At 39.8% G+C, this 71035-nt stretch overlaps 6 protein-coding genes and 1 long non-coding RNA gene across 12 annotated transcripts in view; 4 read left to right on the top strand and 3 right to left on the bottom strand.

Annotated features, from left to right (window-relative positions):
- LOC103423023 (double-strand break repair protein MRE11-like) overlaps nt 1-4516 on the bottom strand; it is an 8270-nt gene extending 3754 nt beyond the window's left edge. Inside the window, exons 1-15 of one of the 6 annotated variants that reach the window (XM_070808621.1) lie at nt 4368-4516; nt 3810-3873; nt 3592-3727; nt 3226-3383; nt 2873-2963; nt 2009-2128; nt 1826-1894; nt 1649-1740; nt 1352-1517; nt 1157-1264; nt 990-1052; nt 850-921; nt 655-729; nt 384-446; nt 231-291 (exon numbers count right to left, since the gene is read on the bottom strand). In XM_070808621.1, coding sequence (XP_070664722.1) covers nt 231-291; nt 384-446; nt 655-729; nt 850-921; nt 990-1052; nt 1157-1264; nt 1352-1517; nt 1649-1740; nt 1826-1894; nt 2009-2128; nt 2873-2963; nt 3226-3383; nt 3592-3727; nt 3810-3826 — 1291 coding nt within the window. In that variant the 5' untranslated portion in view covers nt 3827-3873; nt 4368-4516. Of the gene's footprint in view, nt 1-230; nt 292-383; nt 447-654; nt 730-849; nt 922-989; nt 1053-1156; nt 1265-1351; nt 1518-1648; nt 1741-1825; nt 1895-2008; nt 2129-2872; nt 2964-3064; nt 3384-3591; nt 3728-3809; nt 3921-4367 lie in introns of all 6 variants that reach the window. The other 5 variants (XM_029088981.2, XM_029088983.2, XM_070808622.1 and 2 more) reach the window with 5 other exon arrangements.
- Nucleotides 4517-7741: 3225 nt separating this feature from the next.
- On the top strand, nt 7742-9041 carry LOC103423026 (uncharacterized). The gene is made up of 3 exons (XM_029089425.1): nt 7742-7769; nt 8609-8758; nt 8803-9041. Exons 1-3 carry the CDS (start codon nt 7742-7744, stop codon nt 9039-9041), a joined length of 417 nt encoding a protein of 138 aa, XP_028945258.1.
- Nucleotides 9042-14872: 5831 nt separating this feature from the next.
- Nucleotides 14873-19052, bottom strand: LOC114819788 (uncharacterized). The gene is made up of 6 exons (XM_029089424.1): nt 18838-19052; nt 18370-18697; nt 16620-17921; nt 16358-16481; nt 15897-16162; nt 14873-15601 (listed from the first exon to the last, which is right to left on the bottom strand). The coding sequence occupies exons 1-6, from the start codon at nt 19050-19052 to the stop codon at nt 14873-14875; spliced, it is 2964 nt and encodes a 987-aa protein (XP_028945257.1).
- A 3016-nt stretch (nt 19053-22068) lies between these two features.
- Nucleotides 22069-29235, top strand: LOC103448605 (cyclic nucleotide-gated ion channel 4-like). Its single transcript, XM_008387872.4, has 7 exons — nt 22069-22778; nt 24124-24336; nt 26930-27243; nt 27376-27484; nt 27666-27902; nt 28084-28170; nt 28531-29235. The coding sequence occupies exons 1-7, from the start codon at nt 22182-22184 to the stop codon at nt 29047-29049; spliced, it is 2076 nt and encodes a 691-aa protein (XP_008386094.3). The 5' UTR covers nt 22069-22181; the 3' UTR covers nt 29050-29235.
- Nucleotides 29236-30073: 838 nt separating this feature from the next.
- Nucleotides 30074-32521, top strand: LOC114821067 (uncharacterized). Its single transcript, XR_003768486.2, has 2 exons — nt 30074-30270; nt 32203-32521. It is a non-coding gene; the product is annotated as an uncharacterized lncRNA (long non-coding RNA).
- Nucleotides 32522-57755: 25234 nt separating this feature from the next.
- Nucleotides 57756-61298, top strand: LOC103448604 (uncharacterized). The gene is made up of 2 exons (XM_008387870.4): nt 57756-58996; nt 60773-61298. Exons 1-2 carry the CDS (start codon nt 58535-58537, stop codon nt 61127-61129), a joined length of 819 nt encoding a protein of 272 aa, XP_008386092.2. The 5' UTR covers nt 57756-58534; the 3' UTR covers nt 61130-61298.
- Nucleotides 61299-61520: 222 nt separating this feature from the next.
- LOC103448603 (vesicle-associated protein 4-1-like) lies at nt 61521-64227 on the bottom strand. The gene is made up of 7 exons (XM_008387869.4): nt 63461-64227; nt 63218-63288; nt 62904-62985; nt 62570-62688; nt 62170-62247; nt 61959-62081; nt 61521-61851 (listed from the first exon to the last, which is right to left on the bottom strand). Exons 1-7 carry the CDS (start codon nt 63702-63704, stop codon nt 61792-61794), a joined length of 777 nt encoding a protein of 258 aa, XP_008386091.1. The 5' UTR covers nt 63705-64227; the 3' UTR covers nt 61521-61791.
- Nucleotides 64228-71035: the final 6808 nt, after the last annotated feature.

The following is a 71035-nucleotide window of genomic DNA, read 5'->3' as shown; positions in this document are numbered from 1 at the left end:
GCTAATGTATGTGAAAGTCTTTAGACTGATGCCAGCACTAAGATTTAACTTGTGGGCAATCTGTTAATCTAATGAACCTACGAGGTTAATATAAAGAAAATCTCATAGGTGAGGTCATACTGCACCAAGCTTTTTGTTATTCAAAAATTAAGTGAAGTGTTGGAACTTATAAGATGGTATAAAAACAAACACTCAACCAATGCAAAATCCACTAGTGTGATAATTAGTACCTTCGCTCCGGCCCTTTGTAGAAGCTTTTGAAAATATAAGAATGTCTTGTGGGTTTGCAACCTTAAAGTCATAACAATAGCAATGATTTATTTCCAAAATGTGATACGAGAAAAATTAGCAGTAGAATACTGATCTAGGATTAGTGAATGTACCTTCCCCACATACTTCTGTCCAAATCTTTGAGGATTTATTGTCATAAATCCAGAATAGTCCACCTGCCAATTGTTCGAGTGAAGTTATACGGTCACACGGAAGGGGAGGTTAAGGTTACATTGGGTCAAAAAGAGAACATTCATATGTACACAAATACTTGTAGATCTGAAGGCAAGGCATGGGACAGGAAAAAGGCCTAGAGATGCGAGGATGCATATATGAGGATCACCATCATAATACCAACATCTTAAGTTAAATTGGAAATATTACCTTTATTCGAACTAATGGAAGTTGGAGCTGTGATCCAGTAACATTTTTCCTAGATTTCTCTATCTGAGCGTTGACCTATAGAAATTCAAATCTATACTATTAATATACAGCACATGCATCAGAGGGCATAATACAGGGAAAAAAGAAAGGCATGGGAAAGTACAACAGTCCAATATTACTTGCAATTACACTTACCACTTTGTCCAAGTGTTCAAGAATTGAATTAGGATCATTGGGATCAATTTCAGGTTCATCTTTTAATACAATCTGTAGCAGAAAAAATATATTATTAATCAAAAGTTTTAATGTAGACGAAAAGGTAAACATTAAATCACCTCTGTGTACTCAAAAGGCCTCACTGACGTCAAAGGAATCTTGGTTGGACGGTATTGATTCCCCTGCATAAAAGTATATCAGCATCCAACTCAGTTTGGGAGGAGAAAGGATCAAAAAATGCTGCTTTCAGGAGAAAAAAAAAATAGATCTAACATTGTTTTGCAACCTTAATTTCTAAAAGGAGCACATGCTTTGGCTTTGATTCTCCGTCAATCAGTGATGTTGCAACTGAAGAACCAGGTTGTGTAATGTGAAATCCCATCCCCGGAACTTCCTGTCAGAAACAAAATCATGTAAAGTCGTGTAAGGCACCCTCCCAACAAGACCAAAACTACGCACCTAGAGACAGACGTGCACATACACACTCAAGCTTGTATGCACATGTCCACGTTGCATATATTGATAAAGCAATATTCATTGGCACCTGAGGGTCCACGAGGCATTCGTGTTCATGCCCCCACACTACGAAGTCTAGGAAGCGTGGTAAAAAGTGCTCATTGATGGCATTTTTTGGGTTTGTCTTCACTCTGCACACAAAATTATATAACTTTGTAACTAGGAAAATTGACAACTTAAATCAAATGAAACTATGATATAAATCGGGATTCCTCCTTAATGATGATTAATCCAATCTCACCCACCCACCCACACACCAAACCTGTTCTGATGAAGCACTAGAATGTTGAACCAGTCTGACACTTCCAACCCTTCTTGAGATTCAGGTCTCATCCATTGTACAGCATGTGGTGTCTGACATATGAATAATATGCCCAACACATATGTGTTTAGAGGCCTGCAAGTAAACAGCATAAAGCAAATTCTCAACATCAAATACCTGAAACATTCTATTGAGCCGTTCATCTCTAATATTTCCGAGACCATAAAGAGCCACTGATGTTGCACCCTGCAATTCAGAAGGAGTTATGAGCCATGCAACACAAAGACAAAAATACTCTATTCACCAAAAGAAGTTATTAGATCCTCCCAATCCTACTATTAATTAAATCCATATACTAACCTTCCTCATGAGAATAGGATACACAGTGATCTGACCAACCCCAGAACCCCCAAGACCCATTTTCCCAAAATAGTTTACAAGGTTGCACGCTGAGAGAATATCGACAGCAGAAAGATTATCCTGTCAATAACCACAATGTTAAGAAGTACAAATACATGGTACTTAAAACAGCTGTAGCAAACACATTTCAAAATATCGATATATACCATGCATGAGCGTACGAAAGAGGGGGTCCTTGCTCCTCCTTATGGCAATAACATAATTGCTATTTCAAAAATATCCCTATTCTTCCCAAAGATAACCATTAGCCTATTGTACCCCCCCCCCTCCTCCTCCATTTTTAAATACCCCCTCTCTCTTTTCCTCTCTTACAGTAATTGGATATAGAATAACAGAACTGGTAAGCTTATGGCCCATTTTTGGGGATCATCTTTTCATGGGTTCAAGGACTGGTCACATTAGATGCAGCTTACTCCAAAAGATAAACATATTTTTCTTGATATTTTAACAAGACCATTCAAATGATCAAATCCTTTACTAACTGTAAATCTATATACTTAGAAAACTCATAACTACAGCAAATGGTATGTCTGAATTTGCTGACAAGCCTAGTAAGTTATAAGTTTCTTTCTTGTAGGAATCGATAGAAAGCTGATGAGGATTGTAAGCTCAATCCCCCGGAAACTTGAACCCTTTAATTACAACCAACAAACTTGACCAGTGAGCTATATACGATAACGAATTTGTGTAAAAAAAATCTTAAAACATGGTGCTAAAAATGATTTCTGATGAGAAACATTGATAATGTTTTAAACAGAAATGAAAAGGCAAATACGCAAACAACTTCACCAATAGAATCCATACCACTCCAGCAGGGTCGTCATGATTTCCATGGATACTAAACACTGGCAATCCAACATTGAAGTGAGGATCTTCATAATTTACATGACCAAATCTGTTAGAACAAGAATTTTGTTATTAACAGAAGGGTGCCTATCATCCTTATCATAATATATCTCTAAATTTTTACAGAAAGTCAAGGTTCCTGATACAAACTTGGATGCAAAAACACATCGGAGTGACATATCATTGCAGGAAAAATTCCGTATTTCTCCATTTGCTCAACTCATGGCATATGAACCAAAGGTCAACTTAGACATATCATTGCAGCAAAAATTCCAAGCAAACAACAAACGTGCAGTTCATTAATTACATACGTATTTGGAAAATTCACAGTCTGGTCGCTAACAACTTGGAACTGCACTGGCTGATCATTGAGGCAATGACGGCGGAGAATCTCAATGGCCTTAACTAGTGTTGACCTTGAAGGCTTATTCTCATGGAACAGATCACCACCCAGAAGCAAAAAATCCACCTGATAGAGGATAAATGCCAAAATGTGTTGGTTCACAGGAAGTATAAGGAAACAGTTTCAATCGAAAAGAGCTTTGCAATACTGTATTTCTCCAAATGTGGACACAAAAATTGAAAGGAATTAGAGAACGGGAATCAAACCACAATCGCAAAGTTGTGTTGCATGGAGTGAGACTACAAATACAGCTAGAATGAAAATTGGCTATTACATTTTTTTGTTGTGCTATTGAGCATATCTCATCAAATGCCTGGAATGAATCATGGCGCCGTACTTCATCCTTCTCCATATAACCCAGATGGCAATCCGTAGCAACAAGTATTCGAAGCGTATTACTAAAATCCTCCCTGAAAATTGTTTCATTGAAGGTAAAAATCGGAAAATACCATTTGCCCCGAAAATCTGAATACATATTGCTGAGAAACGTACCTTGACAAGTCACCCATACTGACAGTTGATACTTTTTAAGCCTACAACTTGTCGAAACCACAGACTGTTATGATCATAAAATCTCCCGATTTCGATTAGAATTTGATTTTACTAACGCCGGCATTTCCACCACATAACAATTCAAAATCCAAACAATTGAAAGCAAAAAAAGGATCAGAATTTACAGTTCAAGGAACGCATTTGCTACAAAGGTTGAAGTAAATGAAACCTCCCAGCATGCAACTTTCGATATCCAAAAAAAATCAAAAATCTCAAGTCGAATACAGAAAACTGAAATCCAAAACCCCTAAAACGCAGGGTTTTAGCAGCACAAGAACACAAAATCGAACAGAGTAAATACGGAAAAGAAAAAAAAAATCAGAGTGAAAGTTCCATTCTCTAGTTGCTGATGAATTTTGTGAATAAAAAGTTGGAACCAAAAATTAAAGTGCTACAGTAAGCGATTCAACGAATTCGGTAGTCAAATACCGTGTTCTTTTTTTTTTTCCTGTTTTTTTTCTCGGGAAACAAACAGTCGATATACCGAGTGGTGGTTACCTGTCTTATGGTGTTGTCAATACGACGGCGAGTGCTAATGCAGAAGCGGATTCGGCGAAGCTTTGCGACCGGAAAAGGGAACTGTGGCGGGGAATTTTGAAAGAGCGATGACAGTGGAAACGGAGAAGAAAGGTCCGTTGACACTGTTTTTCAGCGATTTACGTACCAAAGTACCCTTGGTGTTTTCAGCTATTCACAATTGTGGCCTAATTTTGGTTTTGTATATTGGGCTGGATCTCTGGTTTTGGATTGGGCCAAGTCTTTGGTGGCATGAAGAGGAATCTGATGGGCCACCACCAATGACACCACTCATCAAACCACTTCCACCACCACCACCCCTGTTTCTGGCCAACCACCATCACCGCCACTACCAACTCGTCACAACCATTATCACTCCAACCTCGCCTAGTGATGAGTCAATGACTGCTAGTATCAGCAGTCCCACCACCTCTGCCGTCACATTTTCATTGACATGTCCCGATCCAGATATTCCTCGAATACCAGGATAGGCACGTGCTGGCCGACATCTGAGGGTGACGAAAGCCATTTATTGAGTGCAAATGCTGAAAACAAGGGATAGATAAGACTTATAAATATAAAAAATAAAGAATGTGCATTTAAGGAACGTGTTCAGAACATACAACTAACTAGAACACTAAAAGAAATAATATAAAATTGAATGAATAAAAGAATGGGTCCCACACCAAGAGGACTCGAAGATGCCAATACAGAAGTAACTTGACGCAGAGATTGTATGCCTCAATTTTAAGTCCTGAAGGGGGCGCAAAACAAACATGAGTGGATTAAGTTTATATATATATATATAGTAAAACAGTTATCAACGTAGGTTTTATGAAAACTCATATATCATGATAAACATAGGTTATCCTAAACCTAGCATGTTGTGCAATATCTCAAATCATAACTTGTATATAGAATAATCACTAGTGAATTGTTCGATAACCTCCAGGCCCCATGTTGGCTCCCCGTCCATGTGCTAATAGCTAGAGGAAACACGCTCCAGACCCTATGCTAACACCAAATCGTCGCTCGGAACAGACCGGAATCTATCACTACGTCCCGTAGCGGAAATGATCACTAGGTAAGTACAAAATCATTATACATATATATATATATATATATGTATACACACACATATATATATACATATATATATATATACATATATATATATATATATATATATTGAAAAGCAATTTCATAGTATAAAGTCATCAATCATCTATACTATAAAGAGGTGTTCGAAACATGTTCTAAATATCATATTGGCATCCATCAAATATTCTATAAGAACACGGGTTATAGGAAAAATAGTAATAATTCAAACTAGCCTCAATAAGCATATTATCTCATAAAACATTTCATAAAATGTAATCATTAAATCATGTTTTTCATGTATGCATTTCTACTATCAAAACATATATTTTTAGAAGGGTTCCACTCACAGTACTTAGCCGCTGAAGATCCACACAAACTAGCGAACACAGAATCGTCACAAATAATTGCCTATAAGCACATAAAGGATCCAATTAATAAAATTATATAATAGCAATTAAATTTGGGGAAACGGACGTCAAAAACGGATCCAGGAACATTTGACTAAGCGCAACATAAATCTCTAGCCATATTGGTCAATAAGTCTAATCATAATGACAACAATCACAACCAACATCATTCCATAATCATATCAATCAATAACACATACCATACACCGAAATACAGGGCTAGAGCGACACAGTTCGTCTAAAGCCTACATCTCTGAAGTTGAAATCAAATCCAAGGAACCAACAAGTCAAATGATGCGATTTCGGACCACTCAATGAAATCTATCAACATCAAGTTCCGAACCACTCAATGGAACAAATACACCACAGGGGATTCCGGACCACTCACTGGAATCAAAACACCAAAAGGAATTCCGGACCACTTAACGGAATTCCAACCAGGATACGATTTTGGATCACTCAACAGAATCACGGAGTAGAATGGATTCCAAACATCTCAACAGAATCCAAGCTGATACGATTCCGGACCACTCAACGAATCTCGGAGTACAATGGCTATCAGACCACTTAATGAAATCCAAGGCAGGATACAATTCCGGACCACTCAACTGAATCGCGGAGCACGAGGGATTCCAAACCACTCAACATAATCCAAACGGAGTAGGGAACCAGACCTCTCAACAGAACCCCAGCGGAAACCCAGCTCCGGATCACTCAACGAAACTGAGTAGAAGTCCAAGAAATATAGCAACGCTCGAAGACGAAGAAGACATGAAATAATAACTCAAAATACAAAAGCTCAACGAAACAAGAAATATAATAATGATATGATATGTGAACAAGTCTCGAAGCAACAAACCCCATGACAATGGGTTCATGGGCCACTTCTAACCCTCACATTTCATCACATCAGGCCAAACATACAAATCAACCAAACTCCACAACAAGTTCAATACACAAGTCAAATCATATAAAATAAACAAGCATAACACAATGTGATGCCATCAATACGTAAATCAAGGTGCACGTCAATCGAGGAAGACACATCATCACGCTAAGCCCAATAAGCTCTATAGAATCTCAACAACACTCTAAGATCAACAACATGCTAGAAGAACTCGGGCTAGTTGACTAAAAAGCCAACTGTCAATTAAGGTCACGAGTAGGGTCCATAACCCTAGAAATCAAAATCGGAAGATCCTCTTATCAGATTTTTGATCTGTAACTTCCCAAAGTCAACATTATGCTTCTAAAACAATATACTAAAACTTCATTATGATCCAACGGTTAGATCTTCACCAATAGCAAGTGGCTGTCAACGTTTGATTTTACAAACTTATAAATCCAATTCAGAAAGATCTGTACGTCGGATTCCCGACCCGTTAGTTCCTAATGTCATCAAATATTATGTATTATTGGGTATTAAAGTTTGTTAACGATCTAACGGTCGGATTATCAATTCATATAATGACCAATTGGCAATCTATATCAAAACTATAGTCATACGACTAGATTTCAACAATCGGACCTCACATATGGAATCAGGATATCCAAATTACTCTAAGAATGGAAGGTAGGGTCTCAGCCCACGCGCCACTGCATGCGACTGCCGATCGCCCCAGCTAGCAAAAAATCCAACTAATTCCAAAAATCATCAAATTCCACATAAATGTAGATCTCAATGATTGGAGCAAGTTTCATACTTGAGTCGAAGTCCAATTCGGCAGGGAAATGCCTGAGTTTTTCCCACGAACTGCCGGAACCATAGTTTTGGGTGTGCTTTGATTCGACCTCTATATGCACTCCAACGCCTCCACCATTGCTTGGGATTTGTTCATGGCCTCTTAAATGAGTGTATTGGTGGTGGTGATTGACGGTAAGCATTTCAGAAAAAAGGTGGATTATCGCTGATGCCCGTCGCACCCATCAGTGCGGTACTTCTCGAAACTAAGGTCAAACCCAGTCGTGTTTGAATGAAATTTGAAGCAGGGATGGTGCTGAGGTATTTGGTGGTGGTGGTTTACCGATTTTCGCCAGAGAAATCGATGAAAATCACGTCGAAACCATAAAACCCATCAGGTTGCAGTCGGGTCCCAAGGAGAAACGAGCGAGGATAGAGAATTCGATGCTTCTCACTATCTCTCTTCCCCTCATTTCCTTGTCTTCCCATTGGGCAGCCTTCTTCTTTTCTCCTCTTCCCCTCATTTCCTTCTCTTCCCCTATTGGTCTGGTTGGTCTCTCCCTTCCATTTTTTTTTCCAACCACTCCCATGGCTTCCTTTCACCAAGACAAGGCTCCCACAAATCTGAAGCCTTCCAGAATCATAGCAAAATGACTATTTTGCCCATACCTTCGTTCGTTTATAACTTTTTCGTTATAACTCCAAATTTCATTTTGTTTGAGCTCACACGTTCATATCGACACGTACCATCCAAACATGTAAAGAAATCTGGAAAATATGTAGGAATAAAATACGACCACGTAGAATTATGTTTAGTTCATTACGGGCATTTTCGTCCTTTTACTTATCGAAAAAATATACGCCGTAAATATGAAAGCATTGAAACTATGAATATGAATTCGAAATACAAGATATGTAATTTTAAATAGTGAAATATGAGAACCGGATTTCACAACTTCTATTGTTTTAAGAATAATCAGCTGTAAAATAAAGCATTTGAGCGTTTGATAATGTAAAAAGCAATGTAAAAGCAGTTGATAAATTTGAGTGTAAAAGTGTTATAATTGTATATAACAACAAAAATGGACATGGTAGTGGGGTTAGTGGAACTGGCAATGACAGCGGTGGTGAGGAAAGTGGTGGTGGTGGTGGTGGCAGCGACATTGGTGATGGCAACGATAAAGGTGGGGGTATGGTGGAGGTGCCAATAATGGTGTGTGGTGGTTAGGGTGTAGAGGTAACAATGTTGATACAAGTAGCAACGGTAGTAGTGGAAGTTCTGGTGGCAATGGTGGCGGCTATGGTTATGGCAGGTATAGCGGCAGTAGCGACAACAATGGTGGATGTGGTGGTGGCAACGATAGTGATGGCAATGAAGGTGGTGCCGGTTGCGATGGAGGTGGTGGCGTTATGGTTGTGATGATGTTGGTAGCAACAATGGTGGTGGTAATGGTAGTGGTGGTGTAAGGTTAGTATTTGTAGTGGTAGGTGGTGGCATTCACTTTGTTCTACAACGGATAAAATGTGTGTAGAAAGTTAAACAATGTCATTTTTTTAAAACTAAAGAGGGTATTATAGAAATTGAATATACTCATTAAAGTGGTACAGTCGAATTGTCAATCATATACTACAACACATTCACATGCATGCTTATGCCCACCATCTCATATCCTGTACAACAATAATTGACTGTATAGGGAAAACGTTCTACACTCTATAGTTAAGAGATTGATTAACTATCTACCTAAATATATACACACACAAATTAATGGACCTCACTTTAAATAGATGTGTGCTATAGTACTCACCACTTTTTAAATGGGAACTTTAACGAAATGCTCCCGGTACTGTTTATTTTAACGAAAAACCATATTTTTATACTAAAATATCAATCATGATACTATTCACTTTACCATTTATTTTGTCCTTATCGTTAAAATTCAAAAAATTTAAACCCTTTTCAATAGTTTTTCATTTTAAATACATATAACGATATTCCTACTCCAAAAAAAGGAGTGTAACTTAATTCACATAATAAGTCAGTCATAATAAGGTATATAAAAAGAGAAATATTAATTTTATTCACTTTTCATGCATACATTGAGAGATTAATTGATACAATTGATACAATTCTTAAAGAAAAACAAAGAAATGGTATCTTTTGACGTGACAGATGTTGTCATATGTTACTAATCTGCTCATGTTAGGTTACATGTATCTGCATAACAAATATTATATTCTGCTGATGTGAAATTTTCAATGCTTACTACAAGATTTTTCTTCTCTGCAGCTTCATTTAAAGTATGCCACTTCCTTTTCTTTTTTCTAAAATAACAAATATAATAAAGTTTATACTAATAGTATAATATACAAATTTGAAAAATAAAAAAATAATGTTATATTTACTACATATTTATATGTTCTCTTATGCTCTCTCGAATAAAAGGTAAGCTACCAATATATACAGGTATCACCAGTAAAAGATACGATAAAAAAAGTAATGCAATAATAAAAAGCCAAAAAGTAATTATGGCCCAATTTATATTTTACTAGAGGACACAGAAAATAGCCTTTGTCCGCACTCGCAACCTTAACCCGGCGGCAGTGGGGCTCATCCGAGTTGCACTAAACGCCAAATATCCCTGATACGGTTTGCTAGTACCTAACAGGCAAAGTGTTGGCAAGTAGACATTTACTTCGGTGGTAAAAAGTATTGAGCTCTTGTATGATTGTTTGGGTTTGAATTTCGTCAGGAGTTAATCTAAAATCTAATATAACAAAATTTATTGTTTGACTAAAAAAAAAAGAAACATGCAAAGTGTTGAAAGCTTACTTACCCCAAGTGTGTGCTACAACAAAAAATTTATCAAGAGTTTTTACTTAAAATAATCATCAAGGGTAGAGAGTAAATTATTGATTTGTTCTTTAAATTATTACGGTTGTGGAAATTAAGTTCTTAAATTCATTAAAAATTGTCAATTTTATTATATTATTATAAGATTTGAAGCTGCTATATCCATATTTTTCTCAATTTAAGTCACGTGACTTGCACGTGAGATGCTTTAAGAGGTCAAATGTTGGCATATTCTAACTCATAAGCCCTTAACATTTCATTTAAGTTATGAATCTAACCACCAATTTACTCATCACTCAGTAGTACAATCTGGTGGTATTCATTTTCACTTATAAGTGAGAGTTCTTAGGTTCGAATCTTGTAGATAACGAATTCAATACCAAATTAGGTTGCACATTGTGTGGCTTAGCTGAACTCTCTCTCCCCTTAGTATAAAATTTATTATTGTAGTAAAAAAAACCAATTTACTCTGCAAAAGTTAAATCCATACATTATTTTTTCCGAAAAAATGTTTTTTAACCTCATTAAAAACTATCAATCTACCTTCCAAAATTTATTACAAACATCTAAGATTGATATATATATTTTTAACAATCGATATTATCTACACTAAGAGAAGGGAATGGTCTTAACCTCACAATGGACTAGTAATAATGTGGTTCAAATTCGCCTTTGGAGAAAATTAAACCTAAGACCTCTCACTTATAAAGTGAAAAGAAATATCACTAGACCATAATAGTAAGTGGCAAGATTGATAATTAGTCTTATCATTTCTTTTTTGTTGTGACAATATAATGAAACTCATAATCTAACTAAATTATATTTTAAAACCCAACCCTATTTTTCTCCCCCTTCTCAGCACTTATGTTAATCTTAGGGCTTTAACTTGTGGTCATAATTAAGGTAGGGAAATCTTTATTTTTTAATAATTCAATATTATCTACATTAAGGGGTGGAGGGTGGACTCTACGTCACAATGGACTAACCATAAACAGTTTGAATTTCGTTCTTGGAGAGAATCGAACTTATGACCATTTCCTTACAAATGAATAGAAATTCACTAGACCGTAATACTAAATGGCAAGACATGAGAGAACTTTAGCATTTGTTAAGCCATAAATGGTTTGAATTTACCTTTGACGATAATCGAACTTAAGATCTCTCATTTATAAGTAAATAGGAATACTACTAAACTGTATAACTAAGTGACAAGACAAGAGAAAACTGTAGTAGTCACATTGCAATTAACTATTCCATGCATGCAGAGGTCAGGACTGCGTTTCCTAATTCTCAGTCATCATCAAGCACAGAGACAAATAGAGTGCCGGCCGGGGAGATCTCGGTGATGCAAAAGATCCAGAGAAATATACAGCCACCGAAAGAAAAAAAGGTTACGTACTTAGATTAGATCGATATATGGTTTAGAATTTCGAAATGTGTCGATTGTCCAAGTAGGTATAAGTAACGTTCTACAGCACATATATTTTGACAGATAGCGATAAAATATAATTGATGACAATTGATGAGGAAACAAACAAAGAGACGAAGCTGCATGGAACCTAGCTTCTTCGAACTTATATGTAATCGTTACCACGTCCCTCTCTCCCCTGTCCCTTTCCTTCCCTTCCCCCTCACACTACTCTTTGCCCCACCCTTCTTCTTTTGTTTCCCCCACCTCTTTACGTACCTAGCTTAATTAGCTCTCTGTCTATTTTCATTTCCCAAACTACCCTTTACAGTGTTACAGACTTACATTGTTACGACATCGTGATTCTTATTTCTGGATATTTTCCTAGTATTTTACCCAATAATGGGGGTCGATCCAAGATCAAGACACTCTCACGCAGTTATTATAAACCAAACAAAAGTCGTTCTTATGGTTTATGGCAATTACAAGTTGCGTATAAATTTTATTTCAGTATCCAGTCTTTCACTATCAAATCCTTATGGTTCGAGAAATTATTCCTTTCAACATACACATATATATAACCTAAAGAAGTTGAGGTTTCATCATATAACCAACTATAAGGGGGTAAACGTTTCTCTTGGTAAACTTCCGGTGTAGGTCGATGTACATTTCTTTACATCCTCCCAATAAAGGAAAATTAGCCTTCATGCACGTGCACATGTGAGTACAGAAGACATTTTTTGAATTACAGTGTGTTACGCGCGACTTACACATTTTCAATTTCCATCTACATTCTATTGAATTTATATCAAGAAGAATAGAGAAAATAACATTTAATAAACATTTAATTGAATCACATTATTGCTAACCTATTGTGAGGCTAAGCTCATCCCCCTCCTCCTTAATGTAGATAATATCGTTTGTTCAAAAAAAAAATAATAATTTGACAACTAATTTAATCACATTATTATGTGCGTGTGAAATACCTTTTTAATAATCAGCATTATACGCCTCTTAAGATATTTTGAACGTGTTTAAAAATAGAGCAAATAATATTTAATGAACAACTGATTGAAGTACATTATTGATAACTTATTGTAAGGTATTAATTAAAAAAATTGTACAAAAAAAATTAATTATTAAAAATAACACGGTTAAAATAACAAAAATACTCCTATATTATTTGGTGTATTATTTTAAGTTGCTTTTGAAATTTTTTATTTTGGAGATATTTTTATTCAAAATTTTTTAATAAAACTTGTGACATCAAAAGAAGTTGTTGGCTTTATATATAAAGAAGATAAGACACATTTCGTGAAACCAAGACAACAGAGAGACTTCTATTCTGAGGAGAACCAAGGGAAGCAGATTGTCTGTCTTCTTGTTTGAGTGCCTTTTTCATCATTTTCTATTATGTGCGGTCACAGTTGAGTCATGTTAATATTTTATATTGATTTTTTTTTATAATAATAATAAGACGAAAAATAATAAAAATATAAAATATTAATGTGATTTAATCACACAAATAAAAAAAAAAAAGAAGGGCATCCAAAAGAAGAACAGACAATCTGCCTCCAAACCAAAGACCGATGCACAGGTGATATGTGATAAGAAAGGAGCGGCTGTATATATGTCATTCAGCTTTCGAGACTTCGAGTGTAGTCTAATCAAGCTTAGTAGCTGCTATAATCATATCACGACATAGGATTTGAAAAACATGCTAAAGAATCTTACTTCACCTCTGGGATTTTTGAACGTTATAGGAACGTTATATTGGAAGGTTTTTTGTTCTTTCATATCTTCAAGTCTTGATTGAACTACAGTTGAATCAAATTTTTGTTTTTTCCAAAATACTACCCTTACCTTATATTTATACCATGAATAAAGTTAGGAAAATCAAAATTTTAAATTAAATTTGTAAATCAAATTATGTGTCACCAATATGAAATAAGCATATTAACCAACACCTAAGTAATAATCTAATTATTTACATCCACATCATTTGGTTTACAAAATTTGATTTAAAATTTTAGTCTTTCTAGCATTACCCATATACCATTATTTGTACCATATTTCTAATAGAGACGAGAACCACATGTATTGACGGGCTCTACCTCTATTAGATAGATGGTACAAATATATGATAAGTATAGCCTTGCTTCTTTTTATTTATTATATATATATATATATATATATATATAATCTCCACTCTAGGGAAATAAGACATACGCGTAATGGCAATTATGATGTTCTTGAAGACAATGGAAATAAGACGTACCATTTGGACTATTGCATGCATTTATCACATGCCGTGTTCGAAATTTTGGCAATTATAGTCATTCAAAATAATGGCAATTATGATGTTCTTGAAGACAATGGAAATATCTCGAAGTTTTGTAAAAGTTTCAATCCTAAAAGATAGTTTACATGACATATATTTAATAATTGTAGGTGGACTGTAATTGAAAAGCCAAGCATGCTCTCAAAGCACGCCAAAATTCCTAAAACATGTTGCGTTTCCTTTTGACCCCTTCTTGAGTATTTCAATTCCTATCACAAAAACGGGCTCATCCATATTCTTGAGTATTTCAATCAAATCAACTAATTTAACTTAGTTTAACTCATTCCTTGTACTGAGGGTATTGAATTACTAATTTTAATGTCCGATCCACATATTTTTTTTAATGGAGGAACAGCATGAATTGGAATGATTTCCTTTCTTCTTATACTCATTCTTGATCATTAAATATCTCATTAATGTGGTGGCTCTTAGCTGTTTATGGAGTAATACTTACATGCAACCTTGTTTATATACTCCCATGTATTTTTCTCCCTTTTCACATTTCACGTGACCAGAGAGACTAAGGCCATAGCCAATGAAATGCCAAATGGTGGGATATAGCTCACTTTCAACATCACGCACTAAATCTCTTACTAATTGATTTCTATCATATTGTGTATATAAATGAAACTCCGTAGGATCTCTTATAATAGTATCTCCTAAAATATTTTTTTTTCCCCGAAGATAGAAATATATTAGATACGAATAGAAAGGTTTACATCCTGGGCTAGGATATTAAACAAAAATTCAGGCCCAATACAGTCCCACCCAAATTCACGACCCTTATTGAAAACAAACTTAGCAACCGAGTGAGCAGCAACATTGCTCTCCCTAGGCACGTAAGAGAACGAAACTGACCTCAACCTACACGCTAGAACCTCAATATCACCAAGAATACATTCAAGACTGAAATCATGATCCAGTTCATGCCTAATCATCTGAATAATCACTTTGGCATCAGATTCAATAACAACATTATCATACCCATAGTCAATGCAAGCCATGAGGGCGGTCCTAATTGCAGCAGCTTCCCCAACAGCCGCGGAGTGACACAGCTCAACTCCTGATCCCCCTGCACCATGAAGTAATCCAGCAAAGTCGCGGCAGACCCAGCCCACCCCCGTGCGGAGGGTGGTCTTGCACCACGAGGCGTCAGTGTTGACCTTGAGGACCCCGAACGCCGGCTTCTCCCATCTACAAACCCCCCGGTCCAAAGAAGCGATCATCGGTCGACACCGAGGTTGTTTGCCCGCAGTCTCACTGAGCGTAGCGTCTCTGAATTCAGAGATGTTCCTGCTCCAGGCCTCCAAAAGCTCCAAGGGCTGCTGGTACACCCCATTAAAAACCACCTCATTTCTGTTTTTCCACAGTCTCCATAATCCAAAGGCAAACTCCTGCATGATCTCCTCCGCGTTGTCTCTCCCCTTGACCCGAGTCCAGAACAACTCCTAGCTAGATAGGAAGTCTGCTCCTGCCAGTTCAAAGGAATTCAACTGAAGCGAAGAGGAGAACCAGAACAGGTGGCTAAGGTGACATCGGAAGAATATATGAGTTTTCGACTCATCCATAGCACCACAAACTCGCACCAGGTGCATTTCCCCAAGGGTGTCCTAAAGTTCCGCCATTGTCCACTCTCATATGTCTCCGCTTCAGGTTACGTCGAACAGCCAGAGCGTTGTTACAACATCGCCAGATAAAAATTTTGATTTTGTTAGGTACCTTCAACTTCCAGATCAAGTTCCAAGCATAGCAATTTTTTGGCTTGTCGCTAGCAGACCCTCGGCCTTTCTTCCCCAAAGCACCATTTTCCATAAGGTTCATAGCCACTCCATACCCCGATCGAACCGAGTAAACCCTATTCGCGTTGTAATGCCACACCATCCGGTCCCGGCACCCAGTCTTGCTTAAGGGGATGCTTAAGATCGGTCCCACATCGTCCCGGTGAAAGCTTGCCAAAATCAGTTCACTTTTCCAAGAGCTGGACCCTGAATCAATTAACTCACTTACCAAAGTAGCTTGCAAGTTTACTAAAGGCATAACTCTAAAAGTAGAGGGCCTAGGAAACCACGAGTCCTCCCTAATATTGATGTAGGCCCCGTCCCCTACCCGCCACCGCAGGCCTTGTAGGAGCACCTTTCGGGCATCAAAAATGCCCTTCCAACCTCACGACGTGTTCCTACCCTTTCCCGCCTCAGTAAAACTCTTCCCAGGATAGTATTTTTCCTTCAGAACAATAGCGAGCAAAGACCCCGGATTCTGGATCAGCCGCCACCCAATCTTGGCGGGGAACGCCAGATTAAAACACTGGATATCCCTAAAGCCCAGCCCGCCAACTCATTTTTGTTTCATTAACCGCTCCCATGAGATCCAATGGACCCCCTTTCTCTGCTCGCTCCCTCTCCACCAGAAATTCCGGATAGCTTTCTCCAGGTCTCTACATACCCCAATGGGTAGTTTAAAACAGCTCATGGCATAGTTTGGCATCGCCATGGCCACTGCCTTGACAAGGACTTCCTTTCCTGCTTGACATAGAAATTGCTCAGCCCAACCTGTTAGCCGAGATTCAAGTCTGTCCCGCACCTCTTCAAAAACCACTCTTTTAGAGTGGCCAAAATCAGATTGCAGCCCAAGATACCTACCAAACCCAGTCTTGCATTGGATTCCCATGGTCCGGCCAATCTTTCTCCTCACCCTGTTCGAGGTCTTCCAGCCGAAGAAAATCAAGCTTTTGGACAGATTAACAGCTTGGCCCGAGCCACGGGCGTATGTCCGTAACACCTCAACGATGCCTCTCGCCTCCTCCACACTTGCATGACCGAATAACACCGAGTCATCCGCAAAAAACAGATGCGAGATCGGGGTCCCATTAGCCGACACACATAACCCGTGGAGGGCACCCCGCTCCATCCCTCTCCTAATGAGCATAGAAAGACCTTCCGTACAGAGCAGGAAGAGATAGGGAGATAGGGGGTCTCCTTGTCGCAGCCTTCGCTCCGACAGGACAAGCCCAGTCGGGTTCCCGTTTACTAGGATGCTGAAAGAGGCAGTGGAAATACACTCCTTAATCCAGTTGCAAAATAGAGGAGCGAACCCCAGTTTCGCCATCATGGATAAGAGGAACACCCACTTCACGCGGTCGTACGCCTTAGCCATGTCGAGCTTAATATCCATGCCAGTCTGATCACCTTTTTTTTTATGAAGTAGTGAGTGTATAAGCTCGTGCACCACCAAAATGTTGTCCTGAATTTGTTTCCCCGCCACAAAGGCAGATTGGTTGCCACAAATCACCTTTGGCATCACCATCTTTAGCCGGTTAGTGAGAACCTTGGCAATGACTTTGTAGATTACATTGCATAGTGCAATAGGCCGGTATTGCGTCATGTTCTTCGGGCACTTAACCTTAGGAATAAGCACAAGGTTAATATGATTCAGTTTCCTCATAATAGTACCAGAATGCCAGAAGGCTTTGACTATCTTGATCACATCCTTGCCCACTGTATCCCAATGATCCTGGTAAAAGCATCCAGAGTACCCGTCCGGACCCGGGGCCCTAATTGGAGGGATTTGGAAGACAGCCATTTTGATTTCCTCCTCAGACACCGCTGCCGTTAAGGCAAGGTTGTCCGCAGCAGACACACGTGGTGCCAGGCATTCCCTAAGCTCATCGATTTGCCCAGGCCTGCTCGACTTAAATAACTCCGCGAAATAAGAGGTAGCAATTGAGAAGATCACTGCTTCGTCCTCCTGCCACACTCAATTCACGTCCTCCAATCCCTTGATTTGGTTGAACCTCCTTCTTTTGAGAGTTTGGGCATGGAAGAACTTAGAATTTTTATCACCTTCCTTTAACCATTGGGCACGCGACTTCACCCTCCAGTAAGATTCTTCGTTTCGATGAGCGGCCCTGAGCTCACTCTCCTTCATCTTAACCACATCCGAGGCAAAATCGGTAGACATATAAGCCGTTCTAATCTCCTCTTTCAACTGCTCGATAACTTTCTTTGAGTTCCTTCCTCTCCCTCGATACCATTCCTTAAGCCTGTGCCTTAAGGCTTTCAGTTTTTCACAAAAGTGAAAGGCGTGTGACCCCCCATGTTTATCTCTTCATTCCTCTACCACCAGTTGCCGGCACTCCTCCATATTGCTCCATCGTGCATCATAAGAGAATTTCCTTCCCCCTCCATGCTTTCACTTTCTCCGTGGACAAAAATAGCAGAGCATGATCCGACCCTTCCAGAACCACGTGCCTGATTGTGTTCTCAGGGTAAAGGTCCTGCCAACCCATTGTAGCCAAACCCCTGTCCAGGCGCTGCTGAATAGGCTTCGCCTCTTGGTTGTTCCGCCACGTAAACGGATAGCCAACAAAACCCAAGTCCATGAGCTCATTTTGAGCCACAAACTCTCTAAAGTCTTGCATACTAGACATCGGTCTGTAGTTGCCCCCCTCTTTCTCATCATTACACAGAATGTCATTAAAATCCCCGATGAGAAGAGTCATTCCCTTATTGTTCCCAAGCCGCCTGCTCAAATACCCTTATTGATCCCGCCGTTTTTTCTCATCAGTACTAGCATAGATAGCAAACAAATACCAGTGACACTTCTTGAGCTTATCCCAAATTTTAACTTCAATAACAAAGTCCTCAGACATCATCAGAGTGACCTGGGAAACATCCCGCCAGAATACACAGAGGTCTCCCCCAATGTTTCTGGGTTCCACAGCGTGCATGTATTCTTGAGATACCCATACCGACTACTTTTATTCTTGGTTTCCAGCAAAACCACAATGTCAGGGGTGTGGAGCCGATTCTGCTTTAGCAGATTGTCAACTGTCAAGTCACCCCCGATACCCTGACAGTTCCAAGTGAGTAGCCTCATTTGGACTTGGGAGACCCTTCACGGCTGGTCTCCTCCGCCTCAACATATGACTCCCTACTTAGCTTAGATCTTTTAGGTTCCACACAGGGATTAACCTCATCATACTCCACCTCTCTGACACTTCTCTTTTTGCCTTTATTCTCGTTCATCACGGCTTCAATGATAGCTTCCAGCTCAAAAGGATCATCATCCGTAACCAAATCACACCCACTCACACACCCCCGATCTTCACTAGCTTTCCTCCGACTAACACTTACACTGTCCCCATCCTCACCAACGCCAGGCATAAGGTTAAGATCAAAGGTAGAGCCTCCATTCAGAGTCATACTGACCGTATCCACCCTTCCCTCCTGCTCGTAATGGTCGTTGAGTACCACGTGTTCTGCTCCCGCTGCCACCGCACCCTCTGGCCCAATTAAGCCTGCATCGAAAGCCAGTTCTCTCGTAGACCTCGCCTCTTCTTCAACTAGCCGTTGACATCGAATTTTTCCAGCAAGCACGTTGTCTCTGTGTCCCATTTTGTTAGACGACCACCTGGGCTTGCTTGGCGATGTAGCAGTGTCAATAACTTTCTCCTCCAACGGCGCGATGCACTCACTGTTGCTCTGAGATCTGCTAGCAAATTCCTGGGGTTGACATCCTATTCCTGACGCCGTCGAGGACCGCCCGGAGCGTCTACCACCACCCAGTTCATCGTTCCACCGCTCCGATCCACTCTGTCCACCATTTGACCCAAAGGATGCCCTATTCCTGGGTCCAGCTCCCAGTGGATTGCCTCTCAGGTCCGACACTGCATCGAACCCACTGAACGCAAAGGCCTCATTCCTCGTCTTGGTGCCATCTTCTGGATCTGTTCTTTCATCCAACGTTTCCTTGCAAATCCTAGTAGGGTGTCCTAGCTTTCCACAGATGAGACAGTAGTTAGGAAGCGATTCATACTTGAAATCAATCCAGATCTTGCCATCGTCGGGAAAGGTCACAAAGGTCCCTCTCATTAGGGGTTCGCGAACATTGAAGCCAATTTTCACCCGAATGAATCGTCCAATGCAGTCTCGGCTCCCAGTTTTGTCCACCGATCGAACCTCACCCATCAAACTACCTATTGTTTCAACTACCGCTTGGGTCATACTGAGCACCGGGACATTATGTAGCTGGACCCAGAACACTCATAGGAATAGGGGGGTCCATCGGTTCAGCCCCTTGTCCGTTCGATCTGCCACCAATACAAGGTCATTTTTGAACATCTAAGGCAGGTCAGCCTCAACCACCCGTTGCAGATCCCTTTTCCCCGCAAAAGTGAGCGAGGAATCTCCGATCTCGGATCTCCTTAATCGAGACCCCCTCACGTCCACGCCAGAGAGACATAAAACGGTCAACAAACACATCTCCTTTCACCACCTTAGCAGTGAGAACTTCTGCAATCAGGGTGTACTAAAACCCTAATAGAGCACCTTCGACATCCTTGCTCTCAATACACACGCCTCCCTGTTCTTTCTCAGACAGGATGAGGTTGGTCCCAAATCGTGTCCCCAACTCCTCTAGGTCCTCATTCGGACTTCCCCCAGCCATGGCGAGTCAGAAGAGCCGCACCCCACTCACCCCCAGTGGCCACCACCACGAGCGCCAACCACATGTACCTTTTCTACTTTCAGATCTCCACCAGATCCAGATCTCCTCACCTGGGCAGGCCGCCCACGAGCCGCCAGAGGAGCTACTTCGCTCACAGTTTCCCCAACTAATCGCGACAGCCGAGCCAAGTCCCCGGATTCGCAACCAGAGCTTCGAGAAAGAGGGGCTAACCGGTCAGATCTCGGACGACGCTTCGACTACAGGACGCGCTCGTCGGCGGAGCATCACACTCCTCCTTTTAAGGCACCACTTTTGTTTCTGCCCCATTTTCTCTATCTCCTAAAATATTTGATACATCCTATTATATTTCTTCTATTTTTAACATATCGGCCAGAGGGCGACCACCACGTGTAAGTAAGAGCTAAAATGTAGCTGGAGTTCATTCTATGTAGTGCACTGTGCACCATCTGTGATGCACCCGCGGATAATATAAGTCAAATTTCTTAGATCCAACTGTTGGAGATGATTGTATTATTATATTATGATTAATAAATCGCTGAAAATTTTTCTTCTTTTTTTCCCAAAGAACAACTAAGTTTTAGCAATGTTTATTTTCTATTGAAAAAATGTCATTTGAATTACACTATTATGAAAGAAAATGAATAAATCAGGTCTACTTAATTGAAATTGGAACTAAACTTAACATATACTTCACTTAATTATCGAAATAAAGAAGATACAAACAAAGGCACCTAGCATTTTTCCTTATTTAGGTAGAATGTACTCGTGATAGTTCAGCTCTTCAACTTGTGCTTGTATGCCTTAAAAAAATTGAGCAAATATTGTACTCATTTGGATGCTTAAAACAAAGTAAATAAATAAAAAGAGAACTAACGAAAAGTTTAAAAAAAAATTTTAATTTTAATAAAAAATGACAAATAAATGTGTAGTGAATAGTATAAAAAAAAGATAAAAATATGATTTTTCGTTAAAAATGAACAGTACTGAAAATATTTGGTTAAAACTTCCACAAATAAAATCATTCTGCCTCAATCCGAATTTTGCAAAGCAACATCAATGATAGTACCGTGTACAATGATGGTAAAATAATATATTTTTATATGAATAGAGTAATTGGTGATCGGTCAAACAAGTATATTGGAAATGGATCATCTTCGGATCTCTTCTATCTAATTCTCCTCATTAAATAATTAGGATTTTTGAAATTTAATTTAACGGTTAAAATTATTATAACTTTTAAAATGAACTTCTGTTCGTAGTCGTTAGATTAAATTTCAAGAATCCAAATTATTTGACGATGAATATTAGGGAGGAAGTATCGGAGAGAATCCTTGCCCACATCACCCTGTACAACTCAGAAATGATCCGGAGTGGATTTTAACTGGAGGGCAATCTGGTAATTTCAAAATAAAATTTGTCATCACCCACCTCTCCAATTATTGCTGTCCTTGAGGCGAATCCATACATCATTTCAAAGCTAGCAAAGCTGCTCATCAAAACGCATAAACTTAATTCCCACCCATCCCATTACTCACCACCATGCCTGGTGAGCACGAAATTTCTCAGACTTCTTCACGCATGCAACACTATATCTCCGACGAAGAATCGGAATCCGAAGATCACGAAGACCACGAGGTACGAGAAGACGACGAAGAAAGTGATGGAAGCAGTACATCTCATGGAGGAAATTTTGAGAACAACTGCTTGTACAACATGTGTTCGTTGCAGCGTCGGAGGAGGCCCGGTTGGTCGCTAGGCCAAGTTCTCGACCCGAGGGCAAAATGGATTCAAGAATGGAACAGGATTTTCCTCCTTGTGTGTGCATCGGGGCTCATCATAGACCCTCTCTTCTTCTATGCCTTGTCCATTAGCCAGAGCTGTATGTGTCTGTTTGTGGACGGGTGGCTTGCCATCACGGTGACCGTGCTCCGCTGCATGACGGACGTTCTGCACGTGTGGAACATGTGGTTGCAGCTGAAGATGGCCAAGCGCTACTCCTTCACTGCAATGGTTGGGGGGGATGGTGGAGGAGCCACTGGGCTGCGCGACACTAGTCCAAGGTCTGTAGCTCTCAAGTACTTGAAGTCAAAGAAGGGGTTTTTGTTTGACCTCTTTGTTATTCTCCCCATACCCCAGGTAAGATTAATTAATTAATTTTGGTTAGATGCTGTTAAAACACACAAAACTGACATAGTTACTTAGCATCTTCGAATCTAGATGGTCCCACACATAACGTTAAAACTTATCTCTATGACATGTGTGTGTGAGCTTAAGCGTGTGTGAGTTTAAGTGTCTGGGAATTTAGCATGTCTAAATATCAATAACACTAATTTTGTGGTGGATTTTTAAAGGTAATCGTTTACTACTCATCGTCATTAAATATCTTTTCTTTTTGCTGTCTTTGTTGTGATAATTGCCGTGGTTTCTCTCTATATATATTTGTCATTATCAAAGATATTTGGTCCGTTTGTTTAAGGTTTGTTGTAGAAAGGTGGCATTGAGAAATAAGAAGGTGACAGATGCATGCCAATAACTTGTTTTTATGCAATACAGCAAAAATGCACACGTATTTTGCAGGGAGGAAAGGTTGTAACATGTGAGTTAGCTATGTCATACTGTCATCTCTCTTCGTTCCAGAAAAGGGTATAGAGCACAGACAACGTAAAAGCATAAAACGGTTTTCTTTTCTTTTTTTGCAGAATATATTTTTGGACACCAATACATTTTTCTTTTTATTTATAACCCAAATTTGCGGTGTTGGCTAAAGCATTTGTTTTGGTTAAGGAATCTAGGGTCTTTGTTTTGATGATATTTTTTTTAAAGGCATGCTTGTGGCATTTAATCATTTATTTTTAATATATAATGAGAAGATAAGAAATTTCTTCCTATAAGAAGTGGGTTTATTATAATTATTTTTATTTTTCTTTTGTCAATTAAGTGGTTGGAGCACTTACTATATATACATTGCACTATTTTAAGGTGTAAGAGAATGATGTTTACTACTAAAGTTTGAAGTGATATTTTGAGAGACATTAATTCAAGAATATGCCCTAATTAAGAAACAATATGATAGCATCATGTAAAGGTAATAGTCCAGGTGTAATACTTGTGCATATAAAGTTTCTCCAAAAGATCATTGATGTTCACAAATGTGTTGAGTCTAACTAAACATGAATTCTCAATTTGTTGGAAGCAAGTGGTGGATTACCTTAGTGATTAGGGTCTTTCTCGTCAAGCTACTGCGTCATAGATTCAAACTCCCCCTTCTCTCCTTTCGTGTAGATTAGTGTAGAATTTCACTTGTATTAGAAATTATTTATGGAACAAATCAACATGAATATGCTCATTTTTCAGTACAGATAAAACATTTTCTGTGGACCTAATTTTTCATGCTGCTGTTACGAAAAAGAGAGGTTTTGTAGATTGAAACAAAATATTTAGCTAGCAAATTAAGAATTATTTTGCGAATATTCTATTTCAGATAATATTATGGGTGGTAATTCCTTCACTATTGGAGAGAGGATCGGTGACCGTAGTGATGACAGTGTTCTTGATGTTTTTCTTCCAATATCTCCCAAAGATCTATCACTCTGTCTGCCTCCTGCGTCGGATGCAAAATCTCTCTGGCTACATTTTTGGAACTGTTTGGTGGGGGATAGCCCTCAACTTGATTGCATATTTTGTCGCTGCCCATGTAAGTATACATCTTCCACAAATCCTTCAATCCCTCAACTTGATAGTTTGTTTTTATATAAGAAGAGTGCAACTAATTTCCTTTCTTAAGATGATTTAAGATGTTAGTGTTATATGATTTTGATATGTTATGTTGTTAGATTGTTGATTAGGTAAACTAATGCGTGGATATTCTAATGCTAACAGTTTGCCAATATAAAATACCAAAATAGAAAAGCACTATGTGTTATCATTTAAAACAATTTAAGTGTGACAGTTGCATAACGCTTTACATTCAAAAATGGTACATAAACGAACAATAATAATAATAATTATTAATAGATAGATAAATAAATACAATTAGTAATTTGATAACATTGTCCAGCACTGTGAACATACAGCAGAGTGACAAAAAAAAAATTGAGAAAAAGGATAAGGTGGCGCCCAAAATTTCCGACAAAAGAAATCATAACATATTCTTTTCAGGTAAAAAGGTATTGGAATCTTTGATGCCATGCAGGTCATTTAAAAGTCTTACGTCTAGGGTTTTCACTGGGTGGTTGATAGTTGTGACGTCCACTTCGACCCGACAATAAAGAGAAGGAAGAGACCAAGAAGATTAACATAATTCTACCCATGGCATGAATGATTAATCGAGAATCGAAAACAAGAAGCTTGGCCCAATCGTTCTACATGTGATTTGGAAAAGCGCTCTCACTGCCAAGAATGAGGGCAAAAAATTGGACCTTCTTTTTAAGCATTGTGTCACCCATTCATAAGAGATTTTTCTAGTATGCCAGAAATATGGTTTGATACACTAAATGTCATAATATAATTGATTAAAATTTTGATTAAAATATATTCAATTAATTGCATCTTAACATTTAATGTATCGAATCGTATTTACAGTACAATGAAATGGTTTTTCCCACTCATACTTCACATTGATAATTATTTCTAATCTTATAATCACATAACCACAGACTAACAAACATACATTTACCCCTTTAAGTTTGATGGTAATTGCAATCTCGTACAATATTTTTAAAACTTTTTAATTTCATACATTATTTAACATTTCATTTCAATTTTATACATTCGTTAAAAATTTTGTTAAGTTAACCGTTAACTGATGACGTGCCAGTCCATAAAGATAAAAAAATTCAAATAAATTAATTTAAAAAAGAGAATAAATAAATTTAAAAAAGAAAAAAGAACTTAATGCCAAGTGGGTCCCACCCCGTCCATCATGCCCCCCCCCCGCCCCTTCAAGGCTTCAATCACACTTCATCTAAGAAATGTCCGTAGCTTTCTTGTCCCCAGAACTCTCTGCCTCTTCGCTATGGAGTTGAAGCACAACCAATCCCAAATTCCAGTAAACAAAAATAATGAATCGTACCATGTTTGAACTCTGGATGAATCCTGCAAATAGAACTCGTCTGAGAATCCCAACAGGAATTTGGGGCCAATTCGGGAATTTAGGGTTTCAACTTTCAATTGATTTGGGGGTAATAGCTAGCTCTGAGAGAGAGTGGAGATGATGAGGCGATGCAAACGAAGGACGCAAAGAGGTTGCAGGAGATGAACTGAAAACATCGATGAAGGAGACGAAGCCGCGAAGGAGGTGATGTCTGGTAGGTTCTTCGTGGCCCAATGCTGCGCGAGAGATCGCGACGGCTCTAGCTTGATAGCGGGGAGGGAGAGCAGGAAGAGGAGGAGCGGGAGCACGGAGACGATCAGAGGTTGTACAAGACGGGGCTTGACGACGGCAGATGTAGATGCAATGAAACCGAGGAGACTGTGGGTTGCTTCCTCAAACCGAAGAGAGAGAGAGGTGGTCACCGATGATAGGAGGGTGAGGATGGTGTTTATCAGCGGTGGCTGTGAGGGAGGAGATGGGGAAGGAGGAAATGGGAAGTTAGAGTAGGATTGTAGGGGTGGACCCATTTTATTTTTAATTTATGTAAACAAATTTGACTACAACATCAGCAAAAATATAGGTTTTTTATTTACCACATCATTACTCAATGGTCAAATTAACTGTTTGATTAACGAATGTATGATGTTGTAATGAAATGTTAATTACTGTATAAAATTGAATTTTATTAGAAATATTGTATGATGTTGCAATTCTATCTAAACATGAAGTGGTATATTGTAATTTAGCCAACATATTGTGTCATTTTACACCCTTTCTTTTTCGCTTATAATATAATTGTTTTTTTTTTGTCCAAAAGGAGTGTTAGGAAGAGACAAAAGATGCGTACGTGATTAAGAATTTTTTTTTCTTAAACAAAAAGATTAAGAAATCTTTAGATTCTCTAATTATCTTCCGTGCTGATGTTGTTCCCCGGATATACCGGTGCAGATCCACCTCAAAAGTAGAAACATGTATAGCTTTTTTTTACAAAATTCAACTTTTCCCCTCAAAACATATTTTTTCTTGCCTATAACCCATCATATTATCCAAATAATAAAAGTTTTTATTGTGTCAACCATCTTATTATTTAGGGTTTTGGGTTTAGAGAATTAAGCTGCTAATTTGCGACAGGAGAGACTTGATTTAAATATTTTTAATTATCTTTCTCTGTCTATGATCTGATGTTAATTTGCAGGCTGCAGGAGCATGTTGGTACTTGTTAGGAATTCAACGGGCAGAGAAATGCTTGAAAGAGCAATGCAGAGAATCAAGTGGATGCGGCCTCAGAATACTAGCTTGCAAAGACCCTATTTACTACGGAGCAACAAACACTCTCAGAGACACTGCGAGACTTGCCTGGGCGGAGAACAGAAAAGCACGGTCGACGTGCTTAGACAATGCCGATCATTACGATTATGGAGCTTATTCATGGACTGTTCAGCTTGTTACAAACGATAGCCGATTGGAAAAAATACTTTTTCCCATCTTTTGGGGCCTAATGACTCTCAGGTACTATTCATTTTCACCTCTTTTTCCCACCCATTCTTAATTATTTTATGTTGTTGTATTGTTTTAGCTTTTGATTACCTTCAGTCTTTGTGTTAAGTGTTAGATGATTGAATTTTATTTAATTATGTGCAGCACCTTCGGAAACTTGGAAAGCTCAACTGAGTGGTTGGAGGTTGTTTTCAACATCATTGTTCTAACTAGTGGGCTGCTTTTGGTCACCATGTTGATAGGAAACATAAAGGTAAAGAACTTTGCAAGATTTTTTAGGACCACTCATTTAGACATGATATTGTTTAGTCAAGAGTCTTTATTTATATTCTAATAACATAACATGTCAAACTGTCTTATATAAGAAAATTCGAGACGTTCAAGAGGGATTCATGGTTAATGCTCTTTCTTTTGAGTACTGTACGTGTGTACAGGTGTTTTTGCATGCGACAACATCTAAGAAACAAGCAATGCAATTGAAGATGAGAAACATAGAGTGGTGGATGAGGAAGAGGCATTTACCTCAGGGGTTTAGACAGCGAGTGCGAAACTACGAGCGCCAGAGATGGGCCGCCATGCGTGGCGTAGATGAATGTGAGATGATCAGAAACCTCCCTGAGGGCCTCAGGAGGGACATCAAGTATCATCTATGCTTGGACTTAGTAAGACAAGTATGTTTCTATACACACTTCTAATCTATTCACTTTAGTCAAATAATGGTTAGGGCCAGCCTCCAAATAACTAGAGTTGGGCAGTTCTAAGTACAAAATTACAAACATTACAAGAGAGGTACATAGTAGATTAATATGAATACTATCTAGCTAATTCCTTAGTTATTGAAACTTGTTTCAGGTGCCATTGTTCCAACATATGGATGATCTGGTTCTTGAGAATATTTGTGACCGTGTGAAGTCTCTTATATTCCCAAAAGGAGAAACAGTGAGTTACCAACCGATATGCCTATTCTTTTACTATAACAGTACCCGTGGCATATGACTATTTATCTAGTAAAACTCAGTCTTCACTTTGTTAGAGCAGGTTCTGAGTTCAAATCTCATGGACTAATTGTTGATTAAAAAGAGCCGTGACAATACTTGTGGACCTTATAGTTTTATGTGCAACTTAGGCCACATTCACAGCAACAGACGTTCGATTCTAGTTTTACTCTATTACATGCTCATTAAATGATAACTTTCAAAGTAAAATATGGTAGCAATAGTACATAGAATAAAATTGCTAGTCCTGCTTTTTCTTTCTGCAATTCAAATTTTAACAGCGACCTTTATGAGCTTCATACAGATAACTAGAGAAGGAGATCCAGTTCAAAGAATGCTGTTTGTAGTAAGGGGTCACCTTCAAAGCAGTCAAGTGCTCAGAGATGGTGTGAAAAGTTGCTGCATGTTAGGCCCTGGCAACTTCAGCGGCGATGAGCTTTTGTCATGGTGTCTCAGAAGGCCCTTTATAGAAAGACTACCACCATCTTCCTCCACATTAGTCACTCTTGAAACCACAGAGGCATTTAGCCTTGAAGCTGAGGATGTCAAATACGTGACTCAACATTTTCGGTACACATTTGTGAACGAAAAGGTTAAGAGAAGTGCAAGGTACTACTCACCCGGTTGGAGGACTTGGGCTGCTGTGGCAATTCAGTTGGCTTGGAGGAGGTACAAGCACCGGTTAACGCTGACTTCGTTGTCGTTTATAAGGCCTAGGAGACCTCTATCAAGGTGTTCTTCACTGGGAGAGGACAGGCTCAGATTGTATACGGCCCTGTTGACGTCTCCAAAGCCAAATGATCAAGATGACTTTTTTGATTGATTATAGAGATCAGTCAAAGGCTGTGTGCATTGTGAACTTTGGTTATGTTTTAATGTCTCAATTTTGTATATATAGAACAAGGGGAAGACATGATATTAGTGATTTCTTGGGTAATTATTAAGTAGAATTATGAGAATGTAAGTGGCAGTAATACTAGTGAAATATAAATGATTGCTTTTATCTAGACATCTAAAATCTCTATTAGCATATATATTCTCTTTAACCAAAGGGATACATAACACCACATAAACAACATTCTTCAGTCTTTAGCTGTCACTCCAGACCAGGTGTAGGCATCATTAGTTCTAGTTATCCACTAGCATGCACACTTAATAGTTAATTAGTACTGCCTCTCGCTTAAACATTAAGGCCTCTCATTTGGCGTACGTGTAGAATTGGTTTCAATTGAACAACTCACTAGATTCGATATATGTAGGAAGAAATGAATGTCAACTTTTAAATTATGTTCAAGCTTAAAGGTGGAAGATGGATTAGTCATTGTGAGGGAAAGCTGTCCCTTCTAATTCTCCACAAAATGGTACGATTAGAAGTGATAGCTTTCCTTCATGATTAATCATGATTAATCATTCTTCTACCTTCATCAAAGACAAATTAATGTAAACTTATCCAAAATCTAAAATTTTGATGTCGGCATTAATTTTTCCTTAGGAACTGCAGAATTTACACCAAACAAGGCCTAAAGAAGGCCTAATGTATTGGATATGTACATCATAATTAATAGGGAACTTTAACGAAAAGCACCCGGTACTGTTCACTTTAACGAAAAACCACATTTTTACACTAAAAAGTCAATCCTGGTACTATTCACTTTACCCTTTATTTTGTCCTTATCATTAAAACTCAAAGTTTTCAAGCCCTTTTCATTAGTTTTCCTTAATTAATATTGTCCATATCAGACATGCCACGTCAGCAGTATTGACACATAAACTGTGGCTTATGTCCTAAGCTACCTAAGCTGAATATTAGTGTATAAATACTCTTTCTCTCTCATTTGTAGAAAGATAAGTTCAATTGTAATTACTGTTTTCTCTAGTGAAATACTTCTTAGCTTCCTTTCTTCTCTCTTAATTTTTCTCTGAATCCTTGATTTCTCTGTTTCTTGATTCTCTATTGTGAGTGTTAATATGGTATTGAGAGCCAGTATCGCTTGCGTGGCTGATGCTGGATTCTTCTTATGCTGTTAACTTCACTGGAAAAGAGGTGATATGGTTCTTTCTCTGTAGTCGAAATTACAACATTTCTGTTTGATTTCATGAAGGCTGATGCCATATATGTTTGAGTTCTTGTAATATTGATTGAAAATTGTTTGAAGGCCGATGCCATAATTGTGCTCAATTTTATGAGTTTAATGAATTGAGTGAAAACCGATGCCATACGAAGTTGTTGACTTCGGAAGATTTTTGTATACATATATATAAGAATTGATTCTTGTTCAGTTTTTGGTAATTTTACACAGTTGTTGAGTGAAATTTCATCTGGGTAATTTTCTAGCCATCTGGGTTCTTGATCTATTTCTTGATTTGTGGTATTACAAAGATTGTTTGTGATCATCATGTCTACTACTGTGAAGATTGAAAGTCTGCTTGGTATGCTTACAAGTAAGCTTAGTCATGAAAACTTTATCAAATGGAGTTTTCAATTTTGTTTTGTACTTCGTGGATATGATCTTCTTGCTCATTTCACTGGAAAGTTGATTTGTCCTCCAAAGTTTGTTCTTACACCTGAATATGGGGTTACCAAAGAAATTAGTACTGCATATAAAGACTGGGTTAAGGAAGATATGGCTTTGTTAAGTCTGTTGATTGCTACTTTAAGTAATGATGCTATTGAACATGTTGTTGGTTGTAAAAGATCGTATGAGGCCTGGACTGCATTACAAGATCGTTATATGGATGTGTCTAGTACTAGTGTTAATCACTTAAAAGATGAGCTTCATACTTTGCAAAAGGATAATGATACAATTGACAAATATATATTGAGATTGAAAGCACTTAAAGATCAGTTACAAGCAGCTGGGGAAAAAGTTTCTGATAATGATCTGATTATTGCTGCCTTGTCTGGTCTACCCTCTGATTATGATATGATTAGGATTGTAATCTTGGCTAGGGATACTCTTATTACAATTGGTGGGTGCTGAGAAGAGTGTTGAGGCTAGAATGAAATCTCTAGTACATAGTATGACTGTTATGTATGTTAATGGTCTTACTCAGGGTGGTGTTGAAAATTCTTCTAGTTCTAGTTCTTCCTCACAGTCTTCACAGGGATATCATGATGGAAATAAATCTTCATCTAATGTTGGTTATCAATCTCCCTCTTAGGGTGTTTTTCAATCTATTGGAACTAATTTTTTAGTCTCAACAGAATTCTGGTCAAGGTTCTAGGTCTTATAACAATAACTCTTATAGGCCTAGAGGTAATGATGGATACAAGCCTCGATTCAATGGTGCTCGAAATGGAAATTCATGGCAACCTTGATTTGGTAATTCTAATAATAGGTATGAACCTATTCCTGAATGTCAGATTTGTTCTCGAAAGGGTCACACTACAGTGACTTGTCTGTATAGAAATGAAACCAATAGGAAGCCTATTCTAGAATGTCAAATTTGTGGAAAACGAGGCCATATAGCTATTAATTACAAGCACAGAGGCAATTATTCTTACCAAGGGAATCAACCTCCTCTATCTCTCTGCTAACTATGCATATTAGGGTTTTCAATAAGTTCTTTGACCTCAACCACCAATGTTTTCACCTCTTAATCAATATGTTGTTCAAGCAAATGGAGCAACATCTTCTGGTCAAGCAAATTTCATAGCAATGAATGCTCAAAACCCTTATGAATTTGTTGTAGGAGATTCTTGGATTCTTAACACAGGAGCATCTCATCATATGAGTCCTGATGTCACATTACTTTCAAGAGCTACTCCATATGGAAAATAGTTATGGGAAATAATGAAGGTTTGATAATTAAACATAGTGGCAATGGAACTTTATAGACTCCATCGCATTCTTTATTTCATAAGAATATTTTGCATGTTCCTATGTTGACTATAAATCTGTTATCTATGAAGAAGTTATGCAAAGATAATCATAGTTGGTTTATATGTAATGAATAACAGTTTTTTTTGTGCAAGACAAGGTAACAGGGGTGATACTTCATCAAGGAAAGAGTAGCAATAATGAACTGTTCAAAGTTCCTGTATATATTTTTCCTACATTGTTGAATAAAGGTGGTTTGTCTTTTGCTTTCTTGGGGCATGCAGTGAGGAGTACCCTGTGGCATCAAAGGCTTGGGCACCCTTCTAATAAGGTGTTGACTACTATGCTAAGAGATTCTAAAAATTCTTGTATTACAGATGATCATGTGAAAGTTTGTACACATTGTCTAGATGGAAAGATGAGTATGATTCATTTTCCTGAGTGATTAGATAAGATTGAGGTTCATTTTCATAAGATTCACACAGATGTGTGGGGGCCTTCACCAACTATGTCTCTTAAGGGCTTTAGATATTATGTGTCTTTTATAGATGAAGCCACTAGGATTGTATGGATTTACCTTTTAATCAATAAGTTGAAGTTTTTGGAACATTTCTAAAATTTTGTGCTTATGTTCAGAACTAATTTCATATTCGAATTAAGATTTTACAATTTGATGGTGGTGGAGAGTTTATGAGTAATGCATTTCAGAGTTATCTTTCTACCAATGAAATTATGCATTTTTTTTCATGTTATTACACCCCACAGCAAAACGGATTGGCAGAAAGGAAACAACAGCACTTAATTGAGACTTCCATCACTTTGTTATATGTTGCCAAGTTACCACAGAAATTTTGGTATCATGCAATGGCACATGCTGTGTTCCTGATTAATCGGATGCCTTGTAAGACATTCAAGATGGAGTCTTCCTTTTGGATAGTATTTGGTAAGACTCCTAATTTGTCTTTTGTCAAGATATTTGGTTATGCCATTTATCCATATCTTAGGCCATACAATATCAACAAACTACAAACCAAGTCCATGCATTGTATGTTTCTTGGTTATTCTTATGGATATAATGGTGCTCTTTGTTACAATGTTTTGACATATAAGATTATGGTGTCTCACAATATAATATATGATGAAAGTTTTTTTTTCCTATCTGGATTTGGTTAGAACTTCTACTTCCTCTCAATCATGTTCAAGTACTAGTACACAGTTAAGACCAATTGTTGTTCGGTTGTCTACTTCTGCTTCACAGTCACATGTACCTGCTCACAGTAATTTCATTGGTTCTCGTAGTTCACTCTCCAATACCACTGCGTTCAGTAATTCTCAATCTTCAAATGTACAAGAATCAGTATCCCCAGTTCATCTTAACAGTTCTAATGCTACTATTTCCACATCACCTGCAATGTTGCCTGTCCTTGACTCTGGTCAGTTAGAAATTGTTTTGCCCAAAAAACATTCATCTTCATCACATACATCATTGGTCCTACCTGTATTAAGTGGAATTCAGACAAGATTGAGAATTGGAACCATATCCAGACAAGATTACACTGCATTCACTACAACTTTTCCAAAAATTCAGCCTTTAATTTTGATTGATGACAATCATTTTTTGGGGGGGGGGGGGTTTACTTTTCTAGCTAATATCACTGATTCATTTGAGCCTTCTACTTTCAAGCAAGCTTCACAAATTCCTCACTGGCAAGTGGCTATGCAAGAAGAATTTGATAAACTACAAACTCAAGGTACTTGGGTTCTTGTTCCTTCTACTGCTGAAAAAAATTTCATTGGCAGTAAATGGGTTTACAAAATCAAACGAAATTATGATGGTTCAATATCTCGATATAAAGCCCGATTGGTTGCTCAAGGGTTTAGTTAAGAAAAGGGACTATAGTGAAAACGTTAGTCCAGTAGTAAGGCATACCATAGAAAGGCTAGTTCTAGTTCTTGTTGCCATTCATCATTGAGATTTAAGACAATTAGATGTTAAAAACGCATTCCTTCATGGAGAATTACAAGAAGAGGTTTACATGAAGCAACCTCAGGGGTTTGTCAACTCTAGTTGTCCTTCTCATGTTGGTAAACTAGTTATCTTACTGTTTTATGTCGACGATATCATCATCACTGGTTCAAATCCTACAGTGATTCAATATGTCATCAATACTCTTCATGCAGTGTTTGATCTTAAAGATATGGGAAAATTAGCCTATTTCCTTGGTCTTCAGGTTTCTTATAAATCAAATGGGGATATATTTGTGAATCAGTCTAAATATGTCAAATATCTTATTCATAAGGCTACCATGGATGACTGCAAACCATGTTCAACCTCGTGCAAGCCTCGTAATCAAGTTCTAACTACTAAGGGTATCTTGTTGCCTGATCCTACTCTATATTGAAGTTTTTAGGAGGTTTACAATACCATACTTTCACGAGACCCGATATTGCATTTGCAGTTAAGACAGTATGTCAGTATATGAGTACACCAACTGATGTCCATTTTGGAGTGGTTAAACAGATCTTGCGATTTTTACAAGGAACAACAAAATGTGGCTCGAACTTTACTGCAACATCATCGTTGTCTCTTAATGCATATAGTGACTCAGATTGGGTGGCTGACTTGAACACCAAGAGATTTATTACTGGTTATGTGGTATTCTTAGGTGATAACCCGATTTCATGGCAATCCAAGAAACAAGCATCTGTTTCTAGGAGTTCTACGGAGGTAGAATATAGCTGACGTATCTTGGAATTGTTTGTTACTTAAAGATCTTCATGAAGTTTTGGTGTCTCCTCCACTTATTCATTGTGACAACCCACATGTTATTCCATTGAGCTTGAATCTTGTTCAACATTCTCGGATTAAGCATTTAGAAACTGATGTACATTTTGTTCGATAGCGTTGACACTTATCACATGAGCGAGATATTCTGATGGCATCTCAGTGGAGTGTTGGCTAGTAATATCTTTGGTGAAAAGCCTTGTGTGCTAGAGATCAAGATCTAGCATGATCTCCGCAGACTCCTTCATGTATTTTCCGAAGGACAATTTCCGCCTCTGCGGGCGTAAGGCATCTTAGGTATGGTAGGTTAAAACCCCGCTTGTAGAGTTGGTCATTAATGATCAAGTAATGGGTAGCCTTGTATCGAATCTACTTAGCTTGGACTTTGTCATTTGGAAGGGTGCCATGAGCAAGGAATCTATAAATTGGGGTAATCCAACTATCACCCTGTTATAAGTTGCACACTTCCGCAGCCATAGTGCTTGGTGCTGCCAACAATTCGACCTGCATTTTTCTCCCAATCTTGTCTTTCACTGTTGAGGCGAGGCGATCCAAAGCATCTGCATGACTATTTGCCGCTCGAGGAATTTGGGTGATCTGGTAGTCTTGAGCAATAATTATGTTTGTGCCAGATATACTGCCATGGAGCTATCCTTAGCGTCAAAGTTGTTGGTGACCTGGTTAACCACCAATTGGGAGTCACTAAAGATATCAAATTGTTTAACCCCAAGGTGTTTGGCCAAACGTAAGCCTGCTAGGAGGGCTTCATATTTGGCCTCATTGTTTGACGCCTTGAATTTGAAACGAAGAGCATACTCCATCGCCACTTTGTCAGGGGTCGTAAGGACTAGTCCTGCTCCACAACCCTGTTGGTTGGACGAGCCATCAACATATAAACTCCATGATGGGGCTGTTGGTTCTATTTTCTGAGCTTCCGAGGGTAATGAAACTACTTTTTTAGGCGTAGAAACAATGTCAACATGATATGTGAAGTCAGTGATGAAGTCTGCCACTGCTTGGCCCTTCTCAGCTGGCTTTGGTTGGTAGGATGACACGCCCCGACCCTAATATTCCTCGAATACCAGGATAGACACGTGCTAGCCGACACCCGAGGGTGACGAAAGCCATTAATTGATACAAAAGCTAAGAATAAGAAATAAATAAGGGTTATGAATTTAAAATACAATGAATTAATAATTTAGGAACGTGTTCAGAGCATACAACTAACTAGAGTTCTAAAAGAATTAATATAAAATTGAATAAATAAAAGGATGTGGGTCCTACACCGAGATGACTCGAATATGCCAATGCGAAAGCGTTGACGTCGGGATCGTATGCCTCGATTCTAAATCCTGAAAGGGGGCGCAAAACAAGGGTGAGGGGACCAAGTTCATATATATACATAATACAAAAACAGTTATGAACATACTAACCTCCAGGTTTATATATAATGAAAACTACTAACATAATAAGTGATAGGGTTTTTGAAACTCTAGCATGCCATAAAACATCTCGACAGGTATAACGCGGAAAAACATCTTATAAATCATCGCGTGTATCATCTCGTAGATCATCTCGTAAACGTGGTGTGCTGCTAATAAGATCACTGAATAATAATATAACTCCCTACCCTATGCCAACACTGGTTTCTGTGCCTGTAGCCAGAGATTACCAACTCCCGGCCCAATGACTTCTCAGTGTCCCTCAGCCCGTAGCTAGGGATTATTTCTCCCAACCTATCTGCCAACACCAGATCCCCGCCCCAGGCGGCATAGTGTCCACTAGATACGCATAAATAGTTACACCTCTAAAAAATAACCACTTCATAGTATAAAGTCATCCATCGTCTATACCATAAAGAGGGGTTTCTAAAACATGTTCTAGCATCCTATCGTCATCCATCATATAGTCTACCAGTTCATGGTTTTTATAGAAAATACGATATATTAAAATATAGCTCAATATAGGCTAACAATTAATTTCTCACAAAAAACACGATACGAAAATCAACATATTCAATAAACATGCTTAACATAAAATCAAAACATAAACTCGTAAGGCATGCTATTCATTTATGCAATTGAACTATAAAATCATGTAATTTTAGAAGGGATCCACTCACAGTACTTCGCCGTCGAAAAGTCATGCAGCTAGCGAAGACAGAAACGCCATTATAATTGCCCCTAAGCACATAAAGAGTCCAATAAATAAAACTATATAATAGCAATTGAATTTGGGAAAACGGACATTGGAAACGGATTCAGAACGTCGAATTACCCTAAGAAGGGTCCTGGATAAATTTCGTAAAATGTCAACAGAATATCCTTAGAATACTCCAAAGAATATTTCCTGGCGGAATATTCCACATAAAGGGTTTGGGTTTAGCCAATTATGTGGGCTAGGTTTAAAGGAGAGGGCTTAGGGCCCTGGTTAAAAAGGCCCGAAGGCCTTAAGCCTAAGGGTTTTGGGTTTCTAGATAAAAAGGCTTAGGGCCTTAGCTAATTTGGCCCAAAGACCTTTAACTTACAACAATTAAAAAAAATAAATAATAAAATTGAAATGGGTTTTGGGTTGGGCTCGGCAGGAAAGGCCCAAAGGCCTTAGGTTGGTGGGTCGCCGGATTCAATAGGGAGGAGAAGGCCGGATTTCGGCCGGAGAATTCCTAAGCTCCTATGGAGCTCAAAAAACAACCAAAACATGTCATTCAATATACCAAATTGAAGCCCCAAAGGTAAGGAATCGAAATATACCCTTGGTTCCCATCATCGTGGCCGGAGTTGGCTGGAAAATGGCCTGGAAGGCACGGGTTCACTGAGAAAACTAGGCTTTTCGCCAGAATTTCTGGGCAACGTTTAAACATCAATAACTTTGTCAATACTCAACAAAATCAAGTGAAAAAAACGAAAGTTATAGTTCTCGAAGAGACGAAGAGAATGGTACCTGGCACAACGTCTAAATCACCGTGGTTTGGCCGGAAAATGCCTCGAAAGCCACAGAGGTCGCCAAAAACTAGGTAAGATTCAAATGAGTATAACTTCTTCAATACTCAACGAAATCGGGTGAAACAAAAAGGAAAGTTGTAGTACTCAACGATACAAAGAGATTGATACCTTGCATGTTGGCCAACTTACCGTGATTTGGCCAAAAACTACCTCGAAAGTGGCGGTCTGCGTTGGAGCTTGTGTACGGAGCTTCATGATTCGACTTCCAAGATGCCAAGGCTATGGTTAAGTCCGTAGCGACGAGATAAAGACGATGGGGATGCTTGTTGGTAAGAAAAGCCCTCAGAGGGGTTGAGATAGATAGAGCAAAGAGAATCTAAGGGAGAGTGAGGGAGAAGTGAGAAAGAGGAAGACTTTTCAGAAAAATAAAAGAAAAAAGAAAGGGAACCGGGGGACAAAACAGGGGGTGGGCCCTTTGGGCACACCATTTAAGATCTAAAAACCATTTTAAAAGCAAGATAAACTCAAACTTAGTGAAAATACAATTTAAATTAAAGGTGGGTGTAACATAGAAGATGTCAAACTCACCCAATGTTATTGCCCATTTTATCATTTGCCCCGAAATGTCAGGACTTTGGAGTATATGTCGAAGAGGATGATTGGTAAGCACGATGATGGAGTGTGCTTGGAAGTAAGGGCGAAGTTTTCGAGCAGACATGACCAATGCTAGAGCTAATTTCTCAATGTTGGAATATCGTGTCTCTGCATCTTGTAAGGCCTTGCTAGCATAGTAGACATGCCGTTTGACATTACCATCCTTTCGAATGACAACGGAACTTACTACTGAAGCTGATACCGACAGATAGATAATGAGAGTGTCACCAACCTCAGGTTTAGAGAGCAGAGGGGCTTTACTCATATAGTCTTTGAGGTTCTTGAATGCCTCGGCACATTCATCAATCTATGTAATGTACTTCTTACTTCCCTTAAGTGCTTTGAAAAAGGGAGCACATCTATCTGTGGCCTTAGAGATGAACCTAATTAAGACTGCCACCTTGCCAGTAAGGCTCTGGATATCTTTTGAAGTTATCGGTTCCTTCATGTCGAGGATTGCTTTGATCTTCTCAGGATTAGCCTCAATGCCTTGTTGGCTTATCATGAAGCCTAAGAATTTACCAGAGCCTACGCCGAAGGCACATTTGTTGGGGTTCAACCTTATTCGATACCTTTTCAGAATGGTGAAAGTTTCAGATAGGTTAGCGATGTGTTGGTCAGCATGTTTGCTCATCATCAACGTAAACTTCCATGCTCTTTCCAATCTGTTCTGCGAACATTGAATTGACTAATCTCTGATAAGTCGCTCCTGCATTCTTTAGGCCGAAGGGCATGACTTTATAGCAATATAGTCCCCTGTCAGTAGTGAAGGTTGTGTGTTCTTAGTCCTGAGGGTTCATGAGGATTTGGTTGTATCCTAAGTAAGCATCCATGAAGCTCAGGAGTTCACACCCTACCGTAGAGTCAATAAGTTTGTCAATGAAAGGAAGAGGAAAGCTATCATTCGGGCATCCTCTGTTTAAGTCGGTGTAGTTGACACACATTCTCCACAAGACCTTTTAGAGCATGAGACTTTCTTTGGTCGGATTTTTCTTAACAAGGACCACATTTGCTACCCATGTTGGGTAATTGACTTCACGGACGAAGCCTATGCCTTTGAGTTTTTCAACTTCTGCCTTCATTGTTTCGTATAGTTCAGCGTCATAAGATTTTCGCTTCTGTCTCACTGGCTTGGTCTTGGGGTCAATACTCAAGCAATGACATATGATATCGAGATAGATGCCTGGCATGTCCTCGTATGACCAGGCGAAAACCTCAGTGTTCTCTTGCAAAAAAGAGATCAATGCCAACCGAATGGGTAGTGACAAGGTGGTGCCGATCTTCACTATGCGATCTGGATAATCTTTTGATAAAGAAACCTTCTCCAGCTCTTCAGCGGGTTGTGCTTGCTGGGTGAAAGAGTCATCTCGATGATCTTCGGGTTGACTGTTACCACCATGACGATCCAAGTTGGCTTCGTCCGGGCTGGTCTTTATGACTTGGTCATGTATAGAAAAGGTTTCCTTGGGCACAGGCAGGTGTTGTTACTTGACCGAAGTGTTGTAACATAACCATGCACTAAGTTGATCTCCTCTGATGTAACCATTGCCATAGGGGGTTGAAAATTTCATCAACAACATATGTGTGGATACCGTGGCCTTGAGATCATTGATACTTGTGCGTCTGAAGATGACATTGTATGCCGTTAGGCAATCAACCACCAGGAAGTTAGTGGTAATAGTAGCTGTGTAAGGGCTTGTACCAATGGTGAAAGGTAAGTGTATACTCCCTAAAGGTTGCACGATATCACCAAAGAAGCTTATCAGATGGGAAATCGAGCGATCGAGCAAGTGTTCAGCTACATTAAATGCCCTGAAAGCTTCAGCAAACATGATATTGACCGAAGCCCCCGTGTCTACCAGGATTCGTCGTACTTCAAAGTTGGCTATGTGAGCTTCCACGATCAGTGGGTCGTTGTGAGGGTAGATGATACCTCTTTCTTCCCCAGGGTAGAAACATATTGGATCCCAGTTAGGCTTTTGATACTTACCTCCCCTGATGTCTTCCACGTAAAACACTTGGTGACCAGACCTTAAAGCTCGTTAACTATTTTTCATGGCCCTGTTGGAAAATTTAGATATGGGTGTGCCACCACTTATGGAATATATCACATTCACCTGACGTTGGTTACGGTTACCCCTTGCAAGGTGAAAGAGGAATTGATCAATTTTTCCTTCACGTGCCAAAGCTTCAATATGATCACGAAGGGTGATACACTTCTTGCCGTCATGACTGTTATGCTCGTGGTAGCAGCAAAACGTGCCCGTGTTCTTTGTGGGCTTGTAATTCGGGTGCCTCGGCTTTAGCTTCGGTATCAAGTATGTTATGCTGGGGTAAATGGCCACGCATGTGGCGTTGAAAGATGTGTATGCCTCATACCTCGGGGTAGGGGCTGTCCTGACACGTTCTTGACCCACTGTGTTGACTGTCTGGGGTCAGGGATTATCATGGCGATACCCTTGGTTATCGCAGTAGTGTCCCTTACTCATTTTACTAAAATAAGACTGGTGAGGATGGAAATCTTTCCTTTTGCCCTGAGATTGATATGTCTGTTGACTTGACAAATTATTAAGTAAGGCAGGGGGAGGCACCGCTGCCGTTTGGAAGGTCGAAGTCTTCTCATTTGGTTGGATCTAGCTTCCACTCCCTACTTGCTGATAAGGGGTGGTTGTGGGGGTTTCCCTTGATATGTCCTTGCCTCGGCGGAGGCATGGTTGTAAGCCTGTGCCATCACCTCAGAGTAAGTCTTCCAAGTGTTGGCATTGATCATGTACTTAAAGAAACAATCACGTAGGCCTGCCGTGAAGGCCTTGAGGGCAGTCTTGTCATCTGCCTCAGCGCAGCGAGAATACTCATGGCTGAAACAACCGGCATACTCTCGTAGTGACTCGTCTGGCTTCTGGCGAATAATGTACAAGTCATCTGCAGAATGCAAACGATCGGTCTGGAAGATGTGTTGAGAGACAAACAGTTTCCTCAGTTCCTTAAATGAGTCTACTGTCTCAGGTGGAAGATAGCAATACCAGTTTAGAGCTTCGCCAGAGAGGGTGGAGGGGAAGAGAAGACATCGCTTTTCATCGGTGTGCATCCGATATGCCATGGTGGACTCAAAGAGGTTAAAGTGTTCAATTGGGTCCTCCATTCCAATATAGAGTTGTAAACCAAGCTTTTGTTTTGTCTTCGCTTGAAATAGGTGTCAAAGATCCTTCTTGTGAGAGGGCCAGGCCTGGGTTGGTTCCAATCAGGTATCTCGGCCTGACGTTCGGCCTTCAACTTGTTTACTTCCTCAATGAGCTGTAGGACAAGGGGGTCCTGTGTGGAGTCATGTACCACTGGGATTTTCTTTCGTAAGTCTCTATCGCCTCTTGGAAGTAGGAAAGTTTGAGCAATGGTGTGTGATTTTTCCTTGGACTCGCTGTACTGACTTATAGGGCGAGTCTGTCGGAATACCTCAGAGTCCCTTGTACCTTCATGTTCCTTTAGGACCTGTCGTTCCTTCCCTAGATTGGCAGCTGGCCTAGGTCGTGGTAGGGGACCGAGTCTTTCAGAAACCCTTGGGTCATTAATCTTCGAGCATATGTGGAGGGGATTCTTTCGATGTTGCTTTAGGAAGTCTTGGCAGTCACAATAAACGGCTTTCGATCCTTCTAACCCTTATGCAAGGAGGTGTCTTCCTCCACTTCTCCTGCTTCGGGTCGAAGCAGCTGGGTTGAGAGAAGTCTCATGTTGATCAATGTTTTGATGATTAGCTCGCTCCCCATCAATGATACCCATGACGAAGGAAGGTGACCCTCCGTGTTAAGGGCACCCAGATGATAGTTGATGTCTACAGGGGCAACGAGCTCGCGTGTTTGAGTACGCCTAGTTTCGTGGAGCGTCTCAAAGAGCTTTTCATACTGCTCTTAGAAGACCTCATTCTTCATTGCTATCTTGTTGTTCTGAGGTTCTAGCTCATCGACTTTAGCTTGAAGAGCAACCTTCTTTCCTTCATTCTTTCGTTGCTTCGCACTAGGTGCAAAATGGGTGTCATTCTGTGTGTTGTGGCTTCCTTCGCTCCCCATGTTGGAGAGAGATGCCTTGTCAAAAGAGAGTGTACGAATGGTGGAAACTAGCTTGACAAAGCTGAAGAGAGTGGGAATAAGTGTCGTCCCACAGATGGCGCCAAATGTTGATGCATAAAATCAGCAAGGACTTTGGTACAACAGAAAGTATTAAGTTTATGACCTTCGTTAGATTGCTCCGGTCATTAGTGTGGATAAGTATGTAAATGGACAGGGACAGGGGAGCAAACACCAGATGTACATGGTTCACCCAGATTGGCTACATCCACGGAGTAGAGGAGTTCTCATTAATTGTGAAGGGTTTACACAAGTACATAGGTTCAAGCTCTCCTTTAGTGAGTACTAGTGAATGATTTAGTACAAATGACATTAGGAAATATTGTGAGAGAATGATCTCTATTTATAGAAGAGAGTTTCTAGTTTCATTGTGACATTGACACGTGTCGTGCTGTGATTGGCTTCTGATGTTGACACGTGTCACGCTATAATTGGTTTCTGATGTCGACACGTGTCGCGCTGTGATTGGCCTCCTGGTTAGAGGAAAACTCTTCTGGGTCCTTGATGGTATAACGTTGACCGGTGCTCAGTAGTTTCGAGATTGGTCAAGTATGGTACAAACAGTATTAAATTATAACTTTCATACCCCCACACGGTGAATATTTAAAACTTTCAACATTGATTATTTTATTCATTAAATAAATATCACACGCATTTCCTATCCTAGAAATAAAGAATATTTATATTATTGATTTGATATGAAAGTTTTGGAGGCTATTGCCTAGGGGGTGACTTTTTGAGTTTTGCCTTTAACGATTAACATGCGGTTGTCAAATGTCAATTTCAATTTTCATACAAGCGGGAGCTAATGTTAAAGAGATTAAAAATTTTAATTATATTTTGTAGTATAATATAATATTAAAAAGAAATTCGATCAATGACTGTAGACATCGAAATTTCGGTAAAATAAATGTTGATCAATAATTAAAATTTCAATGTTTATGTGTCACATAAATTTTACAGATAGCATGTGAATAAACGAAAAATCAAAATAAATCAAAGTCATCAAACAGGACACGTGTCAACACCTGGCAGAAATGATTTATTTCATCTAATTATTTAAATCCAAAAAATCAAGTTTTGGATTTCTATAAATAGGAGGCCAAGGCATTCATTTTGGACACCAATTCATAACCAATTCACCTCACACCAAAACCTTGAAGCTTTGAAACTCCAAAGCTCCTAAGCAAATCCCGAAGAATCAAGAAAGCCCTCTTCGTTCTTCGTCAACTCAACCTTCAAGATCAAGCCCCAACGGCCCTTGAAGAACTTCCATCAATTCAAGATCAAGCCCCGACGGCCCTTGAAGAAAGTGTCCATCGTTCATCACTCGTTCATCCCTAGATTAAGCCCCGACGGCCCTTTGGATCCACGACGTCAATGAATTTGCACAACTGTTCATTCCAAGATCAAGCCCCGACGGCCCTTTGGACCAACAACATCAAATCCATCCATTGCAAAGATAGAATCAGAGGCTAAATTTGTAGAAGAGATTGTAACCCCTAAATCATCAATACAAATATTATTTTGTACACGTGTTTCTTGTCTCGTTCATCGCAGGAAATTCCGTGTTTACAAATTTGGCACGCCCGGTGGGATCATCTCTACCTCTCATCTCTATCTTTGAATCAGCAAAAAGCACAAATGGCATCAAAGAAAGCTCAAGTTGTTCTCGCAGCCAATGCAAGGAACAAGAACGTTATCACCGTAGGCGGTGTTACTTCGGGCGTCATAACTCGAAGCAAGGCAAGAGCTCTTTCTACCGCATCTTCCACCCCTGCATCAACTCCGCCGAAGGAACAAGAGCACCTGAGGCATGAACCTTTGATCACCCTGGCTTCGCTAAAGGCGCCAAAGAAGGAAAGCCCAAGGAAGTACTCTGGTTTCATGCTTTCCGATGCCGACACAAGTGGCAACTCAGCCATGCAAGTCATGACTACTGGAGCGACTTCAATCGATGAGCAGCTGGCTCATATGAATGAAACAATCGCAAGGCTAACACGGATTGTGGAAGAAAAAGACCAGCAAATCGCCGCACTAGTCAATCAACTAGATGTAAAGCCCGACGTGAAAATCGAGCAAGGGGATGGTTCAGTAAAGAAGGAAAACGACGAGGATGAAGAGCCTCCGGTGGAGAAAATCGATGTGAAGCCGGAGCCAGGCCAAGCAGAGGCACTCATGTGATCTCTTTCTATCCAACAACTGCAAGAGATGATCGCCAGCACCATCAAGACGCAGTACGAAGGGAGCTCACATACCTCATCATTCTACTCAAAGCCCTACTCCAAGAAGATTGATGCCCTAAAGATGCCAAGGGGTTATCAACCACCAAAGTTCATGTAGTTTGATGGAAAAGGAAACTCGAAGCAACATGTCGCACATTTCGTCGAAACCTGCAACAATGCAGGGACGGAAGGAGATTACCTCGCCAAGCAGTTTGTGCGCTCGTTAAAAGGAAATGCCTTTGAGTGGTACACAGACCTGGATCCCGAATCCATCAACAGTTGGGAACAGTTGGAAAGGGAATTCCTCAACCGCTTCTACAGCACCCGCCGCACCGTGAGCATGTTAGAGCTGACAAGCACGAAGCAATGGAGGGATGAGCCAGTCGTGGACTACATCAACCGATGGCGAAATCTGAGCCTCGATTGCAAGGACAGGCTATCGGAGATCTCTTTGATTGAGATGTGCGTCCAAGGCATGCAATGGGGGTTACACTATATCCTTCAAGGCATCAAACCACGGACATTTGAAGAGTTAGCCACCCGTACCCATGACATGGAGCTAAGTATTGCCCATCACGGGAAGAAAGAGCCGATCACCGACTTCAAGAAGGATAAGGTGTTCTCCTCAAATGTAGACAAGACTGGGAAGAAACCCCCCAATGAAGCGTTCACCGTCAGCACTGCTGCCGTCAAGACCGCATCCGCGCCTATCAAGATCTCCTCCAAAACCAAAGCAAAGGAGATAAAGAAAAGTGAGCCTCCTCGCACCCAAGAAAGGTACAAAAGTACCTTGAGGGAATTGGAGCAGAAGGTATACCCTTTTCCTGACTCAGACATGGATGCAATGTTAGACGACTTGCTAGAAAATAAGGTAATCAAGCTACCCGAATGCAAGCGGCCTGAAGAAATGAATCGCATAAACGATCCTAAATACTGCAAGTACCATCGAATCGTGAGCCATTATGTGGGTAAATGCTTTGTCCTCAAAGAGCTCATCATGAAGCTAGCACAACAAGGGCGAATCGAGCTCGACCTCGAAGACACAGCCGCGACACATACTACTACAATTGCATTTGGATCTTTCGATCCCGTGCCTCTCCAAGCAGTACCTGACAATTCCTTTCAATGCTCAAGTTGCACGATACCTTTTGCGCAACCATCGCTGGGGGCAAACGAACAAGATGCACATACCGATGATGAAGAAGGATGGACATTGGTGACCTACAAAAAAACAAGGAAACCAAAACCACAAGCCACAAGACAAAAGGTGGAACAAGTGAGAAAGTACCATCGCCGCAACAGTAGGAAGCCCAAAAGAAACGTAAAAGTTGATAAGACAATGTATGCTGGGGACCCTATGGAGCAAGAGCCACGCATTCCTATCTCATTGCACGAGTACTTCCCGAATGACTTCTTCCAACAGTGCACTATCGCTGCATGCCACATGGTCGAAGTAGAAATAGAAGAACCTTCAAAAGGCAAAGATATCACCACTGAGGGAGAAAAAACTCTCACTCTCGAAGAAGGTCTGCCAACACACTTTAGCATTGAGGAAGCGCTACGATTACCAAAGAAGATGCGAATAGCATTAGCAGCGGTCTTGGAAAGTCCTAATGACCACGAAGTGCAAGAAAGCAAGAACGAAGGCTTGAAGCTTCGACCACATGAATGTGCCACATGCTGTGCCATTGAGGACGCAATCCATTTCACCGACGAAGACTTGCTGCTAGGATCCAAGCCTCACAACCGTCCTCTCTTCGTCTCTGCGTACGTAAGGGAGCACAAAGTCAACCGCATGCTTGTGGATGGTGGATCAGCCATAAACATCATGCCAAAGTCAACAATGACTACAATCGGCATCAAGGCGGATGAACTGTCCTTAAGTCGTCTATTAATCCAAGGTTTTAATCAAGGAGGACAAAAAGCGATGGGCATGATCCGAGTGGAGATGACTATTGATGAACTCAAGTCAAGCACGATATTCCACGTGATTGATGCAAGAACTTCCTACGGCTTGCTTTTAGGAAGGCCTTGGATCCATGTAAATGGAGTAGTACCGTCCACCCTTCACCAATGCTTGAAATTCTACCGAGAAGGAGTGAAGGTGATCTATGGCGACACCAAACCATTCACCGAAGCCGGATCACATTTCGCAGACGCCAAGTTCTACATGGATGAAGACATGGTGCTCGAAGCTCTTCCAAAAGAGATCAAATCCACGGGTAAAGCAACACCTAAAAAGCAGGAGTGGCAAGCCATGCCCAAGAAGCAAGAAGAAAAAGCCATGTCGTCTTCAAGCAAGAACGATGATGAGCTTGCTAAACCTGCAACAACCAAAGGGAGTAGGACGCCCTCAAATGTACTAAACATACCCGTTTTCCGATACATCCCGATGTCAAGAAGAAAGAATGGTCAATCCCCATTTGAAACCGAAGCAAGCAAAGCCGATGCACAACGGTACATGGATAATGTAAAGTTGCTCAAGACGAATGCAGTTCTACCTCTGACACAGCTAAGCAACGCTAAGGTTACAAGATTACCACAAGGCTTCGTAAAAGCTCTACCAAAGAGAGCGGAACCAAGTTTTCTCCCAACCAAGAGGACTGAAGAAGGTTTTGATCCGAACGCCTACAAACTCATGTCAAAAGCTGGGTACGACTTCGCTTCTTCTTCGAATCCTGGAAAAAAGGTTTCAAACACCGTCAACAATAAAGAACGTGACCTCACCGAGACTCAAAAGAAGTTGAAGAAGCATGGTTACGGAGTTAACAACAACAAAGCTGGACTTGGCTTCACACCAAATGCACCCGTGAAGATTTCAAGCCAAGCGAAAAATGCTAGCACTCAACATATCAGTGTGAGCATTGAACAAGATCAAGAGGAGCCTAAATCCACCCCTCGAACACCAGTCTTCGATAGGATGAATCGTTCAAGACCCAGAACGTCAGCCCTTGATCACATTGGTGGTCAAAACCGAACCTCCGTCTTCAAGAGGCTTAACAGGCCAACCTCCCGAAGCTCTATTTTTGAAAGGTTGTCAAAACCTAATAAGCAAAGCAACATGGCTAGCTCTCCTCCTCGTCAGTCAGCTTTGGAAAGACTTGAAGACAACATGAAGTTTTCTGGAAATAGGGAAACAACGTCAAAGGAAGAAAAGCTCGACAGGCTAGTAGAAAAAGGCGATATTCGAAGCTCAATTCCTTCAAGGATGAAGCGTCAAGCAATCTTGGAGGTTGACGCAAATGGACCACTGATAGTAAGAAGGCGCACCATCATCCATACTGGACAATCTGCATACCAACAAACCCAAGAGGACGACACTAAAGAGGAAGTCCAAGATGTCTTCCACATCACGATCCAAGAAGGCAAAGAAGACGAGACCCCTGAAGAAGATGTCACTGCTGCACCACCACAACTTGAGGATGGGGGGCAAGCCACGGTTGACGATCTTAAGGAGCTTAACTTGGGCACAAAAAAGGAGCAAAAACCTATCTTTGTAAGTGCACTGCTAAGAACAGACGAGATAGATGAGTACTACCAACTGCTATCAGAGTACAAAGACGTCTTTGCCTGGACTTACAAAGAAATGCCCGGCCTTGACCCTGTCATCGATGTGCATCATCTTGCAGTCAAGCCTGGAACACGACCAATAAACCAAACTCAAAGGCGATATCGATTCGAGCTCATTCCACAAATCGAGGCAGAGATTGACAAGCTAATCGAAGCAGGATTCATTCGAGAGGTGCAATACCCCAAGTGGATCTCCAACAAAGTCATCGTCCTTAAGAAATCTGGACAAATACGTGTTTGCGTAGACTTCCGGGACCTCAACGACGCTTGTCCGAATGACGACTTCCCCTTGCCAATCATCGAAATCATGGTGGACGCAACCACTGGCCACGAGGCACTGTCATTCATGGACGGCTCTTCTGGATACAATCAAATTCGTATGGCTCTCGAAGACGAGGAACTAACAGCATTCCGCACTCTAAAAGGTATTTACTGTTACAAGGTGATGCCCTTTGGTCTAAAGAACGCTGGAGCTACATATCAACGAGCAATGCAGAAAATCTTCAATGACATGCTACACAAGAACGTAGAATGTTATGTGGACGATGTGGTGGTCAAAACAAAGAAAAGATCAGATCACTTGAAGGATTTGCGAGTAGTGTTCGAAAGGCTGCGAAAATACAACCTCAAGATGAACCCGTTAAAATGTACGTTTGGCGTCACCTCTGGAAAGTTCCTCGGCTTCATTGTCAAGCACCGTGGTATTGAAGTGGACCAATCAAAAATCAAGGCCATTCAAAGCATGCCTGAGCCAAGAAACCTGCATGAGCTGAAAAGTCTACAAGGACGGCTAGCCTTCATCAGACGTTTCATCTCTAACCTTGCAGGGCGTTGTCAACCGTTCAGTCGACTCATGAAGAAGGATGTTCCGTTTGTATGGGACGAAGCATGCCACAATGCTTTTGAAAGCATAAAAAAGTATTTGTCAAGTCCACCTGTCTTGGGGGCGCCTGTGCCCGGGAAACCACTCATATTGTACATCGCCGCTCAGGAAAGTTCAATTGGAGCACTCTTGGCGCAAGAGAATGAATCCCAGAAAGAAAGAGCGCTTTACTACCTCAGCCGAACCCTCACCGGCGCCGAGTTGAACTACTCCCCAATAGAAAAGATGTGCCTTGCCTTGGTGTTCGCCATCCAGAAACTCAGGCATTACATGCATGCGTACACCATCCACTTGGTTGTAAAAGCTGACCCGGTCAAATACGTCATGTCCAAACCCGTCTTGACAGGGCGACTCGCTAAATGGGCGTTGCTTCTTAACCAATATGAGATCATCTACGTCCCAGCTAAAGCCGTAAAGGGACAAGCGCTGGCAGACTTTCTTGCCGATCACCCAATCCCAACTGATTGGAAAATCTCAGACGACTTGCATGACGAGGAAGTGTTCTACATCGACATCTTCCCGACATGGACGATGTTCTTTGACGGATCTGCACGAGCAGACGGAGCGGGGGCAGGAGTAGTATTCATGTCGCCACAAAGGCATATATTACCTTATTCCTTTCAACTAAGCGAATTATGCTCCAACAATGTCGCTGAGTACCAAGAACTGATCATTGGACTCCAAATGGCGATCAATATGGGAATCACAGCCCTTGAGATATTTGGCGACTCCAAGCTCATAATCAATCAACTCTTAACTGAATATGAGGTGAAGAAAGATGATCTCATCCCATACTTTCGGCTGGCAACTCAACTGCTACAAGAGTTTGAGACTGTGACACTAGAGCATGTGCCAAGAAAAGAAAATCAAATGGCAGACGCTCTTGCCAACCTAGCCTCAAGCATGACATTAGGAGAAGATGAAACTGCAGACGTGCCAGTCTGCCAAAGATGGGTGATCCCCCTCGTCACTGAAATGCTACTAGATGATACAAATGTCATCTCAGTACTTCCAGTCGATGTTGAAGAGTGGAGACAACCGCTGATCGATTACTTAGAGCATGGAAAACTTCCAGATGATCCTAGACACCGCTCCGAAATACGTCGACGAGCACCTCGCTTCCTCTATTACAAAGAAACACTCTACCGACGCTCTTTCGAAGGAGTACTTCTGAGATGCCTAGGTGAGGAAGAAGTTAATCAAGCCATGGAAGAAGCACACTCAGGCGTATGCGGGGCGCATCAATCTGGACCAAAGTTACATTTCCAGCTCAAAAGAATGGGCTACTACTGGCCAAGCATGGTGAAAGACTGCTTGGAATATGCCAAAAGGTGCCAAGCCTGCCAATTCCATGCAAACTTCATACACCAACCACCTGAGCCATTACACCCTACAGCTGCTTCATGGCCATTCGATGCATGGGGATTGGACGTCGTATGACCAATTACTCCAAAATCATCTGCAGGAGAAGCTTACATCCTAGCTGCAACAGATTACTTCTCCAAATGGGCTGAAGCCATACCACTAAGGGAAGTAAAGAAGGAAACTGTCGTCCGTTTCATTAAGGAGCACATCATCCATCGATATGGGGTGCCTCGCTACATCATCACTGACAACGGAAAGCAATTCTCCAACCGACTCGTGGATGAGCTATGTGAGAAATACAAGTTCAAGCAGCATAAGTCTTCCATGTATCATGCCCCGGCCAACGGTCTTGCAGAAGCATTCAACAAAACATTGTGCAATCTCTTAAAGAAAGTGATCGGCCGAACAAAGAGAGACTGGCACGAAAGAATAAGCGAAGCACTTTGGGCATATCGGACGACACATAGGACTCCTACCCAAGCTACGCCTTATTCTCTTGTATATGGCGTGGAAGCTGTTCTACCGCTCGAAAGTCAAATCCCCTCACTGAGAATGGCTATACAAGAAGGCTTGACTGAGAAGGAGAATGCAAAGTTGCGCCTTCAAGAGTTGGAAGCACTAGACGAAAGAAGGCTCGAAGCTCAACAACACTTGGAATGCTACCAAGCACGGCTATCCAAGGCATTCAACAAGAAGGTCCGCCCAAGGTCTTTCCAAACTGGAGATCTTGTCCTCGCATTGCGTAGGCCTATCATCACAACTCACAAGACGAAAAGCAAGTTCACATCAAAGTGGGATGGACCATACGTAATACAAGAGGTTTACACCAACGGCGCCTACTTAATCATGGCAGAAGACGGCTTGAAGATTGGCCCTATCAATGGAAGATTCTTGAAGCGCTACTACCCCTAAAAGGCCACAACCAAAGCTCCTGGCCCGCAAGAGCATAAACTGTGTACGGCAAAATCATCAGAAAAAAAAGAAGCATTTGAACTACGTTACGACTTGATCTCTTCTTTGGAGGGGTACGTAGGCAGCTCGAATATTCAAAATTTGAGTTCAGTCACACCAAAATAAGGAATAAAGATTTAATTAAAAGTTTTGATGCTATTACAATTTCTTTGTACAAAAAAAAAAAAAAAAAAAACAGCCCAAACTCCAGGCCCAGGCCCGGCTGTCAAAGCCCAAATCTCTCTCAGCTCTTTCTCCCTAGCGAGCCCACCTACAAATCAGGGCCCAGCTCCAGTACACTCGCCTCCTCACACCCGTTCCCATCCACATCCATGCATCCACCACATTCCTTCGCACTCTCAGCCCTGATCCTCGCTCATTCTCTCTCCCCACACCACCAACTTCACTGCCACAAACTGTTCATCCTCTCACTATTCTTCCATCCCCAGCCGGTCCATCTCTCAACTTCTCCTCCAAATACCCACAGAGAGAAGAAGAAGAAGAAATTCAGAAAAAAAAATGGATCAGAGGCCCAAGACCAAGAACATGTGCACCCTTGGACCCGCATCGCCGTCGGTTCCGATGGTGAAGAAGCTGCCGAGGGCCGGCATGAATGTCGTCCCCCTTCAAACCCGATTCCCTATCCATCCTCTCATCATCAAAATCCTCATCGTCTTCGTCAATCTCTTTCTCTGCCGGATCCGAACCCGAGCCCGTTTGGCATAATCGTCTACAGATCCACGCCCGACTCGAACACCAAGTCGGACCCGCCATTTTCTTCCTCTCTGTCTTCGAATCTCGCGACCAGGCTGCCAGACCGGACCGAGAAAATACACCTGGCTTTTTCCAGAAGTGTGAGCTTGCCTTTGACCATGGCGGACTCCGGGTTCTCACCAAGTCAAGGGGAAAGAGGAGGACGAAGGGGGGTGTCGGGAGTGACGAGTCGTAACTGGACTCGGTGCCGACTCAGCTCACGGGTTTTGAATGATAGGTTGTACGTGGGCTGAACGGCGGCCGTCGGCTTAGTCGCGAAGCTCTGCATCATCCTTTTTCATAACACCGCATCAACTACCTCCAAGGAGCACTCCTGGAACTCAGAGTGGTAATTAAGCATGGCCTTAGTGCTCTCCGTATGCTTCTCATGGATAAACGACGCGTCGTCATTTGATACCCTATCGTGGTGGTGCTCGATGTTTCGCTCCACCCTGAACCGCTGCCTGAGCCGGAGCTGCACCAACAGGGCCTTGCTCTTCCATGGCTGCCCACGTAATCCTCCGCAGCCACTAAGCCACCATCTTCATCCACCAGGCTCCTCTCTGCCTTCTCCCCATCTTTTGCCTCCTACAGCTTCTCGTCCGTCTTGTCCACTGCAAGGCAGCAAATAAAAAAAATAAAAAAAAAACAAATAAACAAATAATAAAAAAATGTTGTGGCTATGCTCAGTAGTGGTGCTCAGTGGCTATGCTCAGTAACGGTAGTGGTAGAGCTTCTTCTTCTGCACCTCCGCCATGGCTACTGCCTTTGAATGTGATTGACAAAACCAAAGTTTGTCAACTCACACCCAAAGGCCCTCTCTTCGTCCGTGACAAACAACAACGACGAAGAACTTCAATAAACCGCCGTCAAACGACTAGCCGGTCATGAAGCCTCGACTGCAGCTCACCGTCCGTCGAGTTCCATCCCTACAAAGCACCATATATATAAAAAAAAATAAAAAAAATAAAAAAAAAGAAAAAAAAGAAAAGGTTTTCAAATGGTGACCAGCCACTGAAAGCAAAGAAAAGAAGTGATTGACAGGCACCATCCAAAAGGAAATGATGACAAAAAAAAGAAAAAAAACAAGAAAGACAGGTCATGGTGTATGCTACTATTAGCAAGTATGAATAATTGAAAGGAAGAAAGCAGGGGGAAGACGACGAATTTCCGTCTAAAAATAGGGAGTAAAAGAATAGTGCGCATCAAGTACCATCTAAATAAAATAAAAAGGAGTAACACATCTTAGTCAGATATATGTTTTAGCACGACATACTGAGTAAAATAAAGCATGTCCATTGATATCTCTAAGAAATTACAAATGCGTAAAAAAAAAAAAAAAAAAAAAAAAAAAGAAGCCTTCACAAATGTCACTTATGAGAAGCCTCAGTACTTGAAGCCTTAGTACTCGGCGACTTACGAGAAGCCTTAGTACTTGAAGCCTTAGTACTCGGCGACTTATGTGAAGCCTCAGTACTTGAAGCCTTAATGCTCGGCGGAACCCTAGAAGAGAGAGGCATTGGGGATGGATTATTCGGAGCCTCAATACCTGGTCGAACTTCAGATGACGAAGGAAAAAGGTCCCTCTGGAATACATCCACAAATCTCCGATTGTCACTTTAAACCCAACCTTTGGAGTCCAGCAACTGATCAAACTTCCTCTTCATGCTCGTCGAATAATTATTTGCAAGCACATGCAATTCTCTATTCTCATACTTCAGCTGTCTGATCACTTGATTAAGAACTACCACCTCGGCTGTCAATGATTCAACCTGGCGAGTTCGAACAAGTAAGCGTTGGCTCATGTTGGAAACAGAGTTCGCACACTTGACACTGAGAGCCTGGGACTCTCGAACAGCTAATTCATCAGACCGTTGTGAAAGTATCATATTATCTGTAGGAGTGATAAGGTTTCTAGCTACAACTGTAGCCGTTGCTGCATCCCTCATTACAGAGTCTTCAACTGTAAGAGGGCCATTAGAAGATGAGAAGGACGGGCGCCATATATTACCCTGACGCGGTGCACTTGCGTCACTGCTAAGACTCAAATCTAAACAAATGTTAGATGGGTTAGCCATTCTAAAAAAAAAAGATGGTAAAAGAAAAGGGTTGAAGTGAGTAAAAATTCTCAGAAATACAGCAAGGACGATTTTCAAAGGCGAGCAATCTTCAAAGCGTGCAGGTTGAAAATGATTGACACCTCTTTAAAAAGAAGAGGCAACACAACCACTTGTTCAAAAAAAAAAAAATTAAAGAAATGCTGCTCTTCGAATTTCAAAACCCGGATTTTCCTGCGTAAAATCCGTCAACACTTTTTAGACGCAGTTTCAGCTTTCGGCTATCGCGTGCAACTTTGTCAGAGATCACTGATAAAGTTGAAAAACGTGTGGAGTCCATCATACTCACCTACCCGACGGTTGGCCGACAAAGCATGGGAGACAAGGCACATCCACCCTGCCACTTGCTGTTGGGAGCTCACCATATAATTCGACCTCCATCATCTATAGCAAGACACACCTCCAGCTTGACTCTTCTTCTTTGCCGAAGGCATCTGCAACCAAAACTCAGTTTTCTTCCTCCCTGGAAACGCTTCTTCAGCCAAACCACATCAAAGCAAAGGTATCTCATATCACTAGGGTTGAAAGCAAGAGTATCTCATAGCATGCTTTCACCCTATCCTTTTCTTTGTCCTCCATCTTCATTACGATGACAAGGATAAAGAAAACAATATGTCGGAACCTCCACTCAAGCTCCTGGTAAGGAACCGACTGCTTGGAATCTTTCCTGATTGCTCACCTAGCACTGCTATCGAAGTACCCATTATCTCAACATCTTATGCTTCTAGAGAAGATACCACATCTGCCAGGAGAACAGAAGAGGCGAATGAAAATGATGCATCGAAGCATGTGGAGACAAGCTCAACAAACACATGTGCTGATCATCCGCTACTTCTTCAAAAGAAAAAGTATCTCGTATCATCGGGGTTGAAAGCAAAGGTATCTCATATCATGCTTTTTCCCTATCATTTCCTTTGCCCTTGTTCTTGCCTGCAGAACAAGGAGAAAGGAAGCAATCAGTCGGAACCTGAAATTAAACGTCCGATCAGGAACTGATTGCCAGGAACCTTTGCCTGGTTGCTTACCTAGCGTTGCTCTCGAGTACTCATCTTCAACTGTTGACGGATCTCGAATTTCCTCAGCAAATATTTCAAAACAGTTGATATGGTGTTGGCTCTTTACACTGAAGCTGCCAAACACGGATGAGTGGCTGAAAAGTGATGCTCTGAAGGACCATTTAAAGGCAAAAGGTTGCCACCACTGCTGCTAGGCGAAAGAACTTCCTACGGGTAATTTAATAACTAATGGCCTGTGGAAAGTCAATAACCACAACGGTCTGTGGAAAGTCAACAATTGGAGGAAACCAGAAAATCCTCCAACCCAGTTCAAGAATAAGCCTGTGGAAAGTCAACAATTGGAGGAAACCAAAAAATCCTCCAACCAGTTCAAGAATAAGCTGTGGAAAGTCAACAATTGGAGGAAACCAGAAAATCCTCCGAACCAGTTCAAGATCAAAGCTGTGGCAAGTCAATAAGCGCAACAAAATACGTGCCGATTCACCCACTACCAAAGCGAAAGATCGTCTACCACATGAAGCTCCTTGTGGTCCAATTTCAACCTTCAAGATCAAGCCTCGACGACCCTTGAAGAAAGTGTTCTTCGTTCTTCGTTCATCGTTCTTCCAAGATTAAGCCTCAACGGCCTTTGAAGAAATTTCAAACAAAGTTCAAGATCAAGCCCCAACGGCCCTTGAAGAAATCACCAACCCAGTTCAAGATCAAGCCTCAACGGCCCTTGGATCAACATCTGCAGTAAGGGACTTCAAAACGCATCTTCTACACGTGACAAGCACATGTATACGACGCGCCTTGAAGTGGGGGCATTTGTAGACATCGAAATTTTGGTAAAATAAATGTTGATCAATAATTAAAATTTTAATGTTTATGTGTCACATAAATTTTACACATAGCATGTGAATAAACGAAAAATCAAAATAAATCGGAAAAGTCATCAAACAGGACACGTGTCAACACCTGGCAGAAATGATTTATTTCATCTAATTATTTAAATCCAAAAAATCAAGTTTTGGATTTCTATAAATAGGAGGCCAAGGCATTCATTTTGGACACCAATTCATAACCAATTCAACTCATACCACAACCTGGAAGCTTTGAAACTCAAAAGCTCCCAAGCAAATCCCGAAGGATCAAGATAGCTCTCTTCGTTCTTCGTCAAATCCTCATTCAAAATCAAGCCCCAACGGCCCTTGAAGAACTTCCGCTGATTCAAGATCAAGCCCCGACGGCCCTTTGGATCCACGACGTCAACAAATTTGCACAACTGTTTATCCCAAGATCAAGCCCCGACGGCCCTTTGGACCACCAACATCAAATTCACCCACTGCAAAGATAGAATCAGAGGCTAAATTTGTAGAAGAGATTGTAACCCCTAAATCATCAATACAAATATTATTTTGTACACGTGTTTCTTGTCTTGTTCATCGCAGGAAATTTCCGTGTTTACAATGACCACATCATATTGTGTATGTAATATGGTTTAAAATTTTAATTTCCTAACAATTTTTCAGCTATAAATTCCAGTTTCTAATAATCCAAAACTTTTAGTTTCCTAAGAGCAACTCCACCCATGGAGCCCTCTCCCCTGTCAATCCACTATTCAATCCACCATATTGAACAGTAACTGCCTTAAATGAATAGTAATTACCATTAATGAACAGTAATTGCTATTTACATCTCCACCCTTGGAACCCTCCCCCTGGCAATAAGCAATAAAAATAATAGTTTTTTATGTTTGTTTAAATAATAAAAAATTACAAAAGCTATCTCTCTCTCTCTCTCTGACACAAAAAAAATAAAAAATTACAAAACCCTCGGGCCACAGGCCCGTCGACTCCCCACCCCCCCTTCGCTCGACCTCCCACTCTCACTCGGGCCCTTCCCCGCTGGATTTGCTCCCACCGGCCCGAGGGCCCTTTCTCCTCGCCTGACGCCCGAGCAACCAGCAAGGCTGGAGTTGCTATAAAGGCTAGAATTCTAGAACAAAAAGCCACACATTTTTCCAGAAGGCCAATCGTCTACAAAGACGTATGGAGAGACAAAGTCAAACACCTCTTTTTACTCTCCAAGTCTATTGATTCTTCTCATCAATTAGTAAGTTCTTGACCATTTTATGCTTATCCTTGATCGAGTTTATTTGTATATTGTTTGAATTGTGAGAGTTCATAATTGAAATTTCAATTAGGTATCTCTTCTTTCTAAGTATAAGTTGTTATGAACAAAATTGATGATATCTGTTTTATTTCTACTGCAGTTGCAACTTTTAATGTTTTTTTATATTTAAATCTAGTTAAAACTTGATTTATGCAGGATTATAACTTTATTACATATACTTACTACTTTTAAGTTTACTATTATATAATTTTATATAGACAGCTAAAAAGCTTAGCATTTGATTTCGTTGTAACAAATTTAGCTTTGCCCGCCCTCCGAATGAATCTGGACCCCGCCGCTGAAAACCTAACAACAATATCACACCCAGATTTCACACAGTGCGGGTCAGCCAGAAGCTTTGCCGTCCAATCCTGTGTCTATAAGAATCGGTTGTTTTTTCAACTTCTTTGGTCACCGACCCTTATTTTCTTTTCTTTTCTTTTTGTTGTAATAAGCTTTAGAAAACACCAGCTGTCCTAGATCATGTCTTCTGTAAAAACCAATTAAAAAGGTCACAAAAAACGTAGCCAGAAGGTTGTCTGCGACTTCCATCAAACCCTCACGCTAAAACGACAGCTTTTCCACCACATCTGCGGCTGGTGGAATTGCTCTTTTTATTATTTGTTTCACAAACGACATGCAAACCAACCCTGACAACCTACGTGTCAACCACATACTTGTCTGAAACGGCACCATTGCATTCAACACCGCCCCTAATTAAACAGCAACAGATTTATAGAAATATTCTTGGCCACCTTTCCCTCCCAACCATCCACCGACTCTCCTCCCTTCCAATCTCTCCTTATATTCCCACATCAAAAACCTACATTTACTATTTTTTTTGGGTCTTTTCTCTCTTTTTTGAGCTGATTTATTGATCTGCGTTGTCGCTGCCGCACCGCCGCCGCCACCACCAACACCAGTTAGGCGACGAGACACGACGTAAATAATATTATGGCGCGTGGTCTCCTCGCTTGCTTTGGATCAAAAGGAGGATCCCGCACGTCCCATGAAAAGCCTGCTGCGGGGGCAACAGCGCATGTCTCCGCTGAGGAGCAGCAGAGGAGCGGGCCGGTGCTGGTGGAGCTGTTCTCGTCGCAGGGCTGCAGCACCTCGCCGGTGGCAGAGCTGCTGGTGTCGAGGCTTGGGAGAGGGGATTTTGATGGGACGGACCTGCCTCCTGTGGTGGTGCTGGCGTTCCACGTGGACTACTGGGACTACATGGGCTGGAAGGACCCATATGGGTCGAGCCAGTGGACTGTACGGCAGAAGGCCTATGTCGAGGCCTTGGGTCTGGACACCATGTTCACCCCCCAGATTGTGCTTCAAGGTAGGGCCCAATGTGTTGGCAATGATGAGGGTGCCTTGCTAACCTCGATCAAGGATGCACCTAGATATCCTGCACCCGCATTCCAGGTTCGCATTTCTCATCTGTTCTCGTTATTGTTTTTGTAAATTTAAAAAAAAATTGTTATTAGCACTCCAAAAATCTTATTTTATACTTCAAACTTTCTATATTTGAAAAGAAAAATACATTTGTGAGGAGTATAGAATGAGATTTTTGAAGTGCCAATAACACTTTCCACTCATTGCACTCTAAATTTTTTATTTCATATTCTAAATTTTTTATAATTAAAAAAATTACATTCGTAAAGAAGGTTAATGAAATTTTTAGAACACTAATAAATATATTTTTGTATATTTAAAAATAAGCGGTATTTTATATTAATTTAGATGATAGGAAGAGAGGGAATTTGAATTTGAGATGGAGAGGTTAAAGAAGAAAGGAAGGAAAAATTAATAACGTGAGATGCAATGATGAATGTTGTCAAGTCAAATGCATAACACGCTTTTTATTACAATTATATTTGCAAGTGCTTACATTTATTCTATGATTGTCACCCTAATTATTTAATCTAGATTCGTTGTATTAGTCTTAAAACTTGATATGATCAAAGGTCTATCACTACCTTTATCTTTATTTAATCATATTTTAACCTTAAGGCATGACTGCGATACTTATCTCGTTCCAAAGTGGGAATAGTTTAGAGGAATTATTACATGACATGTACACCCCATCAACCTTCTGGTACACCTAAAATGCAATGTCAACTTTGACACTTCCCAAATGGCGGATGATAACTTTCAGTGTCAAACTTTTGTAGAAAGCTAAAGACTAAAGTAGATTAAGTAATTATGTCTTTTAAAAGCCTATATTTTCTTATATAAGATGTTATGTTGTAACTTTGAATCTGAATTATTTTATGATACATATTATGTCTTGTGTTCTCAAAATTTCCGCCTAGCGCCGCCTAAGCGTTAGGCGGTTGGCTACCATCCCGATTAATGTATAGGTATTTGAAAATTAAGAAATGACGCCTAGACCTACTGAGACACCCGTCTAAACCGCCTAGGCACTCGCCTAGTCAGCCTAGACCCGCCTCGGTTGTGACTCACTTAGATATAAAATAGATAACTTTTATTTTGCATTTTAGTTTTTCAATAAATTGTAAGAGACTTGTTGAATACTTAAAAGGAACACACATTATATACTTGTTATCCATGTTTTCATTATGTTCTAATAGCTCATAATATATATGTCATTCCATTTTGTAGTTTATGATGAAGTCATATATATTTTAAGTATAAACAGACATTTATTTACATGAAATATAAATTAAATCCACCTAGTCCACCTAGGCGCCCGCCTAGATCCCGCCTAACCGCCTAGGTGCCAAGTCCCAGCCCGCCGTCTGACTAGCGCCTAGCGTCTTTTAGAACCTTCATTATGTCATGTCTGAAACGTTACGTTGTTAAATTTTGAATCTAATCTATGTATTTAAACAAGAGGTCACGTAATTATCCGCAAGTCTAAACTAAGATTTGGACATTAAAAAATGTTGCCATTAGAAGGATTTTGGTTATTAGAGTAAATTCATCTCTTGTGGCTAGTCACACTTGGCTAATGTCGTTCACAAAATTAAGGCTATGTTCGATAACTATTTCATTTTTGTTTTCACTTTTCTGAAAATTGAATTTTGTTTGGTAAGTAGTTTCAAATTAAAAAAAAATGAAAATTACTGAAAACTGAAATCTACTTTTTGGTTTTCAATTGCATATATGAAAATTAAGAATAGTTACTAAATAGTGAAGGATAATTACTAGCAACTTGGTTTTGTTATGGATGAACAGGCAACATTCCAAAGGCCATCGCCGGACTCCATGCAAGTATCCCTAACAGGGTCATTGAGGTCAAAGGTGGACAACTACGGTGTCAATGTGATGGTGGCGCTGTACGAGAACGGGCTGATCACCGACTGCCCCAAGGGAGAGAACCAAGGACGTGTCCTGTCCAACGACTTCGTCGTCCGACGACTCGAAAAGCTCTGCACTGTCAAAGACATTGCTGCAAAGAAGACCATTTCCGGAACCATCAACTTCTCCTTGTGGGAAGGTTTCAATCCAGCCAAATGTAGCATGGCCCTCTTCGTTCAGAACCCTTCCCATCAAATTTTTGGTTTGCAGAACTTTCAGCTGCCGGACAACTGATACGGAGGGCAATTATATACAGGATGTGTTCATAGTAGGGTTACTCATTTTTTTTCTTTTCTTTCAGTTTGTGTTTTTCCTTTCTTGTTTCTGCGATTTGATATTTAGAAGATGGGAGAGAAATCTGCATTCACGATTATAAATATTCTTTTCGGATTTTCGAATTTAATTCTTTGAATCACAACTTACCGGTTTGAAAGATGATGATGGACAATCTACAAGCTGAACATTCAAACCCATAAAATTTCTTATTGTACATATGAGAAGTAGGTCAATAGGTCAGTTGGCCACGGCATCCACCTTCTACCACCGATGTTCAAATCCTCGAATCCTCATCCACGTAGATTAAGATAGTTTAAAATATCACCTTGTCAAAGAACGAGAATTCAAATTTCCAAGAACACTAGGGTACCTCAACATTGAAAATATACAAGCACAAGCACACTGATTGCTATAGAGTTGTTCACTTATTTTCATCCTAAAACAAAACCAATTATCTACAAAAGGGCAGCTCAACCCGGAGCCATCTACTTTCCATAGTAGTTCACAATACCTACTTCCTCACACTATGATAACCTCCCCACCATTTATCCGAAAACTGATGAGCAAAAGAAGCTCCCTTCCAATCCAAAGGCACTTACAGAAAAAGGTAATCACAGTTTTTACACCGAATCCACTGCTTCAACCTGTTGCCGGGCCAAGTATTTCTCCCTTCGCTCCTTCTGAAAAAAAAAAAAAAAAAAAACCAAAATGTTATGCATAAGCACATAAGACTAAACGTTTAACCCATTGTACTACGGATCAGATGTTATATTGGTGAAATTCATACCCATTCGTCTATTACAAGGCCTTCCCCAACATCCCGAGGAGGGTCTGAGTCTGCAGGAGGCTTCTTACGCACTTCAAGTGCAGCCTCAGCTTCAGCCAACTGTCTGTTCACTTTTTCCAGAGCCTATAAACCACAATGTCAAATGCTGGAAAGAAGGTATTCTCTACGAGATGGAAACACAAATCCCATTAAATAAGTCACAGTAACTTACAGGACTAGGGTGCTCTGCATTCAAAAATACAACCCGCAAAATTCGCTCAACAGTCACTTGATCCTTTTGTTCATCAAACTGGATGAAAAGAACAGGTCAGTTAAACAAAACTAAGGTCATCAATTGTATGATCCAATTCTATTGGATGACCCCGATGGACATCATCAACTGTATGATCTTAAAAGCAACAAAACACTAAAACTGACGATAATAATTTCCGACCAAAGAACACAAATGTAAGCAAGCTACAAAATCAAATTCCACAAAAGCTGAATAAGGGTAGCATAAGCATAATATGAACAACTGGAAACTAGCACTCGATTATCCTGTCAATGTAGGCATAAAATACAAAACGTGCTATGACGATGAGCAGTAAGTCGGCGAAAGAGAACTATATTACCAGCTCAGGCGCATATTCGATTCCTGCGTTCACCTTGAGGCTCATAATCTTGAACTTAACCTTGGTCTTCTGATCCAATTGTTTCTCATTTTTCTCGGGTTGCTCCACAAACCTAAACACTGTCCATCGCCAAATCCATAGTCAATACAACAAACAACAACAAAGTCTTTTCCCACTAAGTGGGGTCGGCTATATGACAAATCCATAGTCAATAAAAAAACATAAAAACAATGATTAAATCTAAAGTTAAAAATAAGTAAATAATCCACCAGTGGAGCATCCAAAACATAAACATTTGTTATTTGTAGCAACAGAGCAAGTGCAAGGCCATTACCGGTCGCAATTAGGCTTTCTCCCGGAGCAAGTATACCTCCGGGAGGACGCATAAAACAGCTTTTCGGGGCAGTAGTTTGAAACTAAAGGAGCCAAAACAAAACAATTCAACGGGTCAATGAAGCTACATACAAAAATTGATAAAAATCACATGGAAAAAATGAACAACAAAATAAATTTAAGTAACGCATGTAAATAAATGCAACATAACCCACATAAGAAATAAATAAATGCATTCTAAATTCTTGCTTAAAATACAAGTAATTATAACAACATAACTTTTAAGCTTGATGTCACAGAGGAATAAGAAAACACCTTAAAAGCTACATGTGACCTGCTACTGTTCTTCAATCGGATCGCACTTTTCACCTGTTTCCCAGGTTCATCTACAAAATTAAACCCACAAGAACATAATTCGTCAGCTACAGTAATAACTGCTTTTTCTAAAAGCACTTTATAACCAATGCAGGTACAGCAAGCGAAAAGTCAAAGCTTCAAACCCAATTGACCAAAATGGCAAAGTCAGCGAGGGCGTTCAAATGAGAAACGGCGACATACAAGGGAAGTAGAGTTTGTTGGCGGGGTCGAGCCGGAGTCGGCGGCGAGGAGGGAGAAGCGATCTCGCGACGGAGGACACCGTTTTGGGGTTGGATTTGAATCCGTAGCCGTGGAGTTTCTGCGTGGAAGAGGAAGAAGAAGACGACGTTTGGCCTCCCGACTGCCAGAAGGGGCAGAGGGTGAAGAGCTTCGTGTCGGAGGCCGACTTGTGCCGCTGGTGGTGGTAGCTGTCGACGATGGCCATGCTTTCTTCACCGGAATCCGATACCTGGCATCCAATTAGACAGCCGGTGATTGAAGTCGCGTGTTTTCGTCCGTCGGTTAGAAATCTCTCTCTGTAGAATCGCCGGGAGCTCCTCTCTCTCTCTCTCTCTCTCTCTCTGAGACTCTCAGTGCATCTGTGATTTTAGAGTGGAATTCTGCCAGGGTGTGAGACATAAATCGGATGGGAGGAAATGATCTGCTGCCACGCATTCCAGTTAATTCGCCTGCACCCACCACGTGTAGTTGTTTTATTAGCGGTTCCAGGGGTCGCTTTCTTGACATTAAGCTACGTGTCGTATTGGCCTTTGAACCCGCCACGTGTCTATTTATCTGACCGCGATGATATTTTAGGGGCTTCGTAACTGCCGTGCTTAAAACGATAAATCGTTCCGCCGTGACGACGACGACGACATAGAGAGAGAGAGAGAGAGAGAGAGAGAGAGAGAGAGAGAGAGAGTTGGTGGGTGGGGTTTGGGTAAATAATGTCGTTTCTGTCGCTGAATGGGACGCATCCGTTAATTGGCGTTTAGGTTATTTCTTGGGCATCAATTTCTCTAGTGTGGCAAATATTCCTCTCCCTTATTATACTTTGGATTTAAGTTATTTTAAGGTTAAGCTAGGATCTAAGAAATTTTTATGTTTTGTAGCGTTGATGTGTAACTAAGCAACATATTCAAACAATAAGTTATAGGAAATATAATTAGGTGTGAGATTTATTATTATTATTATTATTTTTTATTTTTTATTTAGAGGTCTTAAATTCTCATATTAGTAGGACTGATTACGTTCTATAGGTGGGTAACGAATCACCTCAAAGCTCCAAGCAATACGAAAATTTTATTTCTTTTGATTTAAAGAGTGATATTAAGCAACTTAGTACTCTAGTCTAGTGATACTCTTCTCTAGTCTTCACCTATAAGTAAGAGTTGTTTGGTTCGATTTCGTCTTTCTCACCAAAGACAAACTCGAATCAAATTATCTTGATTATGTTTAGCCTACTCCCCTACGTACGTATTAGAAAAAGACAGAGATATCAAACTTTTTTGGTAATTTTATTTATTAGTACTTGCAAGCAAAGTAAATTAATAATTGTTGCATTTCACAAAACATTTGTAGAGATTTCTTAGAAGAAACCTTGTGAAGAAAACAAACGCTAAGTACTCACAAAAGAAAACAAACGTTAATAAAAATAAATAAATACTAAAATTTTGTGATTAACTAAAGAAGCTGCTCAAACCACGAGGAGCAATTCATAATACAAGAGCCATTTTGCAAAATTTCATGTTTATGATTGGAATAATTGATTTTATAAATCTTCGTAAAAAATTAATGAAATATGAGATTGCTTAGTGTATAAAAACATACGAATGAAGTCGGTAAAAGTATAATGAACCGTCTATCCATTTGTTACATTTAATGACTTTTATTTGAATTCATTTTTTTACAAAGATAATCTTTACATAATAATTTAAAATATTAATAATTTTGATTTTAAACATAAAATTCTGTAAATCGATCATAAAGTGATTTAAAAATTGATCTCTCTTCAAGTAGCCAAACATGAAAGTTTGTTCGAATCTAAATGCTAATACAAGTTGTTTCCAAAAAAAAAAAAAAAGGCTAATACAAGTTCCCACGGTAACGGGCAAACCAGTTGAGTCTTATCAACTTGAAGGAATTAATTAACGTAAGCGAAAAGGCAATGGGAATTATTAATTAATTGGGTTGAGGTGGGTATGGGTACTTAATGATGGTATGAAAATGGGGGAAATTAGGTGTGGATTTTTTAATTGCATTTACAAGATTAGTTGGCTAAGGTGTGCAGAATATTTAGTGTGGTGGTTAGGAATTGATTAGGTGTATAATGACGCTTCTTTTCTAGGGCCTCATCGAACACTAGATCATGATCCAAATCCAACATTCTTCAAGCCTTGGATCTTAACCACACTAGATGAGCCCAAAAGCATAAACCGCCTTAAACTCGTACCCAACTTCAACACCAGTACTAAGGTTTAATGATATTTTTTTTCACGTTTACTCTTATAAATAGTAAAGGCCTTGCATAGTTTTAGGATGGGTCCATAGAAAAATAAATTTATAAAAAGTAAAAGAAGGGTGTTTTTAGAACTTTATTAAATTGTTTTAGGTGTCCAGAAACGGAACTTGGATGTACATAGAACCACTAAATACCTGCTAGCATATGCCCCATACTTTGTGTTTGAAAATGATTATAATTTTAATTTTAAAATGGGAAGGAGAAAGGGAGAAAAAATGGAATATGAATTAGAGAGATGAGTTTTCTTTTTTATATTTTACTTTTTTTTAAATTAGAGGATGTTAGGATCACCCTTAGGTAAGATTTTGGAAAAAAAAAAAAAACTGTAAAATTTAGTTTGAGTGAATTAAATTTACTGCCCATGATTTTATTTTGTGGTAGAAGACAAAATTATATTTTTACCTCTTCTGATTGACAAATAGAGTTTATTAATGTAGTTTAGATTAATAAACCCGGACCTAAACTTCAAGTTCTGAACCATGGATCTCGAAGACTGGTGGGTTGCCTTCGGGCCTTCCTCTTTAGTCCTTGCAAACTTGCAACTTGAGTTCAAACACCTTCTGTTCTTGTAAATTAGTGTTGAATATTGTTTGTAATAAAATAATTTATTAAATAAATCATATATCTCAAATCCCAAATCATGGGCTCAATCTCCATGGTACCACAACAAGAAAAAGGAAGCACTCTTTCCATAACGAGAAGATAAATATTATGCGATTCCAACAAGAAAAATTGTGCACATAATTTAATCTTATAAGGATATAAGATCTTCTAGTTAGAACTGAAGAAGGGACACATAATTTAATCTTATAAGGATATAAGATCTCCTAGTTAGAACTGAAGAAGGGACACTAATTGTGCAAGGGGATTCTTCTCTTCAATAATTCAATGAGCAAATTGAATAAGTAAGATTAAAATACATACAAGTCTTACTATTAGAAGTTGATGAAAAGGAGATTTTTTTTTTATGTCTCAAGAAAACTTATTACATATATCATTTTACGTTTATAATTTAAGTAAAGAAAAATACATGGTGTTATAATTTAGGTGAAATAATATCACGCCGTTACCACTTAGTACTACAGTCTAGTGATATTCTTCTTTACTGGTAAGTGAGAGGTCTTAGATTTGATTCTCGTCCAAAGTGAAATTGAACCACATTATTACTAACCCATTATGAGGCTTAGCCCACCCCTCTACCTCCTTAATGTAGATAATATTATTTGTTAAACAAAAAAATAAAAATAACACCACGGGAGAGTCCTTCATAAAAAGAAGGAGGCCTCGTGACTTATATACATCAACTAAAAAATATACCAGAATTTGTAAAATAGTTCTTGTTTATATTTATACATATCATCTCTTCCACAAACTGTTTGCAAGTTATAGGCCTAGCCACCATTTCTATCACAACAAAATTTTTAAAGGAATTTGCCGCAAATATCTATCCCCTCATCATCTTAACAGAAAATGATACAAGGATGATCTAATTTTTAGTTGGGTCCCCAGCAGATTAAGTGAATAAGATTTTCAACCTTCTCTCTTCTTCTCTTATCCTCAAGGGCCATCGTATTTGGCGGACTAGCAGCCCTAGCAGCAGTAATATTGCGCCAACCGGTTTTGGCCTCATTGGCAGCAGCTGATGAGTGATCTGCCGTAGCCGAAGCATCCATCTTGCGCTGCATGGACTTCAACGCCATCTCAAACTTGCACGCCTGCCTTTCACCTCCCATCTTTCTCTCTCTCTCTCTCTCTCTCTCTCTCTCTCTCTCTCTCTCTCTCTCTTCTTCTTTTCCTAATTTTATCAAAATCGCAGAGCAGAAAGAAAAAAAAAATATAAAGATATGATTGTTTTTGTAAGGTGGGAAGATTGATCACTCAACAAATAAAGGGAGTACGATTTTTTTTTCTTGTTGCTGAGAAAAGCATGTCAACGTGTATGTATGTATATATGGGGAAGAACTCTGAGTGGGATTGTTGAAAACTGTGACTGAATTGGAAATCCAGGTTTATGTAGCTCCCAGATTTGTGGTGCTGGTTTTCTAAATCAGCTGCTATTCTCTGGTTTTTATAATGTTTTAACACGTGGTTTAGAAAACAACCTTATCATTAAGTATCTCTAGTTTAATTAGAACCAGGATCCTCTCCTGAGCAATTCTCTAGGGATCCCGCAATCTTGTCAATTCATCGTATATCGTGCAGTCATAAATCATTTAAAATTTAAATTTTAAAATTCAAATATGAATAGTATTTAACAAAAACTGACCGCACAATATAAAATGAACGAACAAGATTGCGAGATCCTTAAAATTCCTAGAGAATTGCTCTCACTGGTTCGTTTAATTAGGCAATCGCCTATTGACATCAGACTCGATGAAAGCTTTTTGACGTTTAAGAAATACTCCAAAAAAAATGCCGTCCTCTATTATTTATAAATAAACTAGGAATAAGTGTAAGATGCATGACGTTGTGGTTCGGTTTAATTTCGAAACATTTTGGTTCGATTTGGATTTAAGCCGGTTTGGATAGATTTAAATTGAAACCACACACTTCAATCATGAAAGATAAAGGTTTGACAAGAAAATATCATGAAAGATAAAGGCTCAGCTCAAGTTGGTTTTATTTATGCATCAAACTAATAGCTTAATCAATCCATTAACTGATCAATTTGGAGTGATTGGTTTCCTTACATAAGGAATTCCTTAATATATATTAAAGAAAACTTCTTAAACTTCTTACATGTATATCTACGCTAAGACAAGATAAGATAGATTACTTACTATGACGGAGTTCATTCTCAACGAAGCATTACCAAAGTTTTTTTTTTAATCCTTTTTTAATCTAGCTACCAAATCGTAATTGAGTCACAATTATTTTTTGGCAACAAATTTTGTTAAATGTGGGACGCATGCTTAATACTAACTCTTGGATTGAATAAATCGAATGAAGATTGAAAGACATAAAAAATATTACTATGCAGGAAACATTACCCTTCAATGAAATTTATAAGGATTTAAAGTTCATAATTCTTGCTTTATAAGGATTTTACCCAAATATTCTAAGGAATACATGCTAAAACCTCTAAAGTTCTCAAATGATCGATATTAATTTTTTTTTTCAAGATATACCGATATCAAAATATTAAACCGAAAGTGTGACTAACATGTAATTACAATTACATTTGTCACCAAAACAATGACCAATCACTCGATAGGCTAGTTCATTGACATGTGTTAGGATGATATTTTACACATATTTTGTACCCTTCTTGTTTATTATGTAGTCATGATCATGTATTAAATTGTTGAGTTTATTGCACTTTGGGTATGTTTTGTAGGAACAAGGTTTTGAGAACAACAGATGAGATTAAACGCTTAAATACAAGAAAACTTGACGATTGCCAAGTTAGACTGTGGTATTGTTTTGGGCTGGAAAAATAAGAGACAAATTAGGAAGTTGGACTGGTCAAAGCTTTAATTAGTTGGCCCATTGGAATGGACTTATGCAAGATAGTCCAAGGATGCTGCGGCAAAAATAAAAGAAGAGGTAGGGGATTTTAAAGAAGGGCAGACTAGTGGAAAATATAAAAGGGGGAGAACGTAGCGCCGCAAGAAAAAAGAGGAGAATAGAGAGTAGAATCAGGGTGTGCCGCAAAGAGAGAAGGTCACAGATTTCCTGGGCGTATACGCACACGAATACAAAATTGGAGTTTTGGGTTTCTTTTATAGGAAAACTAATGAAAAGGGCTTGAAAACTTTGAGTTTTAATGATAAGGACAAAATAAAGGGTAAAGTGAATAGTACCAGGATTGACTTTTTAGTGTAAAAATGTGGTTTTTCGTTAAAGTGAACAGTACCGGGTGCTTTTCGTTAAAGTTCCCTTCTTTTATTTCATTGAATTCATCCATGTTTGTCATTAGTTTAATCATGAACTAAGTCCTTTTGCTAGGACTAGGTTGTACTCTTATCATGAACATATAATTCTTGTTATTTCATATTAATCTCAGTTATTTTCCATGTTGAGTAATTGTTATTGTGCTTTGTCGTTATCAAATAACTGGCCATTATATGTGTGAAGAACTAAATTGTGAATGACATGTTGAATTTAGTAGATTGCTTCTCATAACAATTACCATGAATTACATAATTGAGTAAACATACTGGTTATGATTTGTGTAGCTTTGTGCAATTATCCATTAGCGTAAAGGGTTTCAATTATCAATATATGTTGCTAGACATAGCATGGGTAGATAGTTAGAAACACAATTAGTATATTCTTACAAAAAATATTGACGAATCAAGGGATAGTTGCTAGCAACATGAGAATAATTTGATGTTAATATGAATAACGAGATTAGATAGGATTGAGAATGAGGAACCTGATGTCCTAGTGCTTCCATATATTAATCTTTTACAATTCATTCACTTTTACTTTGTGTTCGATTAATTGTTATTTTTACCTTCGTTTTGTTTCTTTGCATATTTGAATTTGTCAACGTAATCCTTCTTTTATTTAAGTTTAGTTTGAAGTCAATCTCAATAGTAAATATAGGTTAATTTGATCTTTGTTTGAACGTCACTCTACTTATCACTATATTACTTGGACGATATTGAAGGATTATTTTGTGAAAAACATGTTCATTTGAGCAACATCAATAGCATGCAATTAACAAATTTAAAGGCGGAATCATGCTTGTATGCACTCAAAAACAAAACATTACCCATGAAATTCAAAGCCTAATATATTGGTGAACCTTGACTCAATTTAAAACAACATTTGTTAGTTGAGAAATTATACCTTTGTAGATTCCTCTTTGCATAAGCAAAGGCTAATCACCCAAAGAGAGGGCCTTCATTCCTTGCATCCTAGATCTATGGATTTGGATGGATGAAATGGTTCTCCAAGTTCCCAAAATTGAGAACCTCTAAGTCTCTTCACCAAGGTTAGATTGGAGAAGAAATGAGTGACCTTGGTGTAGTAGGATTGCTAGCTAAACCCTCCAAGGAGGCCGGCCACTTTAGAGAGAAAGGAGAGCTTATGTTATCATCATTTCCCCAAAAGAAAACCCTAAATGAATTTTGGCTATAAAGTCATATTTATACCTTAATTCATTGGAGTGGCAAACTTGTAAATAAGTCCAAAACTCACTCCATCTCTAAATGGCCGGCCTTAGGGTATTATTGGGCTAATTGGGCATTTGTGAATCATTATTCATTAAGTTGTCATACAACTTAAGTCAATGGGCTTGACGTTCG

The sequence above is a fragment of the Malus domestica genome, chromosome 11 (assembly GCF_042453785.1).
Source record: "Malus domestica chromosome 11, GDT2T_hap1".
Classification (NCBI taxonomy): Eukaryota; Viridiplantae; Streptophyta; class Magnoliopsida; order Rosales; family Rosaceae; genus Malus; species Malus domestica.
The sequence above is the reverse complement of the archived record's forward strand: the minus strand, read 5'-3'. Positions and strand labels throughout refer to the sequence as shown.

Coding starts and splice junctions, on each gene's coding strand:
- LOC103423026 (XM_029089425.1), top strand. CDS start 7,742: ATGAGTGTATTGGTGGTGGTGATTGACG. Junction 7,770..8,608: donor ATTGGTGGTGGTGATTGACG/GTAAGCATTTCA, acceptor ATGTAAAAGCAG/TTGATAAATTTGAGTGTAAA. Junction 8,759..8,802: donor TGGTGATGGCAACGATAAAG/GTGGGGGTATGG, acceptor TGTGGTGGTTAG/GGTGTAGAGGTAACAATGTT.
- LOC114819788 (XM_029089424.1), bottom strand. CDS start 19,052: ATGAGGCTACTCACTTGGAACTGTCAGGGTATCGGGGGTGACTTGACA. Junction 18,698..18,837: donor TCTGGCGGGATGTTTCCCAG/GTCACTCTGATG, acceptor GTATTTGAGCAG/GCGGCTTGGGAACAATAAGG. Junction 16,163..16,357: donor TTTTACTGAGGCGGGAAAGG/GTAGGAACACGT, acceptor TAATTGATTCAG/GGTCCAGCTCTTGGAAAAGT.
- LOC103448605 (XM_008387872.4), top strand. CDS start 22,182: ATGCCTGGTGAGCACGAAATTTCTCAGACTTCTTCACGCATGCAACAC. Junction 27,485..27,665: donor TGTTGATAGGAAACATAAAG/GTAAAGAACTTT, acceptor ACGTGTGTACAG/GTGTTTTTGCATGCGACAAC. Junction 27,903..28,083: donor GCTTGGACTTAGTAAGACAA/GTATGTTTCTAT, acceptor AACTTGTTTCAG/GTGCCATTGTTCCAACATAT.
- LOC103448604 (XM_008387870.4), top strand. CDS start 58,535: ATGGCGCGTGGTCTCCTCGCTTGCTTTGGATCAAAAGGAGGATCCCGC. Junction 58,997..60,772: donor ATCCTGCACCCGCATTCCAG/GTTCGCATTTCT, acceptor ATGGATGAACAG/GCAACATTCCAAAGGCCATC.
- LOC103448603 (XM_008387869.4), bottom strand. CDS start 63,704: ATGGCCATCGTCGACAGCTACCACCACCAGCGGCACAAGTCGGCCTCC. Junction 62,689..62,903: donor AGAAAGCCTAATTGCGACCG/GTAATGGCCTTG, acceptor GGCGATGGACAG/TGTTTAGGTTTGTGGAGCAA. Junction 62,248..62,569: donor TCGAATATGCGCCTGAGCTG/GTAATATAGTTC, acceptor CTTTTCATCCAG/TTTGATGAACAAAAGGATCA.